General features: G+C 38.0%; 4 protein-coding genes and 1 non-coding gene across 6 annotated transcripts; 2 read left to right on the top strand and 3 right to left on the bottom strand.

Annotated features, from left to right (window-relative positions):
• The first annotated feature begins 12,451 nt into the window (after positions 1-12,451).
• On the top strand, positions 12,452-19,284 carry LOC124168154 (phosphatidylinositol N-acetylglucosaminyltransferase subunit Q). The gene is made up of 6 exons (XM_046546281.1): positions 12,452-13,326; positions 13,405-13,540; positions 13,634-13,778; positions 13,858-14,050; positions 16,643-16,757; positions 18,970-19,284. Exons 1-6 carry the CDS (start codon positions 12,574-12,576, stop codon positions 19,212-19,214), a joined length of 1,587 nt encoding a protein of 528 aa, XP_046402237.1. The 5' UTR covers positions 12,452-12,573; the 3' UTR covers positions 19,215-19,284.
• Positions 19,285-29,565: 10,281 nt separating this feature from the next.
• Positions 29,566-55,460, bottom strand: LOC124168138 (nuclear distribution protein nudE-like 1-B). 2 transcript variants are annotated; one of them, XM_046546262.1, is made up of 7 exons: positions 55,020-55,459; positions 54,290-54,592; positions 54,080-54,216; positions 51,296-51,436; positions 46,388-46,482; positions 32,405-32,490; positions 29,566-31,024 (listed from the first exon to the last, which is right to left on the bottom strand). In XM_046546262.1, exons 1-7 carry the CDS (start codon positions 55,097-55,099, stop codon positions 30,964-30,966), a joined length of 903 nt encoding a protein of 300 aa, XP_046402218.1. In that variant the 5' UTR covers positions 55,100-55,459; the 3' UTR covers positions 29,566-30,963. The 2 variants fall into 2 exon arrangements, with proteins under 2 accessions (XP_046402218.1, XP_046402226.1); XM_046546270.1 differs by lacking the exons at positions 29,566-31,024; positions 32,405-32,490 and adding an exon at positions 42,632-42,734 and having other exon boundaries at positions 55,020-55,460.
• A 5,915-nt stretch (positions 55,461-61,375) lies between these two features.
• On the bottom strand, positions 61,376-68,313 carry LOC124168119 (60S ribosomal protein L3). Its single transcript, XM_046546245.1, has 8 exons — positions 68,222-68,313; positions 67,708-67,900; positions 64,448-64,616; positions 64,109-64,244; positions 62,795-62,981; positions 62,430-62,632; positions 61,779-61,934; positions 61,376-61,599 (listed from the first exon to the last, which is right to left on the bottom strand). The coding sequence occupies exons 1-8, from the start codon at positions 68,222-68,224 to the stop codon at positions 61,414-61,416; spliced, it is 1,233 nt and encodes a 410-aa protein (XP_046402201.1). The 5' UTR covers positions 68,225-68,313; the 3' UTR covers positions 61,376-61,413.
• Positions 67,436-67,635, bottom strand: LOC124173803. Its single transcript, XR_006868765.1, has one exon. It is a non-coding gene; the product is annotated as a small nucleolar RNA SNORA73 family (small nucleolar RNA).
• Positions 68,314-68,331: 18 nt separating the features above from the next.
• LOC124168130 (NADH dehydrogenase [ubiquinone] 1 beta subcomplex subunit 10) lies at positions 68,332-69,563 on the top strand. Its single transcript, XM_046546253.1, has 4 exons — positions 68,332-68,550; positions 68,629-68,764; positions 68,887-69,026; positions 69,312-69,563. The coding sequence occupies exons 1-4, from the start codon at positions 68,460-68,462 to the stop codon at positions 69,434-69,436; spliced, it is 492 nt and encodes a 163-aa protein (XP_046402209.1). The 5' UTR covers positions 68,332-68,459; the 3' UTR covers positions 69,437-69,563.
• Positions 69,564-72,089: the final 2,526 nt, after the last annotated feature.

Raw genomic sequence — 72,089 nt, 5'->3', positions numbered from 1 at the left:
CTCATTAGCACTCGTAGAACTCGCGCGAAAAAATATATACGACGCCTATGAATTCAGTGACAGACACGTGAATAAACAGAGTCATATTAAATTAAACTATGTCACAGTTGTTAATTAGGTACTGAAAGAGAGCATACTTAACTTTCAGGAATAGGATGCTCGCCAAGACGCTCGAAAGAAAACGAATGTCTCAAAAGGATGAATTTACGGAGAGCAATTATACATCAAAAGGAAATGCATTATTAGAAAGACTAGTAATTAGAGTAAATAGATGAACAGTAAGTGTATAATTGGCATAAAAATTATTTAGGTAATGAAAGAGAGTATAAATATAATAGAGAGTGTATTGGCATTGACACACAATAAAATAAGTTTCATTGAAGGATGCAGTTCTAGCTAGAAATTAGACCCGAAGGCTTAGTTTACCATCCTCACTTAGGCTTAAAAGCACAGACGCGCGCATATATCTCAGTCAGATTTTCCGCTTTTCACCGCTCGGAAATGCATTCTCCTCTGTAATCCTGTTTCACGACCGATACGAAATGGATTGAAAAACTGAATAACTGAAACGCGATCTCGCGATGCGCTTTTTTTCATCTTCGATCCTCTGGGACTCGCGCGCATTTCCTCTTTTGCCCGTTAGAGGTCAAATTGATCCGAGCCACGGCCAAATGCCGTGGGGTCACGGATCCTCCGATTCACGCCGACCTCGTCACCCATTGATAGTCCCTTATGAATTAACGCCTCGCATCCAATTACCGCTCGAGTGGTTTCCGTATATATCTACGCGGCCAAAAGGAAAAAAGAGCCAACCGGGCATTGCGCGGATTGAATGGAGCTCCGTCCATTGTCCCTTGTAAATGCCGGCTCCAATTTGACCGTCCGATCGGCAAATCCTCCACCCCCTCACTGATCTCAGCGCCAACCGCTTCCCCATAAGGAAACAAAAAAACTGACGGAGGAGAACCGAAATCTTTCTCAACAATGGCTACCACATGATTGGCTACAGCTTCTTCCCGAAATGCGGATGGATTATTTTTACTTATTGGATGGATGGATGGATATTATTATTCGCATATCGACTCCTCCCCATATGCTCCCCACCATAAATATTATCTCCTTCCCCATCGCCAATTTACGGTTGGTTAAAGGTGTCTTGGAGTGAAGACCGTTGTCGCTATGAGTTACTTTGGTGACTTAAACATTATTTTGCTTACGCATTTTATTTCCGCCAAAATGAAACCTTATCGATGCTATTTGCCATAATTATATTCCCCAAATCCCAAGGAGCAATCAGGGTTAAAATTCCACAGTTCAATAAAGATTTTCATAACCTCATAGATCACAGGTTTTAATGTCAGTGGACTATGAACACTCGAACCATTGTGGAAAACACAAAATCATGGAATTATAACTTCGTTTGTTGGTTAATTGACAGTTGACTGAATTATGTTTCCATTAAAGTATAAAGTATTCTATTTGATTATATTACAAATTTCTTCTATAGTCACCCAAATATCGAACTGCAATCAAAAACTACTAGCAAAGATATATTTCTCAGAGTTGGGAACTAATAATTTCGTGAAAGGAAATATAAAGGAAATAGTTTTGGAGAATAGGCAGAAGCAAGTAAACAAACAATATGTCTGCCTTTGTTAATTATAAAAAATATTCATAAAAGAAATGCACTTCTATTTTATATAAAATGCAGGTTAATCCCCCAAAAGCCTTCGGTGGGTTCAGGAGCATCCGTGCAGTCTAGGAATCATATTTCATGGACATCGCATACAATCAATGAACAAAGTATATCTATGGCAAAATTATCTTTGTATGGACGATAATTATTTGATTTATTAGGATAGGGCGAAATTACGCTTACTAATTTAAGCCACAATATAACTTATAACTTCAGGTTATATGTGAAATCTTTCATTTCCTGAAAATAATAAATAGGTACCACTTTTTAAAAGGAATCTTACAAAGTCTTATTTTTATTTCCCATGAATTAGGGCCGTAATTGGGGACTGGTTATTTCTGTTTGCTTTCTATAATAACAAATCACATTTTGTTACATCCGACATTTCTCGATACGAGTAATGAATTTCCACTTTGGATGTCCTAATAAAGAAGCCCATGCCTTAAAACGTCGGCAGAAATACATTGTATCAAAGAATGAACAGCACGAAAAGAGCTCCCCGGCCTCATTAGCCGAGAATGCTACAAATCATTTGTATGTAATTATATTTTTATGCGTGTTGGGTAATGATATAATGGAAAACTCGCCAGATACATCGCGACTTTTATTGATTTCTTAGAAAGAGAGACCATTTGCGTCGTTTCTGTTTCCACGAAAATCCTTTCACTTAAAAAAAACGCTCTGATAAGAGATAGAAGCTACAGCTCATTGGGGGTCATAATATCTTTAAATTACCGCATTCTCGTGAAAGGTTAATCATAAAAATGTCAGCATAGGTAAATGACAAATTCCTGAGCACGTATTGGACGTATAAAGAGCAATAAAGGTAAAAGGCTGTTAAGAGTGAATCGTATCTATTGTTAATCCCTCAACAATTATAATGGTATCGCAATTTAAGTTAAGACGTGAGAGCCATATTTAATTACGTATGTTTCACATATAGTATTGATGCGACCGGTTTCGATACAAATTTTTATCATCAGGCAATTACCATAGATTCTGTATTGTAGATATCATTAGAAATTATTGCTATGATAAGTTCCTGATGATGATACTTTGTATCGAAATCGATCGCATCTTTAAATAATTTCTACACCAGCCATTGCTTTTCTTTTCTGAATAATCATGAAGGTTTTTCATAATTTTTCGCCTGAAACTATTGAATTTGTAATTTTAATTTGCAGAGAGACACCAAATAATATCATGAAAGTAAAATAAATGGTAAAATATATTGCTAAATCGGGGAATATTCGTAGGTGGACACAATATTTTAAAATATAAAATTCGAGGAATCAAGCGAGATGGATTGGAATTGATTCATAATGAAAGATGATTTGCAATTTTCCACAAAAATATTATATATCTTTCATTATATTTTAAAATATTTAGTCTTCCTAAGGATATTGAGGATATAATTATGGAAAACATAGAAATAGCTCGTAACTAAAGTCCATGTTTTTTTTTCTTTTTGTCACTTGAATTTGCCAACTTTTTCCCACGAACTCGGAAACTTACCAGACTTAAAATATATCTTATTGATAGAGAAAAATCGTAAAGCTATTTTTCCTTTTTCATGTATTAGTTATCGTTTTACTTTTCTCTTCATGAAGATATGGCATAATATGCCACTGAAAATGGACCACGGAGCTCCCAATACTCCTTAACCCAAGACTCACTTTGTGACCTATAATTGCATTGAGCACCGCACCAAAACTCAGTCTTTACAAGCCTAGCAAAAGTCTTGAAATAAGTATGCAAATATCATTTTAGTTACATATCTATTCTGCGGAAGTCAATTGAAAAAGTACACAACATAACTTTTACGTATTAGAAGGAGGAATAATACTCCAAAGACGAGAAATTCTACAATGTTTTCAATAATTATCTTTCTTTGATCTATTTAGAATGGCTGAATTTTATTTTGGAACTGCCTTCGGTCATGATGCGCCCCGATTACAGGTGTTTTTGGTTGATAATAATATCTCGAACTCATATACGTGGAAGGGGCAAAGAATCGAAACAACCAGTACTCCACTGACCTGGATCTCAATCATCACTGTGAAGCAAACTCTCTGGCCAAGTGCTGAATCAGTTTAGATCATTTTCTCAATGGCTTTAGACATGTTGACAGGAAGTGACACATCACTTCCACTCAACATGTCTGTATTTCCGCACGTAATACTTGATTGCACTTACTCAACCATGATGAACTTTTCTGGGATTATGAACTGTGTTCTTGCCATCATTGGCCTGTAATTCTAACATGATAATTTTACCTCAGTGTTTTCTCCGAGACACACTGTTTTTATTTGAGAGGGTGACGTATGTAAATCCTCATTCCGGGAGGGGTGCCAAGGGAATCGTTCCTCCTCCGATATATTCATCCTTGAGGGGACTACCATTAGCAGCTCTTAACACTGAGTTTTCCCCGATACAGAACGCCACTCTATCTCAGTGAAGTCCCCTGGCTAATGTTTCTTAAGGCCTGTTTACACGATACATTAACACGTACGAGTAAATGTCTGTTTTCGTGAATGATTTTTGTGGACCGGAACGGAACATGCACGAATGCATGAACCAAATTAGAACAGGTTCTGTTTTCTGTGCATGCCTTCGCACAAGTTGGGTGGTTACACGGTGAATTTTGGCGCTCATTTTCGCGTTCATACATTTAGACATTAACCCGTGCGTGTTAATGTACCGTGTAAACAGGCATTTAGGAATATTTAAAGATGATGGATCAATAACAGAGGGGTAGCCAAGATTGACGTAAATTTAGGTTAACTCAATCTCAAGTAAAGGCACTCCATATTAAAATACATAGTAAAAATAATACATACGTGACGAAGTATTACTCTAATCCTCGACCATACGCCCGAGCATGATTCATTCAATAAAATTTAAATTCAGATTCCTACCTCATTAATATTTTTCTTATTTTCTACATTTTGGGGGGGTCGAAATACATCTTGTCCCCCTCGGACGGTCCTTTCTCATACGCGCTCCTGATTTGAGATACAAGTCAGATTTGACAAGGGCCTGGACTGAAATTTAAATACGACTATGTAAGTTTTAAACTATGAACTAATATGTAAAGAAAAAGATAAAATACAACTGGTCCTCTCTGTTTACAATTTCCAGATGCACAGCTTGATTATGACTTACGCAATAATCTTCAAACTTTCAGTTCATTAGCATGGGAGGCATTATCAAGAATAACCCGTATTATGGAGTAATTTAACTCGTAAATTTTGCTATAAGTGAATATTTTAATCGTATATTCTCGGAATTAAAGGCACGAGAGCTTTGAGTGAATATCGACAATAGCATTGCGCAATCTCACCCATTTTGAGATTGTTTCAGACAATTATAATCACTCATTTTCGTTCAACCTTAATTATTTGATGTCATTAAAAATCCATAGTATTAAATAACATGCCGAAAAGGAAAAAAAAAGGAAACGGTGTTTCTCAGGAAATACCTGAGAAATACCGTTTTCATGGTAACTGCAAAGTTCATCCCAAGTAGCTAAGTAGTTGCGAACCCATGGTTACAGGACGAAAACAACTTTACATTGTCTCCCCTGCCGACTCCTGAAGTATTTCTCCTGAAACGCCCTGTATTGCGGTGCTGCTGTTTGGCACCTTCATTGTGAATGCTTACTATCAAAACATGAGTCAGAGTTTTTAATTAAGAGTGTGGAAAATTTAATTAACGAGTATTTTGTCTTTTACAGAAATGATGGAAAAGTTCTCAAAATAGTACCTGTATCGGTTCTTTACATGAGACATTACATATTACTTTGTACTGGCTCATGTGTCGTTATGAGGACGTTCTAATTCATCTCGGCCAGTGGTATCTATTATTTCTTGGTTTTCCGGCACATTGCTTGTTCAAAACGAAACTATCATCTTGAAATATTCACGACATATGCAATATAGACCATGGTGAAAGGTGGATATTTTTGCGATTGTGGAGATCCCTGATAAGACTCTACAGTGTGTAGATCAAAAAGAAGTCATAAACAAGCAGTGCGTCAGGAAATTCGAAAAAAAGACGACCGATTTTACATCGTATTTTTCAGGAAATGGCGACAGTTTAAAGCTTAAATTTCCGCCTTCAAACTTCATAATAGACCCTTTTCAACATTAAACTGCATCCCAAATATGAACACATTAACTTGGAGGACTCACTGAGGTAATATTCCCGTAACGTCTTACAGCCGCGTACCAATTGCTTTATACGAAACTCTCCAAGACCTTACTCTAAACAGGGCAAGTTAAAGGAATCACTTCCTGACTGAGTTGCTGGCACAGTAGTCTCGATTAAAAAAAAACGGATACAAGAGGTCTGCCTGTGTCACCCTATCACTTAGGCGAGGAGAACATGCATAGTAAGTGGGGATTGAGGGCCAAGGGCCCATGTACACTCCTCCCAACCCCTGCCGCCCCTGAGAGGGTTGACACAAAAACCAAGCAAGTTCAACGCGCTCACAGGGTCAATAGACCGCCATGAGAGACACGTCGCAGGAATTCGGGAGGAGTCAGCGGATTTCTAAAAGTATTGGGCACAAGTTAGCATTTGCTATGGATGTCCACTCTCTTTTTCCCAGCATAACAAAATTTAAGCCTTAGGCAGGTTTGCTACATTTATCAGGCCAGTTATGATAATAAACGCTACTATATTGAGGCGGAATACATCTGAATCAATGAGCTTAAATAGAAATATATTAAATAGGTTAGTTCAAGCTTATTGTCATTTTTCATAGTGTGTCTTTATCATTTCCATTTATAATTTACCACCATTACTGCATTTATAACTACAGTATGCCTTCACACTACCCCCAACCCGCCTCATTCAGCGTTCGATGGGAGTTGTTACATTACCAACGGCTTCCCTGTCAGACAAATATAATATAACGCAAAATATAATGGAAAAATATTAGCAGGGTATGATGAGAAATTTGATTTTCTGAGATAAGATCGGCAAAGTATTTACTGGCGTCATTTATTTTTCGGAAGGAAAAGTATTCCTATTCCCATCCTTTTGACAAAAAATCTCTCTTACTTTATCGTTTCTGACGGTTTTGGAACCATAGTGTGATTACAAGATTTTGCCAAACGCGCTGCTCTGATAAATGCCTGATCTAAATTGGTCAAACAGTCAGCCCAGAACGCGGCCTTCACGTCTTCCGTCCCTCCCAGCTTAACTCATGTTGAAGCTATGCAAAACTTTCTATTCACTCGTTGTGGTTTTTAATGAATCACGCAGCTTTCTATTTTATTTATTTCGCGGGTTGCGGGGGCCAAGTAGCACCTCTAATTCAATTTCTCATCCGAATACCTTCCCACAATTCACTCCATGATTCCAAGCTTCTTCAGAGATCTGCCACCAAATTCTTGCTAATATATGTGCTCCACACGATATGTTTGAAGTTATCGTAACCACCAGACATTGACTTCATCTCACCTTCGCTTCAACTCTTATCCTCGGCGTATACATGGGGACAGTTATACTTCCTACGCAAAAAGACATAATCCTTGAACACAATGTTTAAAAACAAAGGAAGGCGATTCGTCAAAAACTGCTACGAGCGAGCAGAAAAGGTCACACAGTCACACAGCTTTTACACGAATTCCACAGGGAGCCGCTGGAAACTCGAAGTACTTATATGTGCTAAGCATAGATTGATTGAGCAATTATGAGTCGAGGTCAAAGTGGGGGGGCAAAGATCAGAGATTTTTACCGCCCCCTGAAATCTGCCACCCGTGGCACCTACCTCCTCAGCCCCACCCAAGTAGTTTCGGGCCTGCGAATAAGTATAGGAATTCTTTCTCCCCTGAGCAGGACTGAAGGACTTAGATGAATGCTATAAAAAATTATCATAATTATAACTAGGAAGTAGTCAAGTTAGTCCAACGATCACGAGGGGCGAATTATGGTCGTCATTTTGGGGATGGTGGTGGTTCTTTTCTCTCCTTGGTGGTATGCAATATCTCTTAGCGATAACACTATCGATGGCTAAGTTCTAACAACACGTATCTCAAATTCGGCCGGTTTGAGACACGTGTAATAACATGAAAAACATAAAATACAAGCAAAAACAACGATTTGTTTGCAAATGAATGCTTCTTTTTCAGTTTTATGAACTTTTGGTTTTTAATTTCAGCGTACAAGTAAAAAAATCAATCGTTATTTTGCTCTCCTGAAAAGTTGCTATTTTTTAGATACGAACTGTTAGAACTTAGCCATCGATATGTTGTCTGGTATGCGTAGACGAGTGTTTTTACGATATTCATCAATAATTTTTTAAACCCTTTTTGCTCAGCTGGCGAAATAAAAACTTTAATTTGAGAGTCACTTAAGAAGACGTATTCCTACCGCTCGACCGGTCATTCTTGGCGAAAGATCACTAGCAACTAAGTAATGCTAAATTTATCTTGAAATTTTCAGATTACGTAAAAAAGACCGTTTTCAAAATTTGCCAGTGGCTCAAATTTGGTAATGTTACCTTCAAATTACTTTCTCAGATCCATTTTTTAGTATTTTAGATACAGGTAATTGTGTTAAACAGGGCCTACTATCAGCTTGCCCTGGCACTTTCAAGACAGTAGAAATAATTTTACAGTTTTACACCAACGTTATTTAATTTTACCAAAAGCCAATTTTAATTATTATACTAAAAACATTTACAGTTATTCGGTCTCCAAAAAATACCTATCCTATCAGAGGGAAGCATGCGTCCTGTTAAAGATTATCATCGTACCAATTTTACCACAAATTTCGGGGGTGGCCGATCTCTTAATTCGACACTAACATGCTCCTTCTTTATTTGTTTTGTAAACGTCTGGTGTCTTGACACACCCACTTTGAAGCGGCGCGCGGATTCAAGGGCGTACCCAGGATCAAAACTGGGGGGGGGGCAAGCCATGGTTGTTCAAGTGGTGGGTAAAATTTAAGTATGGAAGAGGTGAATGAAGTCAACATTTTAAGGAAACTGTAACAGCCCTTTATTAGTTTTAAAAATTATTTGCTCGAAAAATATTATTTTCCGTTAAGACATTTGCGATTTTTTATTCTAGGGTGGGGCAGCTGCCCCTCGCTGAGTACGCCCATGCGCTGATAAGCAGTAGATAGTACTAAGTATACGTTGGTATATACACCTTTAGTGGCGAAGTGTTTTGGGCCAAATTATCGTGTGCAAATCCCACCAAGCCGACGTGCCTTCCATTGATTCGGGACCTAATGAATACTTGAGGAGGGGATTCGCGGTGGATGCGAGCGGGCAGGGGGGGAAGAGGATCTTAAGAAGGCTTTTGGGGAAGAGCGAGGGGGGGAGAGGGGATTACACTGCCCAATCTGGAGTTGGAATGGGAAGGTAAGATGGCGCCGCCCTGAGTGCTTTGATGCATATGGAGGGTGGGTGGTGAAAGGTCCCTGTCGGAGGAAGACGCGCCCCTTCGCTTTCGGGTCGAAGGCAATCCATCGATTTGGCGCTTACGACATGCATGTCATAGAGGTGGCATAGGTTCATGCCTCCAGTGGGATGGTCGCCAAAGCAAACCTCCTCCAACCCATGAAGGAGCAGGCTATATGAGGTGTATAAAATAGTGAACGATGAAAAAGCTTGAGATGGATTTGGGAAGGACATAATGAAACCAAATTCTGTGGGGAAAGCATTATCACCAGTTCAATATAAAGTGCTGATCACAAAGGCCAAATGTAAAGCATTTATCCTACTTGAGCAGGATCATACGGGACTTGAACGACCTAACAGTAAAAATATTTTAGCCCTACCCGAAAAAGTTATGTATTTTTAAAAAATCGGTTCAAGAAGTAGATTTCAGGGTATTGTCATAGTGTTTACAGCCCCAGCCGCTTTATCAGTCTTTGACATCAACTCACGTTCCTTCCTTCCTACTTACATGACCTTCATCTAACTCCAATCCCCCCCTTTTCCACCTTCAACTTTTTTTCGACAACAACCTTCTACTTCACATAACTGGCAAAGTGTAACACAGGTGATTATTATGTGTCTTGTTGAAACATGGGTCGGTTGATAATTAAAAGTGAGGATTTAAATCAACATTTTTCGTAATGGTTATTGATCATTTATCGAAAAGTCACAAAAATTTTACTGGTGATAATGGAATTTCCGTGGGAAAATGAATCAATATAGAGAATTTGTAACGAAGAAATTGTTCAACATTTTTGGTGGGAATCCAAGCTTCTTAGTGGTCGTTCTCGCATACGTAAAGGTCAATGGGCAAACGTCGCAGAATAATGAAACGGATATAATATTGCCATAAATAACTACACGATTGACATAATGACATAAATAATTACAATTACTCTCAAGGATTAGGTCCTACCTCTGTTGACTTTGATGATGCTATCCTTGGACTCGCGTTGGTAGCTTGGTTGGTACTTGGTACTTGGACTCCTTGTCTCTTAACGGAAATTGAACCTATCATGATGAGTACCAATTCATACAACACACCGATCAGCGTTTGAACCACAGTAATGTCACTAGTAAACAAAATGCACCTTACACCTTTCATAACTCACTCCCCATGACTGCTGGTAAACGCGAATTGCTTAAGAAACGGCAGAATTTAATATTAATTCGTAAATCACATAAGTAGATGCTGCTTGTGAGATGCGTAACATTCAGAACGGAAGAAACCCTTGCATGAATATTCTGAACTAATTTTACGGTTCAGGCGATAATTTCAAGAAATGCGTGTCTATCACTGTCCCACTTTTTTACTTTCCATTGTAAATTTATCAAATCAACCCAGAGGAGGAGTGCTTGACACTGACCGGAATAATTTCTATCGGTTTAGATTCCGAACGATTGATCCCCATTGGTTAGCAAAGCAATCGGATTTTTATTTTTTTGCTGGATAGATTTTCACTCCGACGACTTTACATGGTACTAATGCAATGGACTACTCACTACGAGGGTTCGCATCGTCGGAATGAAAATTTTCAAGCACAACAAATTCTGATCGCTTTGCAAACCATTCGGGATCAACGTTTCGGAATGAAAACCGATCACCATGATTCCGATTAATGTCAAGCAAACCCCCAAGGTTTGACCGAAGATGTATTGCATGAGAATTCACTAAGCTTGATGACAAGTAAAATTTGCTGAAATCAGAGTCCATTGAATAACATTTACCGTGGAAATTTAAATGTTGTTTTTTGCGAATGTGGCGAATATTCTGTTTAATCGATGAAGCATAATTCACTCCCAAAAACACACGCACACGAGCACCCGATTCACAAAGCACAGACTAAAGGAGACTCAAATACCCGAGGTGTTTCGCACTCTTTTCCGTCGCGACGTTTTCGCTCTCGGTGACTGAACGGCTTATCACATTGCTTCGCTCTTATGAAACTGAGTTAGCGATGAGCTTGATGCTTAGGCCCAGTTGGAATTTCCAAGGCCGTGAAAATGAGTATCGAGGCTTCCGAATCCATATTTGGCCTACAACAAGAGACTAGCCTACCACGGGAAAAGCGACACGAGCGTTGAATAGACGTAACCTTTGGCTAAGAGTTAATTGGGCATATGGGTATATGCAGCGTGATGGTACAATCGTTTTCAGTAATATGTAGACACCAACGAAACCCACTTTACTAATGGGGCCGGTTCGGTGAAAACTTGGAAGGTTGGCACATGAGATACCTTGCATTCCTCACCTGTACGCCAAGAGCCGATTCGAGGACGGACGCTGGGGCAATCGGACTAGCGAGACAGGAGTCAAACTCAGTGGCGGATACAGATGGGGGGCGCCCCCCCCCCCCCCTCCCTTGCGGGTCCGCCTGTATTGCCGAACATTGCAAAACCACAATTGTAGCTTTTTTATATCATAAGATGACATTGTTAATTACATGTTTAAAATCACTTTAAATAAAATTTTCATATACTTTGCCTGTGACTTGATCATATTTTATTACGATAAAAGTAAAGACAACTCAAGATATGTTGCGCCCCCCCCCCCCCCTTGAGTTTTTTCTGTATCCGCCACTGGTCAAACTCCGGGCGCAAATGCCCTGAAACTCACGTCCACGCTCACGTTGGGCTGTCGGTGTGTTTTCTTTCGGTGATGTTGTTTTTCCTTTCTTTTAAGATTCATATTTGGTCTCACCGTTTACGTATTTCGTAGATGTGGCTCCGTAGCTGAGACACAAACCTACCTTCCAAGGAATTCAGGAGCTTGTCATGGGAAGATGGATTTTTACCTTCCAAGTTTTCACCGACCCGGCCCCATTAGTAAAGTGGGTTTCTTTGGTGCCTACATATTACTGAAAACGATAGTACCATCACGCTGCATATACCCGTATGCCCGATTAACTCTTAGCTAAAGGTTACGTCTATTCAACGCTCGTTGAGCTGAAGTTTAGGGAGGGTTCGAATACGAAGTAATCATAATGTTTTCATTTAGTAAAATAATCGTTCTTAAAATCCACATTATATATACAGTTGATTCAATAAATTTAATACCAAATTTTTTTGAATGACAAAATGTTTTAAAATTATGACTCAACGCATTTATTTCTTAGCAGATTCGGTCACTGAGAGAAAATAAGCAGAGGAAGTGGCAGAGGTTGTATCTTCATGTTCTTGCGACCGTATTATTGTCCAATCTCATGGTCCAATATTATGTTGATAAGAATGCTAGAATTTTGAACATTTGGAAAGCGCGCTCCATGCGCTAACAAAAGAACAATGCTAAGCGCTTGAAGCATTACCGGCAAATGAAGGGTAATGTTGTTTTTCTGTGGAATTTAGGAGCTTGTCATGGGAAGATGGATTTTTACTAGCGGTTTCGCCTATTTTCCTCTTGAAGAAACTTTAAATTCGAATCATGTCTATCACAATTTTAATTCCATCGTTTCTCACGGATGTGCGATTTGGTTATTTGTACGGTGTGCACTACAACGATGTAAACAAAGGCACCCAAGTATTTTACGCCTTAGATGTTGGACTTCAAATGACCAAAGAGTGTATAGGATACTTCAGTTCTAAGTCGTATGATGATTCTCTGGTTGGCTCTCAAGACTGTGCTAACTGGTTTTCCCTTAAATTAGTTAAGAATGAATTCGTTGTGACATCTTTGAAGTGTTCTAGTGTCGACATGGACTTAAATAACTGTGGAGGCATTATATGTATTGTGTACAACCATTCAAAGTTTTTTCGCTCCGAACTTCTTGTGAAAAGTGAAGCTAATAAGTCGGATACCGAAGATCATTTCCAAAAGTTAGCCAAACTCATCCATAGACGCAGTGTCAATTCCAGTAAACGAAAGAGTAGGATCAATGCAGCTTTCTTGTCGATAGTTATCTTTTTTGCATTTGTAATGCAACATTTTTCCTCCGCATTTTCGAGATTGGGTCCTATTCTGAAATATTCGTCATTGGGCACCCACTGTAAAGACTTTTTCGAGAATATTCACTGGGCTCTGAGTTCCATGAAGAAGGATAAGAAAATCACTATTAAAGTTGGGAATTACATTTTAGCTATGGTTTTTGATGTTTTAGTTGGTGTATTCTTTTTGAACTGGCTCATTTCCTCCGTAAACGCTGCGTCCTGGCCTCAACTCCTCCTCGACACTGCCGAGGTAAACTGAGAAAGATCATTACAGGATCTTTTCTGTTTGCCTCCTAATGCACCAATTTATTTCATTTTCCATCCTTAGGGCGTCGTGGAAACACTTTTGCAACTTTTAAAATGGATAATGGGAGTACCTGCTGGGTTGAAACTCAATTTTGCTTGGAATAATATATTGGGAGGATTCTTCATGTACCACATTAATTTATGGTGGACCTTTTTGGGTACGCATAGTTTTGCCTTTTTAACTCTCACTAAGTTAATTGAAATTTTAGGATTTGCTGTCATCTTACTCAAGGTTTCTTGATCTGTTTCAGTTATATGTAAACCATTTATGGATCTAATATTTGGTTTGTTTTTGGTGATTGGCAAATTGGGCTTGTCCTTTCAAGTTTCAATCTTGACTGATCTCCTAGCCCTAGTCAGCTTCCATGTGTACTGCATATATGTGTATGCTGCGAGGTCAGTGATTTCAGATTGTTCAAAGAAACTTTATGGTTATTACATCACAGCACCTTCAACTCTGGAATTTGTCTTGCAGGCTATATAATTTACAAATCAGAGGTCTGATTGCCCTTTGGAGGCTCTTCTTGGGCAAGAAATGGAACCCATTGAGGCAAAGAGTTGACTCCTGTACCTACTCATCCGAGCAACTATTCCTGGGAACCCTGGCATTTACTATCCTCTTCTTTCTTCTACCAACCACTGTCATGTATTACATTGTGTTTGCAGGTGTAAGTAGTTTCTCAATTTTTCTTTTCGTGTATCCCATTATTAATGTATGTTTTCACAGCATTCTGTGAATGACTTATTGGATTTAGGACCTGGGGGTTGATTAATTTCAGTTTTTAACCTAGGACTCTGGGAACATTGTACATAGCCTAGTGGGTAGAGTACTTGGCTGCCAATCGAGGGGTCCTGGATTCAAATCCTGGCTCAAGCCTTTACACACCCCGAGGCAAAATCCTCGAAGTATGAGGTGGCCCAGGCGATGGAGCTGGCCCATGTATCCTGAATGTGGGAATTTCAAAGACTAGCTGGCATAAGCTTTACCTTCCCCTGTCCAAACTAACCTTTGGGCTAAATCACTTATTGAGCAAAGTTAGGACTCACCCTATAATGAAGCTATAAAAATTTGGCATTATTCCATATCAGATTCAAAGAATTCAAGCGGAACCCTCTAATCGTAGGAGGGTATACTTAGGTATGCATGTTATATGGGGGGAAAAGTATGCTGCAGCATTATACTGTGTTCATTTTATCTTTGCGGGTGAGCTGGGGTGGCTATATCAGGGGGAGGGGAGGGAAAGTTTCTCAGCACGTGACTTTCCCTTGGCCAATCAGCACACAGTAGGCGTGGCCTCTGTCAGTCGCTCTCAGACCTCCGTCGAGTTAACATCGTGAATCTGATTGTGGTGCAGGGTGCCAAACCTCATACGTTCTCCTTGTATGTCTTTAAGTATGCCTTTCACCAATGGAGCCTCATTCAGCTGACAATGTCATGAGCTTCTGTGAAAGGATTATCCTCAACACCTTCCAAATGAGTCGGTATTTTGCCTCGATGCCAGCGTTTTCAGTGACAATCTAGGACAATCTCTGCAGATTTGGCAACAATAAGTTTGCTCCTCCTCTCTCGCTAGGTACTACCCCTCCCCCATAAGTGAAACCTTCCGAGAGTGTCCGGGCTCTCACGAAAGCTCACCCGCAAGCATAAATTGAATAAATAATAAGTGCTGCCACTATAAAGTCAGGGAGAAAATTGGTTTCCTTTACGATGGCATGTTATTCTTAGGCCCAATCGAGACAAGGGTAATACAAGTATGTCTCTTTGTCTTTCCCTTTTCATTGTACTTGTCAGTGACTCTTGAATAAATCGTTTGACCTCAGCCAAATGTAAAAGAAGATGCTAAGTCATCACCACTGGTTAGCAATCCTAAGATTGGTTTGACACTGCTCTCTACTCAATTCTCGTATAGACTAACCTTTTCACACCTACGTAGTTCTTCTCTTTCACATCCTTCTTTACCTACATATATTTCATTCGAGGTCTTCCTTTTCCGTTTTTGCCATCTACTTATCCCTTAATGACAGTATTTATCAAGCCATCATGTCTCGAGATATGGTTGGTTGGTATGTCTTATAAGGTTGTTCTGTATGCTATGTATGAAGGAAAAAGAGGAGATAGGAAAAGGGAAGTTTTGGCAAAATAGTTATATTAAATGAATTCTTCTCAGATATTACCCAGGCATAGGCAGTCCATGTTGGTCGATGTTTTGCTAGAATTTTTGTCTAGCATTCTCTGGTTTGTTAAGTTGCCGCAGTTATATCTTTCCCAGATACATATTTTTATGATTTTGCATCAATTGGGTTGTCATTGATTGGTGGTGTCTTTGCCAATCAGTGCTGCCCTTTCATTATCAGGTTCCAGATCTTGCTGAGAGTGAGGCCGTGGACCTTGTTCATATTATTATTTTGGATGCACATCTCAACTGGCCGGTCCCATAAATTCTGGGACCGTCCCAATCTATGATGTCCTCCATGTGGATGCATTATTCTCTTAAATGGCATGTTCTGCCACTGCTGACTTTTCCAGTTGGCAAAAATGAAAGATGCTCCTTTAGGCACATCTCTATTGTGTAATACCCAATAAGAATTCATCCGAGTCATCTGGTGGGAAAGCTTAAAATCTTTCATCAAATTACATTGAATCTTTCAGTTAATCTCTATTGCGCCACTATTCATGGGACTACTGCAAGTTACAATCAGGGCAAGCAAGCTACGAACATTATTCCGTCCTTGACTTGTACGGTGAAAAAAGGAATACAATGGGATACGTTAGTATTTTTCTCGTTTAAATTTGACTTAAGAACAACACACCATTATAAAGGAAACCGATTTTCTCGCAGATATGATTTGATTTTTTTACCAGCGAATGATGTGGGTAAACTCTTCTCGGGATTCCCATTAGGTTAATTTTTCCTTAATGGCCAACGTTTCAAGCTCCAACTCAGGGTTCATCCTCAGGGCTGAATGAGCCCCGAGTCGGAGCTTGAAACGTTGGCCATAATGGAAAAATTAACATGGTGGGAATCCCGAGAAGAGTTTATCCACCCCAATAGTGGGTAGTTAAGACACTTTCTTCCTTCTTAGTAGTTAGATACAGTATTATCATGTGCCTTGGGGTTTATTGCCATTCTGCTGTGTGTGTCATTTTTTTGTCTCAGTTCAATTTTGATTTGGTAAAATTTTCCTTCCACCTAAACCCACCATTGATGTAGTATGCACGTAATGCTGATCTAATAATCATTTTAATTTTCCTATTCCAGTTACGTCTTGCTACTGTTGCAGTTAGAGGCTGTTTGAACAAAATCAAAATTTTACTTCAATCAATCCCTCTCTACTCTTCTCTTCTGTGGATTGTGAATGGTGATAGTATTACAAGTAAGTTTTCTATGATTTAGAATTTTATTTTTGCTGTAATTTGTACGCATGGGAAATACTCGCCTTCAAAATATTATAACACTCCTTCCGCATGGTTGTTGGCATTATCAAATGACACATTCCCTGATTTCCAACTTCAAATCTGATTTGTTCTTTTGATATTTTGATCATTTTTGTTCAGGCATAACTATCAATAATAATTAATTTTTTAATTGGCTGATATTTCCCATTGCTATTTGAATTATTTGCTCATTATTTATTAGATAGCTCATGCATTATGTGATAGCATTTTCCCACAGGTTTCCATGCGTTGGTAATTAAAAGCCTCAAAGGTATGCTTTTGTTAGCAAGTGCATGAAAAACAATCCTTTATTATGGCAAGAAATAGGTTTTTTGAATGTGTATGCCTCAATGGCACAATCACATTAAGGTCAATTATTAAATGTACTTAATCAGTATTATGCAATCAATTAATGAGGTAGTTGTGATTTGTAGTGTCAAGGCTTTTTTGGATAGTGGCCTCCTATACTGTTATCAGGTTGACTAGAAGAAACGGCCTCTATACTCAGTTCCAAATATCTTTGAGGGGGTGGAGGTAAACTGATTTTGGTTGAGGGGAGGGAAAGTTTCTCGGCACTTGACTTTCTCGTTACCTATCATATGACTATGGCCCATGCAAATTCAGTCCCTATCAGACCTCTGTCATGTCTGCCTTGTGAGTCTACTAGCTGTGCTTTCAAACCTAATATTTCAGTGCCCTAACTTTGGCCTTTTCCATCTGAACTCCTAGTAAGCCTTACACCCACTTGGGAACTAGTTTTGGCAGGGTGGATGACTCTTTCTAGGGTCACTGAGAGGTGATCTTGCTCACTCCTCTCAAAATGAGGACCCTCTTGCCATTGTTCTAACACCAGACCTAGGAAGATTCCTATAATTGTTTTTCCTTTGCCCTCTTAGTTTGGTGAGCCATAATATTGGCTTTTACATGACATACAGCCAAAAAGTGTTGCCTGCCTCGAATATATTTTTCATATTTTATGAAACTGTGATAATTAAATTTATTTTTCTGACAGTGTAAACATTATCATCTTCATCACCTAGTTAAACTTTAACCCTTAGAGTGTGGGAACGTTTTCATACATTTTGTACGCTGACTGCGGTATCGGCCTAAGATTTTTATTGCTACCTGTATAAACACTTGGGCACTTTCCCTCACCATAAGGATCGCTAAGGGGCTTAACTCTACCAGACCAGCCCTCATGGGGGTCCTCCTTCACTAGGAGTCTCTTCTGCACTGGCTGGTAGCTAAAATTGTGAACTCCCGCAGCCCAAAGGTTAACCGTTAACAGTCCAATGTTCCCATTGGGAAAAGATTTATAAAAATTCATGAAAATTATATTTCATATCTATGATTACTTTTATAGCTTTGTTATGTAAATGAATTATAGAAATATTTTTTGAAGTGAATCGAATGACTTGTGTATACTTTGGATGTGAATTATACATTTTCAAAATTCGTTATTTTCATCACCTCTTTAGTGAGTATGCAGTTTATTCGATACTATCGCCTACACTCGCTCTCCAGTGACAAATGCTCATTTATTCAAAAGATAATTATATATAACGTTGTTAAACTTAGGTTTGTGGTCAAGTGTACATTTATTTTTTAAGTAATAACAAATTTTTGTGGCATGTTCCCATTTGGGAATATGCTTGAAAAGGCATTTAAAATTTTTTGTCGGGTTTTCTTTCATAATATCTCTCAATTAGGATAAATAGGATATGCAAAAAAATAATAAAAATCAGTTGGTAAGTTAATTCGGTCTTTAAAGGGTTTATAACAACCATATAGGTGCATAAAAATTAGCTTCATATGTAATATTTTTTCCTAAGGTGCTGCATTTTATTAAGTTACCCTCACTACCTAGGAAAGAGGGTTGGCAAATAAAGTGTATTAAGTAAGTAGATGCAAGGATGCACATTGGCAACACCAAGTTTTCTTCATGTCTTTCTTTCAGTGTTCCCACTTCTCATCCACTGAGCCCACCAACTGAGTGTGTGTTTGCTTGAAGCGGCACCCTTCCGCACTTGCTATAGCCCTGCCTTCTCATACTCAAAGATATTGCCTTCTGTGCTATTTTCTATTCAATGGAAGCTTGAACTTAATGATGAAAATGGCTACTCTTACATGTGTGAACTTCCACCTTTGCAGGCACAATCCAAGTGGTCGTCCTTGCTTCAAATCGTACCTCACTAAACCCTGCAGAACTGCATATGGCCTCTCTCTCCCAGCAAGTCACTCTAAAAGTTGCTCCCACAGCTTTACCGTGGTGGGCTACTGTTTGTACCTGCATGCCCAACAGTGTTTATAAGAGCATAGCATCACAGGGACCCACATTGGGGTGGAGCAATTTACTATCCAGCCTCTTTTCTGGGGGTCTGATATATCCTGTGTAAAATAATGTGAAGCTTGTGAACTTTGTGATAGTGTATTTGATGTTGTGTATAAAACTGTGAAAAAAGTTAAGTTGTTGTACAATTTCTTTCCAAAAAGAACGGCAAAGTTATTTTTCTCCTCCTAGGATGAAACTTGTCACAGAAACTTTCCTTTTGATCATAGTATGAAGTTGATATGAGTCAAACTCATTAATAATTTGGAATAACATATATGATTTTTTTTGTGTTGAAATGCAGATTTCAAAGATATTAATTTGTGTATTTTGCTGTAATATAGTTGAGAAAATAATGAACTTTCAATAGGTCTAAAATTATTCTACTACTCAAATCATTACTGTGCTCTGGAGATGCACCTTAAAGGATATTATCTACTCGCATATAAGGATATCTACCAGATATTCTACGTACACCCATTATATATGTACCAGTCAAAAGATTTCTTGACAGTAGTGGACTAACTTGTGCTGTACCTTTCAGCTCCCCTTCTATGCAAAATATTTTATCCCTGACCTCCGTGCAATTTGTACCACTCATCATCACAAATCTAAACAATGGCTTTCATGCCCATTAGCCGAGCATTCTCATAACACTGACTAAGCATTCCTTCCACTGTCAAAATCTCCTCTGTCTACTTCCTCCATTTCTTAAGTTTCCTCTCGTCACCACCTCTACTACATCTACTCCCTGTCATTTACACAATCATGTCACCTCGATTATCCTCTTCACCCATGCTTTAAAAATGTCAACTTAGTCTCATATTCCCTCCGTGAAGCCTAAATTGCTGCACATTATGGTATGTTGATTCTTGCATTTTTTAAATTTTAAAATGCAAATTACTTAACTCAAAAAATATCTAATTCTCACGTTCACTTAGTCTATAACCAAGCATCAACCTTGTGCTAAATTGTATCTTTTTGAAAACATCTCTCATCCTCATAAACTGAATTGAAAGAAAAACAAGGGTACTGACACTACACCCCCCTGTCCTGAATTCACCGGTCTGCGGTTATGTCTGGAGTCAGCTCCACCCTCACCCCTCAATCCATTGTGTTGAATCACTGAGTCAGTGCAAGGGGCAAGAGAGTCTAAGTGAATACACTAATGGAGAATTAAGGGAAGACAAAGAAATGATACAGAGAAAAATGAAAATGCTAGAAAACTTAACTTTTTAGATTAAATTTTTCCAAACTATCGTACAATAATATCTCTCTAAAATGGACCTCCGTGCAGCAAAATTTTATATATCTCTAACTACAAAAAAATCTATTGAACAGTCTGCGCTAATGCCCAACTAGGAAAATTTCCCGGATGTATTTTCTGTAATAAAAACATCAAATTACACTCATACCAAAGCTGAGGACACCACTGCAATTCAACTGCACTACAAAGGTGTTCACCGAGACATTTCAAGACTCCATTTCATCTGGACGAATCCTTTAGGATAGGGCGAAAACTATAGCCCTAACGCTTTGAGTGGATAACTGTAGGATCAAAACAGGTGGAGTCCATTAGGGGTTGTATAATTGCTTTGGTCAGTCACCAATACAACAGATGGCCAAATCCTTGCAATAGATTTTTTGGCGTTCACATTTACTTAATTGACCCCCCTGGACTCCACATTATCTGCCAAGGGATAACTATGCCATGGGGGTAAGCTAAAGAAGATATTTGCTAGTTCTTTTTCGTGCTAGAGCAATGGATCAGATAGGATAACTCCTTAGGTGATCGGTAAGTTTGTGAGTCCTATCCCTCCTAACCCTCCATGACACGCGTAGGTGGGGATTCCCTGCCCAATGTAAAAAGTAATTCCTACTAAGCACACTGCGGCCTCCTCTGTTCTCAACTTCATCTTATCAACTATCTCTGAGCTCCCTTCAAGTTACAGTCCATAAATACAAATAAGAATCTTTGTATAACATTTTATTTCATATTGGTCAAATCCCTGCCTGCTCGTGCCTTCACGTTACAATATCTGCTTGCTGAGTTTTTTTCGGACTTGACTCGATCCATCTTGCTATTTGCAATTCTGTTTCGCTACATTTGTTTTCCCTTTACATTATAGTTAAAAAAAGATGACTTAGGTATGGGAATACCTCCCTTGGTTTTGACCCAAGGGAACGTATTTCTCTCCAATCCAGTACGAAAAGAACTTATAAGAGAAGCATATGCTAGTTCTATTTGGTAAGTGCTCCCTTGTTTTCAACTTCCTATACCATTGTACCTTGAAATAGTAATTATAACTGTAAGTAAAAGTAAATAAAGTGTATAGTAACATTTCTATCAGCATAAGTTCATAAATATTGCTATAAGTATGTATGTAGAATTTGAGTTATTCCCATGATATAAGTAGCTCACTTTTTTCAATAAGGAATCAAAAAGATGGGGAATACACTTCCCAACTATGAGTGAGCCTGATAGTCATAACATACTCAAAATGCTAGACAGTGGGAGTAAAGGGGAATATACAGATATGAGTGAGAGCGACGATTGGGAATGTAACAACACCATTTACATTCCGAGCACGACTCATTTTCTGAGGAAAGTGAGGATGAGCAATCGCCTGCAAAAAGATCTCCTTCCTTCATGGGAAAAAAGGGTGTAACAGAGTGGTTTGCATTGAAGCCCACAAAAATATCCAGAATTGAGAGGTGCAATTTGCCAAAACAACTACCTGGCAATTTTTTTTCCCGATGATATATTGACAGATAATAGTAGCCATCACAAACAAAAATTCGAAGTGTGCAGGATAGTTTTTTGTATAGAAGGGATGCGATGGAAACGGACCTAATTTAACTTGAAGGGAAAGGCCCCTTTGGGATTACTGTACATATTTAGCTGGGGTGCAAAAGTTGAACCATAAAAATATTTTGATCTGTGGAGTGCAGATGGAACTGGAACTGAACATTTTAGACTTGTAATAGGTGTAAATAGGTTCAAATATTTGCTAAGAATGTTGAGATTTGATAACATTCACAAAAGAAACAATTTTGAGAAAAAAGACAAATTTCCCAAATTAGAAACATTCCCAAAACCTTAGATAGTGATTGCCAGCATATGTAATTACAATACGAAATTAGCAGTTATACTCGATCAGATGCTTCCACAATTCTGGGGTGGATGCAGTTTCCATTTTTATATGCCAAACAAGCCACCTAAGAGTGGGCTCAAAATATTTTCCTGTTGCGAAGCAAAAACATTTTATACCGGTAATATGGAAGTGGACTTCGGAAAACAAAATCAGGGCAAAGATAAAACTGATTACAAGCCAGACTCAAGAGGTAAAAAGATTGGTTCAGTTCATTTAGAACACGAAAATGTCTCCCTTGATAAATGTTTCATGTCCAACTCTTTAGCACATCAGCTTCTAAATAAATGTCTAACAACACTAGGAATGATAAGAAAAAAATAAGGGTGAGATTCCATCCATGCTTATTGCTAAGTCAAAAGAGAGAGTACAGTGCAACCTCGATATAACGACCCCCCACGGTGCACTAATAAACACTCGCTATAGCGAATTGTCGCTTAACCGGAGGTGGAGCAAATAATAGCCAATATACCTGTTGCAAACAGATATACAGGAACAGGAGTGGTGCGGCGACAGATAAACATCTATCCGATAAACGTAAGCATAAATCCAGATGAAAGGCGATGTTTTTTTGCATCACTAAATTTCCTTACACAAATAACGACTAACTATTCAAACAATTTATAAGCGCCGCACTGAATAAAAATCATGCAAAGCATTGTTTTGTCAATCATTATATTTATCGAACGACAGTTTACCACATAAATTTGAGACTGAGCACTCCATTAACTTCATTTTTAACAGATTGCTAGCAGTTACAGAGGTTAAGGAGTCTTGATGAAAGTTTTCCGGCGGTGAAACCCTCGCTATGGCGAGAGCCAACGCCGAAAGGGTCTCGTAAAAACGAATTTTTTAACACGCTTATTATAGGGTCAATTGACGGTGCATCGGCTATCTCTCGTTATAGCGGGGGTGTCGCTATAGCCCGTACTCGCTTTAACGAGGTTCCACTGTAGTTGGAAATAGTATCTTTGGTTTTCAAAGGAAGTGACTCTAGTATCATACAAACCTAAAATTGTATTGCTCTTATCAACAAGATGACAATGTGAATCCTCAAACGAATAAACCTAAGTTTTTTATGTATTACAACTCCATAGAAGACGTTTCAGACTGTTTACGGCCCACTTACAGTGTCTCGTGTATCATACCGATAGTCGCTAAAAAGACTTTTTTTTACCTAGATGAACATTGGTGCGGTCAATAGCACTGTTATTTGCAAAGAAAACTCAAGTAAATCTGTTAGTCCTTGAGAGTACATATTTGAATAATCTTGTTAAACTTTTCATCAGAGATTACGAGTGGAAATGGGAGGAATAGCCAAATATCCCATTATCACAGACTCCGGGCACAGGAGATATTGGGTACATATATGTACCTAAGAGAGGCGATAACATGAGCTGTCATGCTGACAGGCGATGTGCTTACAGTCTATCACTAAAAATCGAAAAATAAAAAACATGCAATGCCTGCTAAAGCCCATTTTCCGGGAGCACAGTATATTCAACTGTATATCATGTTTCCAAAATGCTGATGGAATTGATGACTGATTGTAAGTTGTAAAGAATAATGTTTTTCTAGTAATCAGAAAATGTTCTCTTATTATCTCTATGATCATGTCTTAAACATGAATGTTTCATTTGTTAATCATTTTTTCAACAAAAATTTTAAAATAAATGTTTTTTGTAGTATAAATTGGTGTTAATTTAGCCAAATGCAACCAGTCGGTCTTTTCCCTGCCTAGGGTGCTACCACGTTAAAAAGTTTTTTTAATGCCATAGCAATAACCAGACTAAAAAATAAATTAATGGTACTGATCTTATATAGAAATAGCTCACAATAGCAGACCAAGGATGTTAGGAAGAAAATAGAAAAATCCTTCTTTTCCCTGATGGCTGCACCGCAAGAGAAACTTAAGATTTAAAACTAGGGAACAACAAATCTTTTACTTTCCCTTAAATGTACCAGTAAAGTGTAGGCACTAGACCATTTCCCTAGTTGAGAGCGTGGGGGGAATTTTATGTCAGAAGGCCAGCAACCTTGCTGGGGGTTTAGGAATGGATATGGAATATCCCTACAGGGAATTCCAAAGATGAAATGGGTGCATCCTTCCCTGCCCCTTCACTGGAACATTTGTTAAAATTAAAAGCATTTTAAGGACTATGTAAGACTAAATTGTTTTGGCATTGCTGAAGGTTTCATACTTTTTTCTCCCCTGCCTCTATATCCAGAATATCTACTTGCAAGAACTGTAAGCAATGAAGACATTAAATCCGACAAAGAAGGAAAATGCTGCCACCAACCATACAACATCTAACTTTTGCTTCTCGGGAGTTATGAGATAGGCAGCCTCTAATTGCCTCAGGTAGAAAGGCTCTCACCGAAAGATGAAGAGAGAGAATTCCCAGATGATCTGCATGCGGAGGGAAGGAACAAGGTGAAGTCAATCACACGTTCCCTGAGCCGTGACCTACCACTAGGTCACACCAGACTCCTCCCTGCATGACGGCAATTTGGAAGATTTTCTACATTTTTTGGCTGTCACCATTTAGCGAAATGAGATGTTTGAGAGATTACACTTGATATGTTTACACTGCACGTGGTGCAAGCATAAGTTCAGTGTGACCCACTTGTGACACCACCCAAGACGAAACCCATTTAATACAACAGCAGAGCAGAATGCCCACCAGTGGGTCACACTTCCCCTAGACTTGGTGGCACTAAGCAAAATGGCCAATCATCTCCAACTTTGCACACCACTCATAAAACTGGTCAACATAGATTTTGTCCTAGAGACATTGTTGAGTGATCTGAGTTGTATTGTTTGCACTGATTCTGAATCTGTGCTTAGATTCTTTCTATCACGTCTATTTTTCTCAGGAAAGTTCCATGTATGATTTTGCTTTTACGAAAGTTATAATTTCATTCATTTAAATATCTTGAAAGCATGAAAACCATTAGATGTGGTCTGCAGGCGGCAGCTGTGGAAGTTCTTGGTAAAAGAGGAGTCGTTATGAAAAAACCATGGATCATGCTGGAAGTATTAGATCTCATTGAAGAAAGAAGAAAATACAAGGCTGCGAAAACAAAGGACAGAATAGTTACAAGAGAATAAGGAACGAAATATGTCTTAAAGCGCGGAAGGCTAGAGAAACGTGGATGAAAAGCATTTGCGAAGACGTGCAAAACAGTCTTAAACATGGAAAAGTAGAGGCCGCTTATATGATAGTGAGGAACCACTTTAAGGAAAGGGGCATAAGATGTAATACCCTTAGGGACAAAAACGGAGAACTATTGATTGAAAACGAAGAAAAAGGGAAGAGATGGAAGGAATATCTGGAAGATTTGTACAAAGGAAGTCGCCTCAGAACGAATGCTATCGAAAAAGAGAGGGAAGTGGATGCCGATGACATGGGAGCCCCAATTTTAAGATCGGAATTTGATGCGGCTGTAAGAGACCTCAGGATAAATAAAGCGTCTGGCATTGATGACATTCCTGCAGAACTAATTAAAAATTCAGGAGAGGAGACGTTGAACCAGCTATACAAAATCATTAGTGAAATATATACGACAGGTGAGATACCAAAGGATTTCGAGAGGAACATTATAATCCCTATTCCTAAGAAGAAAAGAGCGGAGAAGTGCGAAGATTTTAGGACCATAAGCCTTACTACACATGCGTCAAAGATACTGTCAAGGATCATCTATAGAAGAATAGAACGAAAAGCAGAAGAGTACTTTGATGAGGACCAATTTGGATTCAGAAAAAACAAAGGCACAAGGGAAGCAATATTGGCCCTAAGACTGCTCATAGAGAAGAGAATGGAAAAGAACAAGCCAACGTTCGTTGCGTTTGTGGACTTAGAGAAAGCATTTGACAACGTGGATTGGAGCACAATGCTTGGAATCCTAAAGGAAATTGGGGTTCTTTATAATGACAGAAGAATAATCCATTGGTTATACAAAAACTAAGTAGCGGTGTTAAAATCAGGGCCCAGCTGTGAAGAAGCAAGAATTAGGAAAGGAGTGCGACAAGGCTGTACACTGTCACCCGTAATTTTCAACGTTTACATTGAAAAAGCCATTAATGAAATCAAAGAAAAGGAATTGGGGGTGAATATCGATGGAGAAAAAATTAGCATGCTAAGATTTGCCGATGACATAGCCGTTATAGCAGAAACAGAGAAGGATTTGAAAAATATTCTGGTTAATATGGTTAGGGTAATGAGTAGATATCAACTGACCTGCTTACAGCGGGAAACTTAAATATGGATGTAAAGAAACAATTTATAAGAACATACATCTGGAGTATGCTCCTATACGGAAGTGAGGCATGGACAATGACCGCAGCGGAGAAAGCAAGGATAGAGGCCTTTGAAATGTGGTGCTACAGAAGAATGATGAAAATCAAATGGATCGACCGAGTTAGTAACGAGGAAGTCCTAAGAAGGGTAGGAGAGAAGAGAAGCCTCATGAAAACCTTAATAAGAAGACGGAACAACCTTATAGGCCACATCTTGAGACATGATGGCTTGAAGACAATTGTCAAAGGACAAGTGGAAGGCAAGAATGGAAAAGGAAGACCTCAAACAAAATATATGGAACAAGTAAAGAGAGATGTGAAAGAGAAGAAATACGTAGGTGTGAAAAGATTAGCTGATAGGAGAACTGAGTGGAGAGCTGCGTCAAACCAATCCTAGGATTGTTTACCAGTGATGATGATGAAAGCATGAGCTGGTGAAAATAAAACTTTCCCACCAAAACATGTTGTCCTACGATGTCATGCCTTCCTATCCTGTCAAAACATGTTTAAACTTGCACTATTGTATCATTCAATTCAAATCAATGCTGAATCAGCTGCCGCTTCACAACAGTATGTGACTAACTGTCGGTGGTTGAAGACTTTTTTTTTTCTCTGAAGATGGTATGAGAATTTTGTTGCTTGCAGAAAATAACAGCTTATTATTACATAGCAATCTCTGAGAAGTTGTTTAGCTTTCATCAGGCCAAGATAGTGCATGAACCATCCTTTTGGATTTTGATTGTGTATGGTGAAATTATCATTAAGGCTCAAAGGCGGAACATAATTTTGAGACTGTTATAAGATTTATTTTGACTGTCCGTTGGTTGAACAAAATGAAGGAAGGGCTCCCCATGTGATGTGTGGCACCTGTGCAAGGCTTCTTACAAGTTGAACTGAGATAAAACGTTATAAGAATTTTGCCGTCCCCATGATTTGGCAGAATCCTAAGGATCATCTTTCATGCTGTTATTATTGTTTGAAAAATGAAAGGAAATGCTCTTGACGTCAAAACGATAATATATAATAAATAATAAAGTAAAATACCCAAATAACTTAGCATCAGCGATATTACCGATCCCTCACTCTGAAAATTTAGAAGTTCTGAAATTAATGGATAATGTTAATCTTAGTGAAGATTCAGAAAGTGATCAAGAATGTGAGAGTGAAGGATTCTAACTAGAAGGACCCAAATTTTGGACCGAGTATATCTGATGGACCTCATTTAATAACAGAAGGTTTCCACCAGGATATTTTACACGTGGAAAAATGGCACCAAGGAAAATTTAGCAACATGTTAACAGATTACTGCTGGACACTAAATAGGGACTTGCCAGATGCTAAATATGCAAGAAAATCCTGAGAAAGTACCCATTTTTTCACATTTTTGAAAATCACGATTTATTTGCCGAGACATGCTTGAGCCCTTATTTTATCCGCTTGTCCTAAGAAAACTAGACGTGATGGAAAAAAATCCCAGAGCCCAGATTAGGAATCAGCACGAAAAACACCTCTAAGATCACCCAACATGTGTAGGACAGAGAAAAGTTTTTTTTTTTTTGTTGACCAGTGTTATCAGAGGAAGCTCATCTACAAGAGATTTTCAGATGAAACATATACATATTCTTTGAGTTACAAGACCCCACCTCCCTGATATCACTTAAACTGAAATTTGATGACTGAAGATAAAACAGGTCATTGGCATCACCTAACGATAGCTCCCAGGTGGCTCTGTGTGACAATGCACTCAATCTAACTTGCAGGTGGTGAAATCTCAGAAGTTAGCACCACTGAATCCAAGCAGTGGATCAGTGCTAAATTCTTGAGGCATCACATACACTCAAAGAGGGCCTCTCTAGTGTGGTCCCTCGCTTCAGTGGGCCCAAATGGTGGCTATCCGGTGTTCTTCCACATTCCTTCTTCCCACCCCCATTGGCAAAAGGCCCCCTGAGTATGGTGCCAGCTCTGGGCAGGGAACCTACGTGTCGTGGGTATACTTCATTCTGAGTGGGATGACCCACCAATGGGTCCAACTGCAGTCTGAACCAGGAAAGGAATATTCAGCTCCACAACAAAGATTAGGTACATATATACATTGAAGGGGAAACATTTGAAGAATAAGCGAGTATTTCAGAAGACATTGCTGTTGTAACGTTTCATATTTAAACAATGATATTGATGTTAAATGAATACTGTTATTTAATGTTGTTGATGGAAGAAGGGAGGGTATTGTTTAGGGGAAAGGAAAAGGGAAAGTTGCCTGAAGGAGTGAGACAAAAAATAAAACTGTAATTTGAAGAAAATAAAGAGGTTTTCGGGAAAAAACAATCGTCTGACGTTACAATGCATTTGCTGACAATGAGGATTCTGAAATTTTGTCAGAGACACAGGAACTAACTGATTAAGAGAGAGAAAATTCCAGTAACAGTGAGTTATGTACTATGAAGGAGTAAGTGGTGGATGCAATACATGTTTAGAGCGAGAGTTTTTCACTCCAGAAAATGGAATGGAGAATTTGATGATTCCGCAATAAGTTGAGCAAGCAACCAGCAAAGAAATGAGGAAAGGGATGACAAAAAAGGCTTACAACAACCATGTATTACAAAAAGAATTATTTTGAATGAAAATAATGCAGAAGTAGTCACTGATTTCTAGTTGTGTTAATATTTCAATATTTAACTTTCCCCGCATAATTATTTTCATGTGATGGAATGTTTTGGCTGAGATAGGTCACGATGTACACCAAGGATATTTTACAGATGGTGTTGTATTTGTTTTGTCAGGAGATAAGCGAATGAAATACATATATAACCACATTAGTTATTTAAGGAATTTTCCCACTATTTTGGGCATACGCAACCTGTTGAGCTATATGAAAAGCAACAGTTAACCAGGTCAAAGATTAAAACACATACCTATACAATTTTTTAATGGGTGAACCTTAAGTTCTCAATGGTCACTCAACCCAATTTTTGCCATAGGAATACTTTATTAAAAATAATCACATAATTTGAAAAGTTATTATTCTGTACACAGGGTGGTGACAGCAAACATATATACAGTTCTTACGAGATTTATGAAATTCCTACATCACAATGCTAATGAATAAAATTGGCTGAAAACTTATTCTAAGAAGCCTTCCAAACAGTTATTTCCATGAAAGGTCAAGTAGCTCATATCTCAGAATTGCAACAATTTTGTGAATGTTAAAATACCTAAAATTAGTTCTTTTTCCCATGCAAATTTACATTTAAATATTTAATTTGCAAAATATGATACTGACATAGCACCTACTATTAACAAATAAAAATATGTATGTATTTCTGTAGCCAAATTTCACCCCGGATAGACAATCCAATCTAACACTTTGACTTACATGACTTGAGTATTGTATGAGTGAAATACAACCAATTACTTCATATGATATTGCAACCTTACAGACAAATGGCCTGTGCACTAATTTCTTCACAAATTTTGAGTACAAAACATGAGCTGCCATTAAAATTTTTGTACTCGATAGAAAATACTTAAAACCAACTAAAAGTTTCTATAGTCGATAAAATATTTCATCTTCCAAGAAAAAATTTAGCACCATCACTTTTTCAATTTAAAGTGCCACTTCTTTCACCTCACCTGATAAATATTCCACATCCAGCATAAAAACAAAAGAAGCTTAAATCAATACTGGAGTAGGCACACATCTTCCCCTTCACGTAGACCACTGCAAATTAAAGAGTCAATAAATAACTTCCTAAAGAAGCCAAAATATCAATCAAGAATTTGGACAACGGCTAAAACTCAAGTATTAAATAAAAAGTTAAATCACTCAAAATTTTCCACCAACTTTTAACGCAAATAACATAAAATTTCTGACTAAAAAAGTAACAGCAGAAGAATTAACATATATCCACACCACTATTCGAAGTTTATGTCAAGGGGAGAAAAAATCCATACAATAATTGCTGTAGCAGCACTTTAGCTCCATCCAGGGTAGAATATCAATAGGTGTAATGTCAATCCAAAACACTGGTCACAAAAAAAGATAATTTTACCACATAATAGTGTTTCCAATTAAAAAACTTGCATTTACACCTAACTTCTTACTTAGCAAGCCCTCCCACATATATATGAATGACACCCACTTTAATTATAATTTGAAGGGCTAACACTCAAACACATTTTGAATCTTCATGATGAAAGGCGGCCAACTTTTCAAAAGCACTGCACAGCACTACAAGAAATTAAAGCAGTTCGAAAAGTACATAATCATAGAGAAGGCACTGCACCACGACATAAAGCCATTAAAACTTCTCCAGAATTGATTCATTTGTGCCATTTTCAGATCAATTTCATTGAAATTCTCTGCTCTATATTCGGATGAATCCTTGAGCAGATGATGAAATTGGGGTGCGGTTCAGTCGTCTGCCCCTGTAATAGAAGAGGGAATATAATATACTGCATTATTATTTTACAATCATTACTTTTTTCTGTCTTTAACATGAATAAGTCATTTTCGATGTTTCAGGCCGATCTAAAGTTATAGTCTGACTATTCTAAGTTGGCACTTGGCCGTAAACAAGAAGACAACCACAGAAATCCTCCAATCGCAGTGCACAGCAAAGATGGCAACTTTTGCTTACATCAGGTTACTTTGGAAGATTATTCGGGAATTCCACCGGGTCAGTTTCTCCAACTCTATCTTGGCCAACGTTTCGAAGAATGAGTTGTTCATTGTCATCATGATCTGATGACGATGGACAACTCGTTCCTTGAGACATCGGCTGAGATGGAGTTGGAGAACCTGCCCTGGTGGAATTCCCGAATAATCTTCCACAATTAAATACGCCGGGAAAGCCTGCGATCATTCTCCACAGTACGTAGTTTTCCCAGCTTTCTTGAGAAAACAAGAATGTAATTAAATTACTGCAGTTCATTTCTATACTTGAAAGCAACTTATTCTAGTAATACTTCAACAATTTCATGTAATGGCAAAAAAGACTATTAATATGTAATGATTGTTGATAGTTAATGTTAATAAAGATGATGGTCGTGAAGGGTAGAATATAATGAAAAGAAGATTTTGTAATTCATTAAAATGGGTAGTATTAAATTTATACGTGGAATATTGCCAGTTTTTTTATAATTTAATAAATAATGTAATTCAACCATATTTAGCCTGAAACAAGTAACACCAGAAAATGGACCAATTTCATTAAAATTAGCCATAGCTTGTTCATGGCCTCTCATCCTTAAGTATTACCTCTTGCGCTCATACGCAAAGGTATCAAACGTCCTTACACCAGTTGTTTGTGCACAAATTGTTCAAATAAAAACTTTGGATGCGCCAGCTGCTTACCTTTATAAGGTCACCAAAAAGAGTGCACATTAAAAGTAAGATGATTTTGAATCTTCTGGGAAATTATTGCATTTCAAGTACACAAAGTGTCCAACATTTTCCACATAATCCATATTATTTTTACAAAAATGGAATTTTGATGAAGAGTTTCCCTTCTTTTCAGCACTAATCACATTCTCAAGGATTGTAGCTAACGACTTCGTGGACCTCTTCATGGTTATTACTTGGTCATATATAAGCTATATATACCTATCTTCTGGCTTTGAAATCTCAATTACAATTCGTAGCTCTAGTCCCAAACAGAGAAGAAATTGAATGCTTATAAAAGAGTGACATAAATACATCAAATCAACTTACAGAGGAATGGTATGATAATCAATGGATAAGTAGATCTGCGGGTGGCCAAAATTTTCCCAAAATCAACACATTCAACAAAATCAAATGGTACAAACCTTAAGACCTCCTTGTTAGGGAATTCCCCAAGTTGAGGACTGTCTTTCGCTATGTTGCGAAATGATGCCAACTTTGATTCCAGGGCCTGAAAAATAAAGGAAAAGAGTATGAATTAGAGTAAAATAACCAAGGCATTTCATAGAAAAGAGATAGGACTTCTCAATATATTTTCTAAAAGAAGATGAACTGTGTTACAATTTGACTGGTACGTAAGTTGGACATGTTTGCCCTTGGTACAAATTATTTTTCATTTTTCCATAACTATCACATCATCACCAAAGAAAAACAATGGCCGAAACATTAATATTGCAACAAAAATTGCTCAACCACAAAACAGGCTATGCACAATTAATGTTTAGAAAGCTTAATGGTAAAAATATCCAAAAGTTTTTCTGTCTAAATTTCAACAGAAACATTAAAAAAGATGATGACTAGAGAACAATTATTACAAAGGAGACTAGGAGAAGCATGGGTCATTCTTAGTACATATAAACATACAATACACCATTACACATTAATGGTAGATGGTAATCTGTAGTGATTGTTACCACAATTCACCATTATTTATAATTGGTTCCCATTCCAAACAGTGTGAACCACAAAGCACAGTTATGTCCATATGTTAAGAAAACATATATTCATTAATTTCACTCACTGTAAGTTTGGAAGATTTTTTCTCTTAGATTGCCTAACTCAACTTGCACAACATTTGGGAATTAAGAGATTCAACCACACAATTTTAAATTAGGAATACACATTACGGAGTGGCTTATTTTTTATTTTTCTTGGATTCTGATCTCAACTTTTATTAAATGTGCTGAATAGAATCAGTATGCTGAAAAATCAGGTCAGTTGTTTGACATTAAGTCGCTAAAGAGCACTGGATCCAAAAACCATTAATTTTCTCTTTGACACTTAGTGACATCATTTCCAATGCTAAAAAAAAAGTTACAGCGCATTGGACCCAAAATGCATTCCATTTTTATGCATGAAGAACAGTTTTTGAGAAATAGAATGATTAAGTGTCCAACATGGGCACTAGCAAATGACTACAATTCCAAGTAACCATGATACATTCACTGCAAGCCTAATTTTCATGAAAGCCATCAGAATCGGCCGATAAAATTAAAAAAAAATTGAGAGAGGTTTTTGCGCCATAACTTCCGTTCAAATACTGCTATTTACAAACGGAGCACACAGGTCGAAAGAGGGAAGCTAGCTGAAGGCCATACACACAAGCGGAAGACTCGGAAGTAGATATTAGTCACGTACGGAGGCGGAGAAAGGGCTCCAGGCCCGACCAGCAGAGCACGTCAATTGACATGCTCCATATCTCGGCTTGGGCAGGGCCTCGTCAATTGACATGCTCTACGCTGAATGTGTTAAGGATATTGCAGCAGATATCAACATTGAAGCACACTATGTAGTTCATTTGAGCAAAATGACAATTTAACCCTGATCTCAAATTCTTACCACTCAAAAATGGAATATAAATATATGTAATATTGCAACGAGGAGTTAATCTTGTGTAAATCTATGCCAAGATGCAATCATTTTTTTCCTATTTGGTAAGTAAGATTGCATGAATCACACACCACAATCTGCAAGAGTTTACCTGCAAAAATTACTCTCTCAGCTGTTGCTTAAGGCCGTTTTACACGGTACATGGAATTGCGCAATCTGACATACGTGCGAAGGCGCAATCAAAATTGCGTCGTGTAAAGGGTGAATTGCTAGAACACATGTGAGAATGCGTGGATGCGAGACGGCAAAATAGCCCGTTCTAATTTCGATCATGCATTCGCGCAATTCCACGCCATTTTATACATTAATGCAGCTCTAACCTGTGCAATTGATTCTACTCCTCACAGCACATTGTACAAGGAAGAATACAAAGCATTGTACACGCATTGTACAGAATTCAAGAATCCAAGAAAAATAAAAGAGTAAGGCGCATCCTAAGACACATTATACACTGGATATATTTTTTATTTCCCAATTTAACTTTGAAAAATGAGTTGAGCAGTATTAAGCATCATAGAGGTCTGTTAAAAGTTAGTGGCACCTGCACAGTAGCCGGGCAAGTCTATTTTGATGAACTGCAGGGAGGAAGGGATATGGATAAAAAGCGACCATTCTCTCTCAGGACTCCATTGAGAATGTTTGCACTTGCTGCCAATCACCCGACATTAACTTTCATAAGATGGATAGCCTGTAACTACCCCTTTTTGGGCTGGCCACCCTTATGACCCCACCTTCCCCTTGGAGCCTCAAGCCAAGGGTTATTTTTGCCTCCCCTCCAAATACATTCCCCCACAGTCACTTTCTCAACTGCTCAGCACATTCAGGTGCCAGAAACTTTTAACATAACAATAATATTTTTGGAAAAAAAATTAAGTTATTCAAAAGAATCTGCTTTCAGTTAACCACAACACCGCTATAACTGGCCATAAAAAAATGAGGGAGTCATTTAATATTTTTAAAAATAATATCAAATGAGTCTTCACACAGGCAAAGGATCGATCACTTCTACAAAAATTATTGAGACTTCAATTATAGGACCCTATTTTAACAGCTTACATTGTGGCAGAGAGTCTGGTCAGAAAGGATTTTGAAAATGCTTTCACAATTACAATTAGAAATTAAGAGGTTGCATGCCTCCTGATCAAACGGCCTTTACTGGTGGCTGATAACTTGCTTAAAACTTATAGCATCATCTCGAAATTTTCACGGCTTATAGAGCAGACCCAGGTCAACATTTTCCATCAGCTCAAATTTGAAAATTGCACCTTGTTTACCCAGATACAATTGTTTTACATTTGAGAGATAGGCTATGTTTACGAAGACCAAGATATTCCAAAATGAGATGAGAGCAAAAGTTTTAATGGAGTAATAAATCATCAATAAATACAAATTATGACCAGTCCAGAGGAGGAATGTATCTTCTAAAGGATTACGTCCACAAATGAAATTCTACTTCTCCACCACCTCTTTAACACATTCAATCAAATGGGATGCATCAGTTTCTCCGCTACGTCAAAGTCATAAAAATTGTGCCACATTTTCTTTACCATTAATACCGGCAACAGCCGTACAGATTCGTGCTTGAAATAAACCCATAACGATGAATATATCAATTGATATATCGATATTGATATGACGATTAATAAGACATTTAAACATTACTATAAGCAGATTTTTATATTCTATAGTTGAAATTCTCTAAAAACAATTGTTCAATAAAGTCTGCTTTCTATTTCTTGTACTGCATTCAAGCATTTCTGCGTTAAGTTTCGCATGGCGATCCAAAGCATCGTCTGCTCCCGCAATACTTGTCAAGTAATGACGCACGTACTCTTTACATTGAGAAATGGATTTGGATGCATCACAGACACAGAAAGAGAGATGTGGGATGAATGTAAGAAGGTCAATTGCTGATAATAATTAAGTAACTAATGAATTCGGAGGTTTACACACTCAGAAAATACTAGGAAACGAATTGCAGGTTGCTTTAAGGCAAATAATTGAGCGTACTACCCAGGAAAGCGCCACTATTTCAAGCGTAAATAGTTTTCCCTGTATTTCGCTTGGATGGTACCGGGACCGGGAGACGGGAGGAAAACGTGCTAAAGAGGAACATGCTAACCAAGTTCCACTGTACCTGTTAATATGTTCCGAGAACAACATTTGAACAGAGGTCAAACAACATATTAATTCAAAACTAAATTAGCACATCACACTTCATATAACATGCCTATGTTCCATACGTCAAAGCCTTGAAGATAATGGTTACAGGTAAACATAGCCAGTGGGGCAACTACACCCAATGTCCATGCAAGTACGTAATTAGTAGATGCTACCAAAAGAGGCCTAACAGCACTATCTCCATAAAAATAGACTGGCCCTCCTCTATGAAGTCTGGATTTTAAAGGGTACGTAAAGAATAATGAGTTTGAAAGGAAGTTTGATATGCTACTGTAGTACAACAGCTACATAATTTAGAATTTAGCCATTACAGAATGGCAGGAATTGTCAGAAAAAATTATACACTGAGCGACAAGCCTATACATGTTCCTTGGAATTGGGTAATCAAGAAACAATAATTCAAGAATTCAAATTCAAGACTGTGTTAGGGTTCTAATGCTCAGGCAATTTATCAGTCTTAAAAAATTATGACACCCTGATTATTACTGTGAAAGCCTAATATAATGAGGACAGTGCATACCAACAAGGTGGAATTTGCCAAGAGTGACCAAGGAAATATTTAAAATCCTATGATTTGCAAATATAATAATTTGGTACTAGTGAGGACAGCCTGCCTAAATTAGGTTCATTCAGAATTACAAGTGGCAACACTCAGATAACACTCAGACAACAGCAACAAATGATAAACTATTATTTTCCACTTACGATGATGGTCAAATATTTATTTTGAAGATCCATGATAAACTCATAATCTTAACCCTAGAATAGTAACGCGGGGTGAAAACACACCACAGACCGGTTTAAAACTCGCGGCAAAAAGAAACGCCTTACGTTTACGACCCCGGTCCATAACCATAATTCAGTTACAAGGTGTGAGAGTGGAGGGAGCACACTCACAGCATCAGTAGCACGTGGAGGCTTGAGCAGTGAATGTTTGAAGTGCGTCAGGGGTGTTTTTTCACCCCACAATACCGTTTGCATACAGTTTTTGTCTTTTTAAAGTAAACAAACGAACAAACCAGAGATCGTCATGTTTTATAACATGACAAAAGGGGGTACTGACACATTTGATTAGATGTGTCACGAGTACACCACCAGCAAGAAAAACTAAAAGATGGCCAGTGCACGTTTTCATGGGGATGCTGGACCAATCAGGGATCAACGCCTCGATCATATACAATTTTAATGCTTACAATCCAGTACTGAACAGGAGAGATTTTTTGAAAAGTTTGGTTGATGACCTCACAAAGCCTCATATCCAGAGGAGGAAAGAATTGAAAAATCTACCACACAAAACAGTATTCTGTATACAGGAGGTACTGGACGAAGGGCCAATAAGGCGTAGTAGCAGAAAGTAGGTGGAACAGGGAGACAGGGAAGATGTGTTCTTTGTCCCCAAACCATAGACCGAAAATACGGTGTCAAATGCTCCAAGTGACTGGGCTTGGTTTGCCAAGACCATAGAGCTGTTGTCTGTCAGACATGTGATGAGCAAGAATGACTAATGAAACATGATTAATGATATTTTTTTAATGTTCCTTCTCAACAATCGTACTATCATCCTAAATATAGGTATTATTTAACAATCTGAACAAAATTATTCATCATTATAACGATATGTACGGCAAAAACAAATTTTCAAGTTTGCACACTTTGATTTCTCAAAATAAATGCCTTTTTTGGAGAATTGACCAAAACTACTATACCATTTTTCCGAACTGAAGGCGGCTGGGTGGAAAATAGAAACTAGCCAATGAGAAGCGCTGCCCCTTCCACCTCTCCCTTCCCCTCCATCCCCTTCCCTTTTCCGTTCCGCTCCCCTCCATCCGGCCGACCAGCGTTGCCATCCTTGGGAATAACGGTACTTTCGGGGGCGGCAGAACAAGTGCTGTGCGATCTCCAAAGGTTCGGCTTGGCAACACTGCTAGCTGGAGAGCAATGTGCACTGCTCGGAGTTCGGAGAGAGACTGCGCGCTCTTCCTCACTTTCTCCTGTCGCTCTTCTGTGATTGGCTAGAAGAGTGGGTGGGTTTCGAGCACGCTCAAGGTCAGCCGCCGTCAGTTCAGAAAAATGGTATACAATACCCTCAAAACATAGTATTTCCGCTTATGAACCTTGTTGGAGTTACTCAATTTAGTCAAAAACTTACTAAGATATGGTAATTTTAACGAAAAATGTTCTTTTTTTTTCTAGTTTTTCACGTTTTTTGCCGTTCTTGGTCGATTGTTCTGGACCCTTTAGCTTTTTAGGAAAACTAGTTAGCTTTCTTGATTCTTGATGAAAAGACAAAAAAAATAAGCCCTAATGAAATCTTTAAAGCCATACTGGGCCCGAGATACCGGCCCTTGAAAACTGGGGTGTTTATTCACCCCGCGATACCAGAATAGGTAAAGTAAATTAGCGTTACCGTTCTAGGGTTAATTACTGCAAGTATAAACTGCTATTACGACATAGCGTTTCATTGTTTTCACCACCCTCCTCTCCCTCCTCTACACATATAGTAAATCCATTTCAATACATATTTTCATATTCTTCTCTCTAATTATATATCCCAGACACATATCATCTGCATATACACACTATCCCAAGTCACTAACAGGCATGTGGCAGGGGATGCTGGGATACCAGCCATAAGCAAAAAATAAAGATGAGAAGGTCCGCATTGGAGATACTTGTCTACAAAGTCCCACCCTAGCATTTATTAAAGGCCTTTGTAATTCAGATGAAAAAGAAGTAAGTAGACCCATCTGGCAAACTATCTCTCTTAATTATCAGCTTTTGTTGCACCTAGAAACATACTGAGGTTCTTAGATGAAGTTCTCCATGTCACTCTGAAAGTTTGCTTCTCTTAACCTGTTCCCTACGCAGGACGTTATTTCACCGCCTGAATTTTCTGATGCTAAAGAAGGAAGGCCGGCTTTTCACGGCTTGAATTTTTCGAAGCAAAAGGCAAAATGCCGTGTTTTCACGGTTTCGCGGTCAAGCATGCCAAGTGGGTCCCAACCGCCATTAGGGTCCCTCGGCGCGAGAGGTCCGACCCTTTCCTATTGTCCACGTGGGGATTATCTCGGCCCATTCGGGCACTTAGTGACCCACTCAAGGAAGGTGCTCATGGTCACTTATTTGTTTATAAGGTGGAATAACTAAAAACGTAAATGTTGAATTTTATGAAAATCAATGCCAAGAATTGCATTCTGGATGTTTTGCTGATCGGTTCCAAATTTTAAACGGAACTCTAGCGTTCATATTAACGGAGTTTATCATCACCTAGAACAAATTTTGGAGACGCTAAGATTAGATGTTTAGTTACTATTTTTTTAAATTACTAGCAAATGTATAGGAGCGATATTGTAATGATTTACATCTAAAGATATGCGTTACTCTGTTTGCCACATATTAAGTGTACATTTGCGGTGAAATTCGATAAAATATCCGATTTAACTCCAATGAAAAATCCCCTCGTAATGTAATAAAATATGATTCTGTCAGTTCTTTGTCGTGAGCCGAAATTACAGCGACTATTTTTAATAACCTCTTACCAACCTTTGAATTCAAAGGTATTATAAACAAATTTCGCTGTAAATACTGATTAATGCATATCCTAAAAATTCGTAAATTTAATGTACCAATAGGGAATGTTTTACGTAGACACATGTTGTGAGAAGCATTCCATACCATTGCAGGAATAAGAATTGCTCTACCCAGGTAATTACTCTCATATCTTGCTTCTCTGATCAGGTTACATTTAGGTGGTCTGCCCTGTACACCTCACAGGCTTACTTCGGGACACATTAGCGCATTAATGTTTTCTTGGAAAAACTTATTACCCTCCAACTGGCACATCTAAGAGTAGATTGGTGCAAGTAGCCTCCTACTTAAATCTGTGGAAGAAAACAACCTCACTCTTCTCGGAATTACTCATTTTCTTTTCAAAAATTTCTTGACGTGTATTCAAACATAGCCGTTAACTCTCTGTTTGCATTCCGCTACCTATACAAGGGATGGTTTCTGTAAAACCCTGCTGTGCGATACAGCCCATACCATGAATGGAAAGAGAACTGCTCTACCGAGGTAATTACTTTCATATCTGTGTTCTATGGTCAGGATCCATTAAGGTGGTCTGCCCTGTGCACCTCACGGGACACATTAGCGCATTAACGTTTTCTTGGAAAAACTTATTACCCTCGAACTGGCACACCCAAGAGTATATTGGTGCAAGTATCCTCCTACTGAAATATGTATGTGGAAGATGATAACCTAACCCTTCTTGGAATAGCTCATTTTCTTTTCAAAATTTTCTTGGGGTGTATTCAAATTTAATCGTAAATGTTCTGTACCCATTCCTTTTCCTACTCCTGCAGGATTGTCTTTCAAATGATGTTTCGGTGGAATTACATTTTTTCTTGGAATTATACAGCCAGGATTTTTTTCTTGAAGTGCCTTTCGATGGTTCCTTAGAGCTTTCGTCAGTTTTGCATACGTTCTCGACGTGTTCAGAGTTACTTGGACGAGTGGAGCACTAGGCAAATTTGCTGGACGGGAATTTCCTTGCACTGGGAAAATGTCCAGGCTAATTACGGATCAATCGATCCTGGAAATACTCACCAGAAGTGATAATGAAGACGAGGATAGTGACTCTAGAAACAGTGTTTTGTAATTTTTCTTATTTCGTGCGCAATATGAATTTATATTTATCCAAGTGAAATTGCTTTATAAATATGTATAATTTTGCAATTTCAAACAACAAATTTGTTTGATTCAAGCAGTTTTATGAGAATTTTTGGGAAAATATTCTTCTAAAAAAATTCTAAATGTTTCACTCCCATGTTTTCAGAGAACTCGTGGAGAATAGACCCGAATGAGGAGTGTGGATTTGGGCATCATGGATATAAAATATGTTAATAACATAAATCGTAAATACCTAGAAGTATGCTAGGAACATTGAAAGATTTCACTCCCTTTAAAGTATTTTTTGGTCTATGATCTAATGCCCTTTTGCTGAAAACCCTAAAAATAACCGTAGAATTTCGTTTAAAAGTTCTAAAGGCATTGCAAAATTAAAGGTATACATTGATGAACTGACATTTAATGCAATAGTAACAATTTAAAAAACTTAAAATCGAACTAGTAAAAATAAACTGACCGCAAAAGTATGCCGTGATGGGCTGCCTTCGGGGAAAAGGGGCGAGGATTATATTTGCCCAGTTGACGAGGAAAGGGTCCGGCACCCCTCTAGAAAAGGTCATTAAGTGGAGGGAGCGACTACCTGGACGATTCCTAGCCGAGAAACAACTCCGTACGGGGCGAAAAAGAAATGCTCAAAGCCTTCGTACAGCCAAAAGCAACTTCCCGTGAAGGAGCCCGGCGCGAAAAGGTTAATAACTCAAGCTAGCACATAACCTCCAAGTCTTCAGTAGCTCCCAGCTTAAACAGCACAAAAGCTATGAAACACTCTTCTGTTTGCTGGTCCAGGCTGAATGGCTGTCAAGGATAATTGATAGCCAATTGGTCTTTGTTTGTCTTTTAATAATCCTCTATTTTCCCAGCACCTCTTAAAATTTCCAGATAACCCTATGACAAAATGCTATTTAATAACAAATTGTTATTTAAGTTCGTCAATTACAAAATCTTATCTCACATTCAATTCAAAACCAGAAAAATTAATCTCTCCGCACTCGATATTAATGAAAAATGTACCTCATTTCTACAGCCAAAATCATCTCTAATCAGCCAAAGACTTCCCTAATTTAGAATTGTTTTCTTTGCTCTTTACGGGAACAGCATATAAAGAGAAACTAATGAGTCAAAGTTGAGGCACCATTACACAGTAATTAAAAATTACAAACAGATAATGTCAAGAAAAACGGAGGTGCACGTGAGAGAAATTCCTAAGCAGAGAAACAGCAATAGCTGGAACACTAGAAACATGAAAATCAATAAGCAATCAAATTCCCTGACTGTATTCATTAACCCTGACTTTTTTGCTCTCTCGTTTAGATTATTACATGAAATTTTTGTAGATTAGGAGTCAATAAAATACAAATTCTCAAAGAAATACAGTTAAAATCTGTTAAAAATACTTTTCCTATGTTTCTTACATTGAATATAGAAAAACAGGAAGTTGTAAAAATAATTTCAGCCACATGAATGCCAGCCCTCAGTTAGCAGCAGTTTTTATGATTCACACTCCATAACATACATCTTCCCACACATCATTTCCCAAGTTTACCTGAACCATTTCAAATCCCGAATTTTCCCTGACTTCCACAGCATTTAAAAAGCCCTATAATACTGACCACCAAGCACCAAACTAAATAATAAATGATAGCCAAGCAGCATTCATGCAATGCAGAGAAAGGAAAGGAAAAGTTGATCCCGTCCACAACCAACACCTCTCATTATCTTCACCAGAAGCAAGTGTTAAGTAGATGACTACAAGCATTTGTTAATGAAAGAGGTCTATCAAAACTCATGCCAAACCTCAGACAGGAGCAGCTAACCAAAAAGGAGCACTACTCTATGAAAACAACATCCTTTTGCTCGCTGCCCTCAATTTTTTCTCGGCTGGACCAGAACACACACACATCTCAACTTTTTACAAGTCGGGCACAAGAATTTCAGCAACTGTAGATTTGAAAAACAAAATGTCAATTTAAATGCCTGCAGGACAGTAAGCCATTACTAAGATGCAAGGCTGGGGCACTCATAAGCATACAAAAGACTAAAAAGGAAGTTCCAATAACAGTCTATTATGCAGAGTTTGACGGGACTGTAGCAATTACACAATGTCTACAAACAATTCTGAATCCCTATAGAATCCATCATAAGCAACTATGACCCATGCTACCCTGAAGAATATAACTTTAAACTAGTATTTCATGCAATCCCAGGGTTCCTGCTTGTCAGGGTTCCCAGCAGTCGGGCATTTGAAAATTCTCCAGGATTACAAAATATAATTTTTACTTTTTCCAGAAGAAATTAACATATTTTTTCATTAAAAGGAAATAGCAGGTATGCTTCCAATAATTATTATACTCAGCAACTTTTAAACTTTCACACTTGGAGGCAAATAAGTTTTAAATACACAGCTAAATTAAAAACTAAGGTAACATGAAAGACAGACGAGACCGTATCCTGTGGTTTAAAATCCTCCCAACTAACCCCCATTATAACGTCAGACACATCTAATGTCACAACATAATCTAGGAATGATTTACACGTTGCGTACAGATGGCGAGAATTCTCGTCATTTTTTTCCCGAACGTTCCCGACGAATGACGAGGATTCTCATCATTTAGGTGCGTCAACCTAAACAATTTTAAAGCGTACAATTCGTTAGTACGTTTTCAGTTGTTGTTCGTTATTCATAATGAATTGATACATCATAACGTTTGATTGGGTAAAGTTATATTCTAAACATTAGCTTTTTAACCATGTTTAAACCAAAGGTATGTTTCCAATCTCAACACCACCCAGAATTGGCGTTCCTAGGAATTTAAATACCCCGGTACGCAACGTGTTAAACACAAGAAGAGAGGGTAAAAGCCTTTAAAAGAAATCAACTGTGGTGACAAAACCTAGAAATCTGAGAGATATTAATTTAGAACGGACTACAAATAAGTAAATATTGAAGAATCACATGCTATAAAAATAAGCGAGTACATAGATGTTTAGTGATCGATGCCAACTAAAGGACGACAAAAAGAATGGCTATGAATAGAACTACAACAAAGTATATTAAAAAATAATACAGCTAGCAATAATTCTAATGGGAATATTAACATGAAATTCATGGAAGTTCTACTTGTTGCCATGCAACTAATATACATTTCCGTCAAAAGCACTAATCATAGCTTAGTTTCCCAAGAAATCTGGATAGTTCAACTATCAATGATACGAGTGGCAACTTTTGTAAAACGATTGAAATGCAATGAGAACACATCAGTGGCAGCCTGAAGAATCCTCCACAAAGTAATACTCATGCATTTAGCAGCTGAGAAAAGGAAGTGTATTTTACTCTTGCCAAATAAAGGGCTCATAAGTCCCCAACAATAAGTGTTTATATTTATTATTTAAAATAAGATGTCCATCCTTGTGGCGTGCAAGGATTTGCCTACGGCAAGCATTAGACTTTGGGTGAAAACCAGTTGGTCTATCACTGTGCATACGTCAGAAGGACTCAAAAAAAGTGGCATATAATGTGCTTTTTAAGATTGCTCATTAGGAGTATTTTTGACTAATTTTACCTCACTTCATCACTTTCAAAAGTATTTTAATAGGTGATTAGGTCATATACACTACGAAGAAATTCACCATGAAAAAAATTCATACAGTTCAGCATGGATTCAAACCCAGATAACCCAATTGCTAAGCAGGTATGCTACCAGATACACCACCAAGTCATCAGCTTTCTTGGCATATCCCAGACTGGGTTAATAAAACAAGGTGTTGACATTAGAAGCCCACATGGCAGTACAGGACACGGGCCTGCTACTGAGTCAATGTGCCACTAAGGCATTGTTTTTTTCAAGGAAAATTTCATCCTTGGTGTATGTAACTTTGCACCCGTGCACATGACTGCGTGCAAAGTTACTTCTTTCATGCAGTGTTTTATGAAAAGGTCCTAAGACGTCACTATATTTATTATATTATTTCTATTAATAAATACATTAATTATATTTATTTTGCATTTATATTCCTATAAATACAAAACAATTTGCATTGAATAATTACTTATTTCCTCTTTCATTAGGGTTTTGCGTAATACATGGTCAATGCGAGCAAAACACAGTCATCTACACATAATTCAACAAAAGCCAGTCATTAGAAACCATGGAAAAGCAAAAGCTTGGCTACGTACCGGTATTGCAAGATACTATACAAATGCCATAAAAACACAAGACAACCTGCTAAGTTGTTAGCATTGGCATCATAAACATTCCGGGCAGATATTCTTCTGAGAACACTCAGTAACTATAAAAGCTAAGAATTTAATAGTTCTTGGTACAAAACACCTATAATTTTACACAATACCACCCGATTCTGATGCACCTTCCAATTTAGCATTACATATTCAATTTTAATCTCTTAGTTCACACTATTTTCCATAAGTTCTCATAATCACAACAGAAATATTTCCTACATACTCCCATAATACATATTTTAACTCATTTAATTGATATAAATCTAGATATTATGAGAGTTACATTATTTTTGCCGTACATATTTCCTTCGAAATTTTTACAACTTAGGGGGAGAAAATATCCATCTAAGGAGGAGAAAATATCCCATCAGATATCCATATCAGATGATTAGGAGCCGGATAATTGTGAGTTGCATTAAATTTTACTTGGATGTGACTACTGGGATTACAATTGCTAAAAAGGTAAACTGCAATTCTCAAACAAGCTGATTCACAAAGTTGTTTCTTTGCCAAAATATGACAAGGAACCTAACATCCTCGATTGAATACTGTGAAAACTCTTCGGTATCAATACTACTGAAACACTAAGGATGCAAAAAGCCTTCACGAATTTGGATTGAAAAATTAAGGATTTAGTCAACCTGTATTTTCAGCTACTAGCTACTCATTTTAACTGATGCTCATTCAATGCATGAACTAAGATCAAGGAGAATTGGGCATGTTCACTGAAATAATGATGACAATAACGCACCACCAGAAAATTACCAAGGCTCGTTCCCAATCTGTTAAAGCAGTTTCCACGAGGCTTTTACCGGTGCAAGGACCAAAATCCTTCCTGTGAAGCAATCATGCTTAACTATGACAAATTTACCAACTCATTTCACAAAAAATATATACACAATAACAGTGAGGGAGGTAAACATTTACAACAAATTATCAAAAGCAAATAAACAATGTATACTATGAGAGAAAGCCAAGAGAAAGAGAAATGATTTTATAAAAGGAAACATGGCACAAGAAGGAAGAATACTAGCACACAACATTGGTAGGGTTGATTTCACACTATTGTCTGCATAGATTTTCATAAGGTTCTCCTGGGGCACCATTAAATATATACAGCAAAATATTGTTCGTGTATTTTGAAAGCATTTTCCTGACCAATACAAACATAAATTTTAGTACCACATAATCGGATAATGTGTCCTATGACTGGAAAACATGATTTGATTATTATACCCAGTAAAACATACTATAATAACAATGAATTACATACCACTGCAGCACACAAGCATTAAATTACCATGTACATAATTCTTTGGATGGACTGAGGAAGCATGCATACTAAGCCACTTACCCCAGTTTTACGAATAAGATCACCAACGATGTTCATGGTTGATATTCTTGCAGATGGTGTAAGAGGTGATGAATTTGATGCATTATTGTGAGTAGCTGTAAGCAGAATAAGGCATAATTTACATCAATGAAACAATAGCAATCATTAACATAACTAATAATGAATGCAACCATTACTTTCAAGACAAGATGACATGAAGAAAGGCTGCAAAGTTTTACAGCCACAGATGTCACGTTAGGATAAAAGACCAAGGCTGCTATTCTGAATGGGATTATGACCATGCTACCAGCCAATATACCAGGAAAAGTCGTAACCTTCAGGACTATTAAGACCCAGTCATAATTCTCAAGATTTTTAGCAATCATTATTCGGTACAGCTAGAGGACAATAAATTACAACCAGCCAGGTTGCAAAGTATTGCTCAATCTCAGAACCTGGATATCTGTATGGCAACCCGTAATAGCATGCACATAGCGACGGTCAACTGTCTATCAAATATTAAGCCGTGATTGTGTAATGGGTGGCAGTGAAACCAGGCATAAGTGGTGATACTCCATAATATCTATGGGTAATTCCACGTCAATTCAACACAGAAAAGTGACATTTTCAACCCGACCATGTCAGATTTCTTTCAAATTTGGTGCATTCAATGGTACTGGTAAGTGATGGAAAAATACCAATTTGTAGAGGTATATGATGATTTTGACAAAAGTTACAGGTCCGCAAATGTTGTGAATTTGTCGAAATTTCAGCGTGTCTCTCTAAAGGAAAATGACTATAATTCCGGTTCTATCCAAGGTAGAAAAATGAAACTTATGTTTTTGGAAAGGTAATATGTAGGGCTTTACATTGATATACAGCATGGCCTCTTTATAATAATTTCAATACTCGAGGTCATTGACCTTGACCTTTGACCTTGAATATCTCAAAACACTCCCCTTCAATTTTTTTCATAAAAATATATGTTATTGCTCATACATTTTACTACATGCATACAAAATATCAAGATGGCACACTTAAGGCATCACGCCCAAAAAATTATTTGTCTACGGAACTACACAAGCAAAATGCAAGAAGTACCACTTAAATATGAAATGCCCATTGTTGAACGGTATAGGTCATGGCTATATCATTGCAGTGTTACAGAAAACAATATGATGGGTAGCTTCAATGAAAATACAGTTAAAATTGGTAAAAACCAGAAGTGGTTTCAAAGGGGCTATTTTGCTATTTTTATCCATGGCTGAAATTCTCCTACGTAACCTCTGCAAGAACTTTCAAACAAAATGGTTCATGAGTAGGACAAGAATCGCATGCAACGGCGCATTCGAAGATAGAATTGGAACTCTTTCCACCCTTATTGCACGTTGCATTCACCAAAGCCATTATTCAAAATTTCGGATCCAGATCCGATGTCTTCCGTGACTTTAGATCTGATGTACCTGATGAAGGGCAATATCCACGAATATTTGGATCCAAGGTATCCGATCCAACCATCCCTAATTATAACAAATTATTTTCTGAGGATCTTCAGCTCCTGTCATTAAAGATTTCTACTGCAGTTATTAATTTTTTGACTTGTTGTTCTTATTTGGTAAGTACATTTACTATGTACTTACCTAATACACCCATGTCTCGTATAGCGCAAGGGATGCGTTCCTTGGGGTCTTTGCGCTATACGAATTTGCGTTGTACGAGAGCGTTTTAACATTGGGAAGATAGGGATGCGTTCCTGGTAGCATAGGTCTTGGGTATTGAATTTCCTCTAAAACATATACATTCCCATAAATAGCCTTCGAAAACATTATTTATATAAATGTTTATAGTTTAAAACATCTTTAAAGATAGTATGCACGCATTTGAAGACTTTTATTCACGTTAAAAAAAATTCTTACGTGCTTTTGAAATTCCCTCCTGTCGTGCGGGTAGGCTAACATCTGCTATCTCAGGGGTTCGTAATGCATTGCCGGCAGTTGACGATTTTTCAAACCAGTCTAAAAACAACTATTGTGTAACCCAGGCCCTTTTGTCGCTCATCAAAGAGGCAGGCAAATGCTACTTTGAATGCCATTTCATAGCTAGCGGAGTTTATGAATGATAAATCATTTTAATTTGAAGTCCTCCGAGTCATTAGCAGCTACGTGAAACAGTCTTTAAATGCCTTGAAATCTGACCCAGGTTTTCCTTCCCTGAAAATGAATGAACGAGAATGCATTCTTTTCCAAAAGAATATCGTCTCGTCTACACTAAAAACTAGTTGAGGGGGAAAATAGCCACTTTCAATCACAGCTTGGAGTTCATCAGAAAATGTTGTGGTGACTGCGTTATCAACACTTGCAGATTCACCTGATATCGCCGCACTGAAAATACCTGCTTGCCGTTTAAATTCTGGAACCAACCGGAGCTTTCACTAAATGTCTCGGAGCGATTACCACTCTCGTCTTTTTGAACTGATTCACTATTAACTTTCCGTATGTGTAGACCGCTTGGTTGAAGTTGGTGCGGCTGAGGTCACTGATGTTTTAACTTCGTCTTTATTCAGAATAAGGCATCGTGAGTTTAAACTTCCGCGCAATATCGCTTTGACGTTCTCCATTTTCAAAGCAATTTACCTCTTTCAATTTATCTTCTAGGTTTATGGTTTTCCTTGATATCTTCTTGATTTTTCTACCCGCATTCCTATTTTTTGCCATTTTCTCTTGGTTTTTACTCTGCATGGCTCTATCGAAATCACCTTCTACTGCTGAACTGCATTCTTGAGACGCAGAGGGCCTACGACTGCGGGGAGGGAACGAAGCTATTGTGTTTGAGACTCTATAGGGGACCCTCTTATATGTTGATGCTATTCATGCGCAACTTGGCCACCGCTCCATTTCTCCCCCGTGAATACCGATGACCTTGAAGGCTTTAGCGTAGACCCTCTACCTGGAAGTCAATCGCCCGATAACCTATGACGGCAAAAATTACGTCTCAACCAGTATTGCTTAAAAAAACTCATTCCCACTAGCTCCACGCTTAATTAATGATCTAAATTAACTCATTCTGTTAATCATACGAGATAAATTACTTCAGTAGGCTGGCTATCTGGACCCAATGACGAGTAATACTTTTGGCTATTGCACAGCAATGGATTTCGATTAATATATAAACAAAAAAGAAGATTTGAGGCAAGCAATAATATTAATATGCGTAAAATGATAGAAATTTTATGTGTACTTAGCGCAAGTTCACGTTTTATCACAAGAGCGTTTAAGATTTTTGATTAGGCTACACTGCGTTGCAATGTTTCCCCGAGGAACGAATTTGCGCTATATCGAAATTGCGCTAATCAAAATTGCGCTATATGAGACATGGGTGTACATGGTTCCCACTCAACCTAAAATATAAAATTCACGACTTTTTCCAGGTTTTCAGTCTAGATGTCGTCAAATTCACGGTTTTTAGATAAACCATTTTAGGCAGAAATATTGATTGCGTAACGATCATCGGCCGCAGGTTAAATAAAAATTTAACAAGACAGACGCTGTGAATACAAATGCAGCAATGAAAGTGCTACCTCTCATGACATCACATATCATTGGCAAAATTCAGCTCCCGCTAAAGGTTGTGGAGGGATCAGGGTGCCAGGGAAATTAAGAATTGTCTGAATTTTTGCCGGGGTTAATGAACTCTTTGGTTACCAGTCTCCTGGCTTTGGTACAGGCTTAAGGCCAATGTGTCATTATGGCACACAGACCAATAATTGCGCTTCGTACACTCGTGTGCAGATAAATGCGTGGACAGTGTCTGCGCATGACTGACCTTGAAACATGATCAACATATCAATTTTTCTTTTGCTCTTTCAATTGTAGTTCCAAAATCAAGTTTGAGAGATTTTTAAGGTTATATGATGAAATTCACGGCCTTTTCCAGTTTTTTCAAAGAAGACGAAATTTACTGCTTATTCACGGTTTTAAGGTTTACACAGTTGAGTGGGAGCCCTGCAAATAAGACCTAACAAGTAAGGGCTGAATACATTTCAAGACTTCAATATAATCTATCTATTTACATATGCTAAGGTTATACATACTACAATGTAGCAGAAAAAGTGCACCACAACACAGTGAGTCTCTCATGCAAACCAAGTTTCATTTAAACATGAAACTTGCCAGATATAAAATATTCATCAACTGACACTGAGGTAATTTTTTGCAATCAAAGTGATGAGTGGTTGAACTTCAAATATTTGAAATTCTGCCCATTGGCAAGTTACTATCATCATATGCACCTAGATTTAAAGGTAACTTTGTTTGCATTCTTGACATATTTTTATTTCAAGCATGATTTATTCAAAGACGCTGATGCAAAAATCAAACAACAAACTCCGTCTGCCTTAAAACTGGCAGTTTACATGACTGCATACCTCAGTTCAACAATAAGTCCAAATCTGCAGAATTTAAGTTTTACCAAATTCTAAAAAAATAAAAATGTTAAAAAACAAAATCAAAACAATATGTTGCATTATAATAGATCATGTTCACACATCTAGTCATAATTATAATTAACATTATAAGCTGTGTGAACACATATTTCTTACCTCCTAACTAATCTAAGATTTGTATCATGTAAATATTCGATAACTGATGGGTGCAATTAATTTCCATTCACAAAGCAGGAAATACTCCCTGTCATTCATTTTTCCATTACTATAATTAAGAAAAAAAACTTGGGGAGAAACAATGTTTTTTCAGGTAATAGGTAAATTGAAAATTAAATGTTTTATTTTCCTTAAATTTTGAATTCATGATGATAGATGACTTTTGATATTTTCAGTCTGTTGAAGAACTTGATTTCAAATTCTAACATTAAAGCAATTCAGAGCCTTAAGAGTTAAAATTCACAGCAATTCCATGTAAACTTCCTACTTACTTTTGAGAGGAGAACCCATTGCTGTCTGAGTCTCCATCTCTACGGTGAATTTGTTAGAATCTATTCCATTACTCCTCCCTCGATCTATGCATTTTTCCTCAGGGACGTCTCTCTCCCGGACTTGAAGCTCCTGCTTCATATCTAAGAAATAAAAAAGATAATATTAAAACCACTGAACAATAACTATTATGAGCTACAAATCGGAGAAGACTGTCTGAAGTCAGGAAAACCTAATGCCTATTAAAGATGGAAGGTAACATTTTCTCCCACACAAACTTTTCTATTGTTTGGTCAAAACTCATCTAGCTCAGCCCCTCGCACGTTAACACCTATTACCCCCATATTGATGATTGCCCTACAAAATGGAAAAAAACATATCCAGAGATATTTTTACTTCATACCTTAATTGGCCATTGGATTTCCTGCCTAAAACACATAATTTTAGCATTATATTTAAATCTTAGCTTTCTATTTCAAATCACAAGGTAAATCCATAACCAAGAATAAAAAAAAGACTGGATGAAAACATGAACTAGCCGTAATTTCTACTGTTCACATAGAGAAAGCCATCAATTAAATTAAAGAGAAGGCTGCAGGAGTGATGATGATGAATACAGAAAAAAATTGCTATAAGGAATTCCAGATAATATGTCCAAGAGAGAGAGGAGTTTTCAAAAGCAATATATATTCTTTTATTTTGTCTAGTTTCATCGTCAGGATCAGTTGAGGCCAAGGGGGATAAGAGGTGTGAAGGGGAAGAGCAAATTAAAGGAACGGGTGTGAAATGGAATGAACTATGGTCAGTGGAAAGGGAGTAATGAGAGAAGTGGTAACAAACGAAGAAGCAAGTAGGGAAGGCTTGAATCAAAGCTAAGCACACACTAATGTAGGCGGTTTCATGCACTAGGCAAATGGATCAGTAAGAATAAAAAAATAAATATAACCACTTCTGATACTATCCACCGTTATACCAACATTCTCAAATAGTAATTAATCAAATCTATTCTCCGTTCATTTTATCTTTGTGGGTGAGCTGATGTGACCAAAGCAAGAGGGGGTGAGGGGCTGGAAAGTTTCTCGACAAGTGACTTTCCCTTTACCAATCAGCAAACGTCAGGCGTGGCCTCAGTCAGTCGCTCTCAGACCTCCATCGAGTTAACATAATGGATCTGCTCATGGAGCAGTGTAGCCAAACCTCATGCGTTCTCCTTTTATGCCTTTGAGTATGCCTTTCACCAAAAATGCCTAATTCAGTATGGTAGCTAACAATGTCATGGGGCTTCTGTGAAAGGATTATCATCTATATCTTCCAATTGAGTAGGTCTGTTGTCTTGGTGCCGGGGCCAAATAACTGTGGCCAACCATGACTCACACATTTTTCGGGACTAAGCAGGGTGGCTATGTACATTTGGTGACATTAAGTTCACTCCTCCTCTCCCCCTCAGTACTACCACAACCACATTAGCGAAGCCTTCCGATTGTGTCCAGGCTCTCACAAAAGCTCACTCGCAGACATGAAGTGAATATAGTACAATATAATGAATAATGAAATGTAAGGTATATATATGTACACTTTCAGGTACCACCAGATCAACTATTTTTTGATCACTTCTCATTGATTTCAAGTTTTTCAGATGCTTAAGTTGCTACCCAGTAGGTATATGCATATGTAATTTTATGGATATTACTGTTAAAAAATAAAACCTTTAAGTCATTTTCTTTCACTGAAGTGAACTCAAAACCCCACAGACTGAGAGTTTCCCAATTTGGCCACCAGATGGCAGGGTTAGAGGTGAGTTTCACTTTGCCATGAATCTTCAATGTTACACCTGTTACTATGGTTGTTGATCATGCTAACGGAATGGAAATTTTGTGCCTGAATTTTGGATATTGGGAAGAAGTGGAATTTCTAGGTGGGCTGGGTCTTGGGATGGGTTAGAGCATGTTGCCTAAGTGAAAGACATTATTACCATATACTTAATTACATTCTATGTACTAAAAAGATTGAGTTTTTGAGCATATAGCCGAGAAATAAGGAAAATATGCTAAAAGAAACCGCAAATTTTCTCTTCCTAAATATGTTGCCACCTTGGAGAAATATATTAATAATGTTATTGACATCCTTGTTTTAAAATGATTGTTGTTACACCCATTTCCTCAGAGGAGATGAACTCCAAAGAGGCAGACATGAGACAACCCCTATTCTCCTATGGGCCTCAGGCAATTAGACAGATGGATGTCTGAAGAAACAGTCAAGTGCCTCATTTCCTTCGGAATGAATGCTAACACCAACAGAAAGCATGACATATACCTATGAAGCTTCCTCGTTGCAGTCAATGCATACTCTGGTCATGAAAAGCTACATTTTCTAGAAATTTATTATTATCTCAAGGCCTGGTTTCAAGATACAATAACCCATGCATATTAATATGTGAATGCATGAACAATTTCTAATGACAGGAAGAGATAGTGCACAAATGCTTGAACCAAATTAGAGCACGCTGTATATTCCAGTCAAACATAAAGTTGGGCTGTTACATGCTGCATTTGTAAATTCACAAATTCAATCATAAATTATTATTTACCATATATCAAGGGCTTAACACTGCCTTAAGCACAAATGCATCAAACATATATATAACCTATTTTGCATCAATTACAATTACCACCAAAAAGAAAATCCATATTTTCCGATTGTCTGCCTCCTAAGGAGAGCAGTGCACTGGACTAAGAATTAAGTAGGAACTTTAATACCAATGAACATGATATTATAAAGGTAATTACCTCTGGCTTCATCCTTCAGCCTCTGCACCATTGTCCTTAAACTTTCTTTCTCGTCCAATTCTGATTCAAGGAATGCATTTCGCTCAATAGCTAGATTTAGTCTCGACTCAAAATCTTCAACTGACACAAGCATTGCCCTGAAAATAAAAAATCGACGTTAATCAAGAACTAAATACAAGGCAAATAGAATCCATAAGAAACCCCTCTTACCTTTTAGCTCGCTCTAAATCATCGTTAGCTTGCTCTAACTCCCTAATATACCTATGCCATTCGTCTTCTCTACTACGATATCCAGAGAGTTGTGCTTGGATGTCAGAAATTTGTGCCTCCGTATCCTTTTGCACTTGGTCGAGTTTATCTCTAGTTGCCTCCAGTTCTAGCTGAAGACGATTATTGATAGAACATAGATCTCTGTTACGCTGGTCAACCTGGTCTAATTGAGCTTCCAGCTCTTGTTCCAACTCACGAGAATTCTCCTGAAATTCATCTAACTCCTCTCTCGCCTCTTGCATCCTAGAAAAATAAAAGCAGATATAATTTTGATATTAATAATATTATTGATGCCACACCCAGCAACTCAAACAGGAAAAATGGTTAAGTAATGCCTTTTCTCAAATTCCATTTATTTGAAATGACGAATGTACCTTGCACACTTAAAAGATCAAAATATGGCTTACTATGTAACACTAAAGCAGATGAAGTACAATCTTTACACCATTAGCACAATGAGTGATACACGCTAATAACAAATAATGTGGTGTTTGCACAATACTTGTCATTTTCACGTCTAAATTGATTGCCAAACATGAGCGAAGGGCAACGAAGTAGGTCATCTCAAACTTACTTCTACTGAAACGCTAACATATACAATCTCATTACAGTCATCGATTGAAAAAAAAATTAAGTACGTGTGACAAAAAACAGAAGCGCAATTACATACCCTTTTTGGTACTGCATTGCCAAACATTTCCAATATTGAATTTCTTCGTCTTTGCTAGAGAACTGAGGAACTTGATCCATTTCTGTATACTGTTGAGGTCACTACACGTGCACCAAGTCAATGTCCAGCGAAACACTGAAACACCTAATTTAACCGTCTTTGGAGCACATACTTTCTTCAAATATTAAAATGTCACCAGAACTTGTCCTTAAATAGCAATATGATTACTTTCACTGTCTTGTTCCCTCAGTCCAGCGAGACCACTATCATCCAAAACCAATAGTTGAGGAGTTTTAAAATACTGCACACCAATTTTTACACAGAGCTAAGCACCTTACGCCATAGCAAATTAATTGAAATACAACGATTACAAACAAAGACGACGGAGAAGATGACGTTTTCCTAAATTTAAAATGGCGACGACGTAACGGCCCCTTCGTTCGTCACAAATTCAAGAAAAACAAATGATGAGCAAATACCGTCGTTGTCAGACGGCAAGAGGTAAATTTGAAATTACTTGAAAATTATATGTTCTGGAGCTCAATATATTTTTCAATTCACAATACTCGCTTATTTATAAATGGATTTTATATTCGCTATTCTAATTAATCACTCAAGCGATCCTCCTTTGAAAATTTCCCTCTCTCATTTATTTACGTGTTCCTAATACAGTTACACAACACGGTTCCGTTAATTTATTCAAAAGTATGTACTGTGATCAACTATGGCTATAATTAGGACAAAAATATATTTATAGCACCTCTTACATGTAAAATAATTGACTACGCATACTAGCTACACTTACAGGAAATGATAGCCACCCGATACCCTATTCTATTTCAAACAGCTTTAGTACTAATCTAATTGTAAGTAGGTATCCATTAAATTGTTTAACTAAAACATCAAATTGATAGGGCGAGGAGTTGATGAGTGTGGTGAGGATCTGCAGCTGATCCACGATACGAACAAGGCTCTCCTCACCTGTGTATGTTTGAGAACTGAACAAAATTACCATTTTATCTAGGGTAAATTGGATACTCAAGAAAGGGGCTATAGCCCCCCCAGCCCCTCTCTGGATCCGCCACTGGTGAGGATGGATTTAATATAATGACAGGGGTGGATTCATAATCATTGCCAAACTTTTCCATCCAGGGGACGTTCTCAAGTGTAAAATTTTTACAGGCTGTGCTACGCTCTATTATAAATTCAACTCAAATTTTTCTCACATTTGGGACTTGTAGCTATATTCACTTGCATATCACTCCCTTTATATTTTTACAAGCATGCAAAAACTATTAAAATTTAAGAATATATGATAAAATTTGGGGGGGGGGGGCCATGACCCCCCTGAATGAAGGTAAGTTAAGGCAGATGCCTTCAGTGGCGGATACAGAAAAAACTCAAGGGGGGGGCGCAACATATCTTGAATTGTCTTTAATTTTATCGTAATAAAAGATTATCAAGTCACTGGCCGAGTATATGAAAATTTTATTTAAAGTGATTATAAACATGTAAAAGACAATGCCATCTTATGATATAAAAAAGTTACAATTGTGGTTTTGCAATGTTCGGCAATACATGCGGACCCGCAAGGGGGGGGCGCGCGCCCCCCATCTGTATCCGCCACTGGATGCCTTCCAGGTAGAGGTGCATGAAATGGGAAAGGTTCTGGGAGTAAGGCAAGCTCCATGCTATTAGATAATTTCTCATGTTGTAATTTCCCATTGGATGAAATTACAGTGGAACTTGGTTATGACGTCATCAAAGGGACCAGAAGATTTTTAACATTATATCCGAGTCACGTTATAAAAAAAGCAGCCTTAAATCTGAGTGACACAACTTAACATTGCACAAACAAAACAACTAACAACGTGTAAAACAACTGTCAACATACACGATGCTCACAAGGAGGTAGGTAGTGATGTGACTGATGATCTACCATAACTAACGAAACAAACAATACAATACAGAGTGCCTGTGTCAGTGACCTTGTAGAATGCAGGGGTGGGAAGGGATAAGACCCAGGTATGCGGGACAGCCCCCGCTCCCTCCAGACACCAATTAAACAAGAGTTGCATCCCGTCACCTGCTCAGCGTCCATCTTGTGACCTGTTTTTGCTTATGATTCTTCTACACATGGTTTCTATGAACTTTTGAACATAATACAATCACACTACCACTTTTGTAACCTAAGAACGGCAGAATTTTTGGCGCTATACCCGAGCGTCGCAATATTTGTTGACGATATAAACAGGTTCTCGTACAACGTAAAATGTTCAATTTTGGCTGGTCTGAATAAAATGTGACGTTAAACCCAAGTTGACGTTACAGCCGATGCTGTTATAACCAAGTTCCACTGTATATACATTTAATTCCTTAGGGCAAATGTGTGGTTGACTCCTATACTTTTGGCTTTACTTCAAGGAATCACATAATAGGAAATGAAAATTCACTAAGTACATTTCTACCCTCCTACTTACTTTCCATCCAAGCTATAACAACACCATCATGTTATTATCAAGGAAATACCTATGCTTATAGCCAAGAATATGCCTTGATAATGACAGACCACTGCCAAAATCCCTGCCTAAAGCATAACGTTTTCAACAGTTGGAATAAAAGTATCAACAATTTCATGCTGATACTTTCATTCCAACTGTTAAAAAAGTTATGCTATAGGCACCTCTCCATTGAGCACCCCTCCTCACTTGAACCCCCCATCCTCTTTATAAGGTCCACTCACATGAGGTAGAGTTCAGAAAAAAGGAATGAACAGATAAATAGCTGACAGCATAAGTTTATGCTTGAATTTTTACCTTGGGAAAAATAGACAATTCAATTAGAGAAAAACAGCTAAGAGTAAAATAACATGAAACAGTTTAACTTTTATGCAACTAAAAATCTTTATGAATACCCTTTCCAAAAATGTCTAGCCTTAATTCATTCAACAAAAAAGAAGAGTAACTTCAAAAATAAAAACATTACGTACTGCTGTAACAGAATGAACTGCCACCCTTGAACTGCAACTATTTTGCCCTAAGGTAAATCTGGCTCTGCAAATTAGGTCATAACATGACACCATTTTGCGGTCATAGTGAGATCGTCTTCAATGAAAGTGAAACATAGAGAAAGGGAAAGTGGACAGAGTGAAGGGGAGAGGGAAGGGCAAAGCTGGATTAAGGTTTATGAGATGAGAGGGGGATTAGAACTTTCTGTGGTGCCTCACTGGTATGCAAACCCTCTCAGAGTTAATGTGACTGCTCATAGACATGCGACTTTTAGATATTCTCCAATTACCTTTAAAAATTATTTGTTGAGCTGGCAATTTAAGTACCTACTCACCAAACAATGACTTCCATATTTCCTTTTCTATCACATTTTTTTAAAAATTGTCTCCCTTCCTCCGTTAATCCCTCACTGCGGAAAGGGATCCATATATTTACCTACACAGTGGTGTCAAAGTTTTAATATGCATATTGTATTTTCTGAAAGGCAAAAAGTAATGAAACTAATTCTAAGAGGAAAAAATCGCAAATTGTTATCATCCATGTAGACCATTGGATTCTGCATTTGCCAAGGAGAAGATGGTGATTTTCTCCTCCTATCATTAGCAAGTGGCCAATCTCACTATGCTGGACTTGTCAGCATGAGATTTACCAAATGCCCCTAGCAGTGTTAATGTCTCTCCTTCAGTCACAGTTCGGTGGTGAAAGAATGAACCTCTACCCTCATTGTTAATGCCTTAAATGGACAGTGGGATAGCACAGAGGTTTGGAATATCAGAGATTTAGATTATGTATTGGAGATTGAATACAAAAGAAAGTTACAAAATGTATTTGGACACTATAAATCCTTATTGTGAAATACCAGTCCCTCTCTTGATTCCTAGGATTTAATTGACAGCCATTGCTCATTTCTATATGTACACAATTTACAGATACTCAAGGAAACATAAGCACCAATCAGTGTACCTTTGTAGGAGAATCTCGTTCTTCTGGTACAATTATTAACACTCCCATATTCCATTCCCTCAATTGCCGAAGGAGACCTTCCTTGCTCCTCACAGTCACAATACATTCTTCACTCCACTCAGGGATGCCAACTTACAAAAAATATTGGGGGGGCCAAAACCGGTGATCTTCCCCTGAGAAATTTTATAAGTACATAGTGAGTTTGAAGCTTTTTAGAAGAGCCATATGATCAACATTAGAACCCTGATAACTCTAATCTTGATATCTAGATATTTCGGGGAAAAACGGCAAGCCAGACACCTTTTTTCCTCACACCAGTAATGAATTTTGGGGGGCTCGGGCCCCCTCACGCCCCGTGGAGTGCAGTGGCGATACCCTGAGGCAGGGTGGCACCACTGCACTCCATCCTAAGTTTGGCATGAGGTCAGAGCTCATGCCAGACTTAGCTACTGGCATGTTACACATTGAGGGCCAGTACCTTTCCCCAGGCACCACCTCACATGTTGTGGCCTGGGAGAGGCTTTTATTTAAGGGTTTTTTAGGGCACCATAACCTCAGACTTCCCTTGAGCAGTGAAACTATTTCTAGGGTGTGACCAGCATGGAAGCTTTCACCTCCTGTCTATGGATACTTTCACACTATTTCTCTCCCTTGATCTTAATAATCTCATTGATGAAACCTCTGGAAATCAAAAATTAATTTAATGCAATTACTTCAAACACAAATGAAAAAAGTATTTAAAATTGAACTCCATAACCGAAACAGTAATTTAAATGTTGTATGCAGGAAAACATTACTGTACATACTGTAAATTTTGATGCAAGGGTTTTTGCAATTAAGGTGACAATATTTTTAACATGCATACGAAGAAAATAATTTTCTTCCACCAATATGTACTTAGATCTTACAGGGACATACAAATTAGAAACACTGTGCTCCCACCAATGTATTTACTTATATAAATATATCTTAGCAGTAGCAGGGCAAATATATCACCTATTGTAAATTTTAAACAAAAAAACCTGTCATCAGTTTTTTCAAGCAATTAGATAAGTTAGGTCACCCAATGATATTGATAAAACCTCCCTAAAAGCAAATCTGACACCTCAATCCACTCTCATAAAACCCACCAGCAGGCATCAACCAATTTTCATTACCACCAGTAGCTGAAAAATGCCATATCCTACCAAGCTGTCCCCTGAAGTGACCAATGAATTTAATGCCCTTTTGAGACCAACTGTGCAGCATGGGTTGGTTTTGGGGGATAAAGTTCCCCTCCCAGAGTTCAGAGAAGTCATTATAAAAATATATCAGCGTGGCAAACTTTGAAACTATTATTAAGAATGACTCAAATAAAACAACTATTCACACAACCTGAGCACTTTCAATTTTGTCTATTATTATAATATACTTGGTCACTTATTTTAGGTAATTTTACTAATATTTCTTATAGACCAATGAAATATCCCTCAAAGCCGTATGACTCACCATTTTTAATCATTTACCCTAGAAATCATCCTAGGATAGGGCCCCCACTTGCCCCAGCAGGTATTCCATGCCCCGCAAAACCCTCAGCACTAGTTACACCTAATACTCCAAATCCTTAACTCCTAGCTGCGCCCCTATTTAAGCCAACCCGAAACATTAGAAGCCAATACACTATACTGCTACCATGAAGTTCAGAGATTGCCAGACATCCCTGTGGAACATAGTATGCATTTGGATCATCAAACATTGTAAGTCATCCCATACCTTCTTTCACAGGATCCCAGATTGTGATACAAACTTAGTGCATAAGAGAAGGAAAGTGAAATGACCAATAAAGAAGATGAAACCGAAAATGGACCACGTGATCACCTCAATTGACACATATCTAAGGAAAAGATCAGCACCACATTGTACCATCATGACCCTGACCATAGTTGAGGAAACCAGCTGGTTGAACAATAAATTTCCGGCGATTCCTTGCAAAATTAGCCAGTGTCTAGAAAACTAAAAGATGTCTTACACAGTAGAAGTGTGAGATATTCACCCATAATACCTGGAAGCACTTCCCACAACCTTACCCTTGATTCTTATGGGACATGACACCCCATTAAAGGAAAAGGTTCACCAAGAAATAACCATGACCATTGCAAAAAGTGAACTAAGACAACCGTAGGAGACTACCTCCAACAATGACTTCGGATCACTATCTCAGTACACAAGAAATCTCAAAATAAGTTTCTCTGACGTAACCAGGATAACCCCCCCTCATCTAGCTTAGAAACTCTTTCTGGATGAGAACATATTGATGCACTTATCTTCTCAATCAAAGGGAGCAGCAATGAAGCAAAAATTTAGCCTTGTAATATGAAAAGATGAGGAAGTAAATTAAAACCACAATTAACAATGCCAATATCATTTATTCAAAAATGATACACTTATGATGCAGCTGTAGCAGTCGCAGCTGCTGCAGCTTCCTTGATTCTGTCCTTCTTAAGAGGACCCATGAAGGTAGCCTTGTCGGCAGCAGTTTGGAAGCGACCATGACCAAATTTGGATGATGTATCAATGAACTTCAGATTGATCTTCTCCAAAGCGGATCTCTTTGTATGAGTCAGCAGTGACTGAAAGAGGAAAAAAACAATCCATTACCACCCATTTCCCACTTAACAGAAAATGTTGAATTATAAAACAACATCAGTCCTATCATTAAATATCACATTGAGTCATATTTCAAATGTCTTGGCTCTATTAATATCATCACGTGAATAAGGCAAGAAATAAAGAAGGGAAAAGTCATTACCTTCCTCAAGGTGATCACCCTCTTCTTGGGACCCATGCAACAACCCTTAAGCATTACATAGTCATTATTAACCTCACCATAGTGAGGGAAACCTCCCATGGGAGTGATTGTTTTCTCAGTTAAATCATACTCAGTAGCTGCATTATTCTTCACCACCTGTGGATCAAAATGATTAACCATTAATATCATTGTGGACACCAATTAGGCTGAAATGATACAATCAATACACTTCCTTTTACGGAAAGGACAGTGTGTATAGTGGGATTATTACATAAGTTGAAGGAAAAAAATCTGTAGTAAAAAAATAAGTTTCACATGTGGCTCAGGGAAAAGGCACTGGTTTCCCTCTCTTTATTGCATGATTTTCAAAGGCAAATGGTAGACACTATTTAGCTTCCTCTTTTGTGTGTAAGACAACCTTTGGTTTTTAATACAGGGTAAATGAAGTTAACAATGAGTACTGTGTGAGGATGTCATATCAGGATAGGCACGAAAGGCATGAAATTAGCACAGCTGGCCAACTGTACCAGAGAAATAAAACAATTTAAAGGCTGTAAGGAATGACAAAGCCATTAAGAAGCCAACTGAAAAAAATGAAGGGATAAAGAGAATAGCACAGAGAATTAAAACAAAATGAAAAACTCGTCATACCTTGCCATCCTTCGTATGAATTCCCTGCCCAATGCGATAAATCTTCTTGTTCATCTCAGTCCTATGATGATAGCCCTTTTGACCAGCTCGTGCAACAGTGAACTGCACTCTTGACGGATGCCATGCACCAATGCAAGCCACCTTGCGCAAACCCTTGTGAGTCTTGCGAGGCAGCTTCTTTGTGTGCCACCTTGATGTAACACCTGGAAAGATTAGCACAATTAAACAAGGCTTACAACAGGCAGCAGGAGCAAACTGCAAATAAGTGTCAGTAGGAAGGCAGCATGTGAACATCCACATTTAATTCAGTGCGCGATGCATTCATCATTAAATTTATACAAACAAAGCAATATTCAGAAACTAACCTTTGTACCCTTTGCCTTTGGTGACACCAATGACATCAATCATCTCATCCTGAGCAAACACTTGAGACACTGGCAGAGGCTGCTCGAGATGCTCACGAGCCCAGTCAACCTTCTGTTCGATGGTGCCACCATTAACTTGAATCTCCATGATGTGGGCCTTCTTTTGGCGCTTCTTCAACAACTTCATCTGCAATATCAGGTATCAGTATAAAATACACTGGTCATCAAGTTAATTACCCCACCAACAAAACAGGACCATCATCAAAGCACTTTCTTCGAAAGCAGACATTGAATTTCCCCTAAATACCAACCACTTCACAAAAAAACAGCCAGTACACTCAAACAATATTTGACCAGTAGCCAAATTCAAGTGGCCAACTTTCAGGACTCAAATAGTACACAAATAAAGGCATGAATTCTGTGCAGAGTATTGCTGATACAGGTATGAATTAAATTATTGCCAAACAAACAATTCAATTTACGCACAACAAAAGCTATGCCTAACTTCCACCTACCTACAGTAAATAATGATGCAAGCAGTCGAGAAAGGCATGATGATTGTGTAAAACTGACTCAACATTATCAATACCATCTTCTCACATTATATAGCCACTTGAGCTTCTTCATTATATGTCAAACGCACATACTAATGAAGGTCAATAACCAGCTAATTACTCAAAGGAATCAGCAAGGAACTCTACAACAATTCTCAGTAGCTAAAAATTACTTCAATACAGTTTCATTAAATCTAGTTAGTTAAAGTAACAGGTTCAATAAATCTGAAGACCAACTATTTCTTTAATTTTCCTATCGGCTGCTTAGAAACATGGAATAAAATAGTTTTTGGCCTCATCATACAATTAGTCAAGCTTTTCAAGTACATGTACTCTACAATTTGAATGATTTTGCAAAGGCCACTCATGATTAGTGGCACTGCACGCATCAACACAAAAATAGCAACATGAAAAACCATGCTAAAGTAAATTACTGCTCCTCAACAGAAATTTAAGTATTTCCACCTTGCAATTCCAAAAAAATTTCCACCACATAACTAAATTCCTATGGCAATTCCAAAAAATGTACACAACATGGTTTGTCTCCAAGGTCATAACTCAATGAGCTACTGAAGATTATGGAATATGCTGTGCCAATGCTCACTCAGTCAAGGTAAGCATCAGTTACTATAAGATACTGAGGCAGGGTTGCTCCAATCCTATGGAGTCCATTAGCCAAACGAATGAGCTTGAGGAAGCACATTCTAGTATCTACAACATGAAATTAACACTAAAAAACCTATATTATAAAACTTCTTACCTGTGTATGAGCAATCACTCTAATGACTTTGCAGTATCTCTTCATTTTTGCCAGGTCTTTATCAATCTGCTTACGCCCTAGTTCATCTTGCCACTTCTTTGAGGCTTTGGTGAAAGCCTTCTTTTTGCACTTATACCTGTAGAATTCATAGAAACAAATAAATAGAGGGTAGCCTCATCACTTGAGCGGAGACTCAGCCCTCTTCCCTGTCACGGGGTGAACCCACATCCAGGGATGTGGCTCTCATCAGCCAAGAGCTGAGAGGAGAGCTGACAGAAATTAAAAAACAACTCATAACCAAGTGATTACACACAAGCATTCAATGAACCACAAACATACCAGTTCTTGTAAAATCTCCTTCGGCACTCTTCACTCAAGTGTTCAGCCCACACAGTCACTAAACCCCTCAAACCATGAGGAGTCTCAATGTAGCCCACAATTCCAACAATGACCATTGGTGGGGCTTCCAGTATAGTAACTGCCTCCACGATTTCCTTCTTGTTTACCTCTGCAAAATAAAAAGTTTACGTTAATAATAATAAATGATGGGATAACCATCAAAATAAGTATTTTATCTTAATTCTGACTACCATTTATTAAGTTTCTCACTGCAATGATGAAAAATGAAAGGAATTTGCAACAGCAAAGATTATACAACAGAATGGATAGAGTATGAAGATTTTCAATATAAGGCCAACGCAGCATTACTGAACATGCACTGGTGTGAATAGTGAAAAGTCAAAAAAAGACCTGGAATTGGACAGACCTTGACAGTAAAATGGATGCATAGGAGAAGAGAAGATGATAGTGAGAATAGAAAATCATTCTGGGGTGATTTGAAGGAAAAAAAAACTGAGTGGGCCACTAATGAATGGGAGAAATTTTAAGACTCCCTGAATATTGGAGAAAGGCACAGATTTGGTTAAATGCAAGCCAACAGCTTTGGATGAACTACAGAGATAAGAGATAGATAGCAGATAGAATAGAAAAATATAGGGAGGATGCCACGGACCAGCCAACTGCCAGAGCTTCCAATGAATACACTACACACCCAAATGATGTTTAGCCAAAGTTAACAGTATCCCCATTTCCAGCCTCTTGGATTGTCAACACACATGAAAGTCACAGCAATGACCTGGATTCAAATACAGGACCCAATGGCCAAAGATTTAACGATAGTGACACACGATATCATGTTTGCAATGCACATCTGTCAGTACGGCCATCCCAACAAATGAAAACTGTCCTAGCAATATTATGAAATACCAGATGTTCTACCTTCACATTACACCAAGTTTCCCAGAGGCCCCAAAAGGTCTCACTTTCCATGCCGCTATCCTCAGAATGCAATAACATTTCATTGATGTAGTCAGTATACCAGTATACATTCCAGTAGTCACCATTCAGATATATACTTTACTAAACATAGAGAATAAAACCATAGAATGTGGAGACCCAGCAATGATTAAATAATTTTTAATCTTGATACAATGACATTTATGACTGCTTCTTGACAGAAATTCAGGGCAATAATTAAGCTCAAATATTGGCATTAAAAGGAGTCTACTCCCACATAGAAACCATGCCTGTCAACCACCTGAACTCCAGGTAAAACTTTTGTAATTAGTATTGCTAAAATTTCCCAAACATAACACATTCTTTAACCAGTCATAAATAAATCTGTTTAAGAAGTTTCTACTGATAGCAAAACTTCTCAATAAATTAATTCCACGCCCTAGATTATTACAGATTACATTGAAACTGACTATACGCTCAATGCTGAAAATAGCCATCTCATGAATCAGCAGTAGCATTAGCAATTACGACTACACACATCAAACAATTACACTCACAAGAAATATTGCAGGTTAATATGGCAAAATTAAACAATCAAACCCCATGACATTTTTCCATACATATTATGAGTTATCTAGTACATTGATGCCCTACAATGAAGATGTGAAATGTAGCATTGAGACAATGGCAGGTCCTGCACCCCTTTAACTCTTGGATATAACTCATGACCACTCAGCCTTACATAAAATACTTCAAGCACATGCGAGGAGACATCCTAATCCAAGACGACGAAAAGATGGGATTAAAATACCAATAGATCCGAGACGAGCCTCACCAGAGGACAGAATGTGAAGAGTAGTAAAACTTACGTTAGTCCAGTACTTCCGGTAGAACTGTGCTTTCGAGTGCATTTCTCTGCTAACCATAAATATCAGTTTCACCGTTAACCCAAAGTACCAACAAAAACCATCAGGGATACTTGAAATGCTGCAGCGGATTGCATTCATATAGGTAATGCAAGAGATGGAAACGCGTGGCTTAACTCACAGAAGTAGTGAACAAAATACTTGCGTAAGTGATACCAAAATTTCGTACAATGATACCCGGACCGCCACCGGGTCACGAACTGCCTAAGTTTCGATGCCCGATTAGGCCATCGTCCACACGTCCCTGAGGACGACGGCCGTGTCGGACATCGAAACGGCTAGTTATGCAATTCCTGTCCTGGTGCGATCCCGAGAACATTTAAGTCTATTCGCCGGGAAAGCACTATTTCCTGATACTACAACCTTTCATTATTCCACTTAACATGAGATGCCTACCCTATCACCGATCATTGAGAAGGTGGTTACATCTGCTTACTAGAATTAAATGATCTTCATAATAACCAGTAATCACGAAAACGGTTCAGTCAGCTACGTGAGACCTCGCAAACCAAACACCAGGCCGTGTGGCACGGGACTAAACACTTAAAAGAGTACGTATCATAACCATATAAGCGCGCTCGCGTACAATAACATGTTAGAAGATGAAAACTCGCCTAACCCAATCTGGCTATCCCATATTATTGCAAGAGTCATTTCTAAGAGATTGGAATAAAATAATACACCACGGCATTACCGAATTCGATCCCCGGAGAACGATTGCGAAACAACTCTTACTTCAAGAAATTCACAGAACATGGCCAATTAGAAATTCAAGTAGGAAACTCCAACCTCTTTCCGATTCAACGGCACTAATTTACAGTAAACGGTACTGAACGGTAAAATACTGTAGGAAAGTGATTGTTTGAAGTCGAAATCCGGATTGTACCTCTTGTAAAGTAATACCCTAATTTCCGAAGCTCCACGTGCCAGAATTCATCCATCCCACGTTAATGCTATTCGGGAGTATTATCCTGCCCACAAATTCAAAAGTACACGAAAAGTTAATTTCACTTCGACCATCACCCGCGCAACAGCCTACCTTGAGACCACGTGGTGTCAAACCACACAACGCAAGAAAATAAGTTGAACCATACATTCTGCAAAAAATTGTATCCAGCATGGTTTGCCTCCCTGGTAACAGTCCAATGGACTCCAGAAAGGAAATGGAATATGCTGGACCCTCACTCAACTCGAGAAGAGCAGCTCGGTTGATCTATGATGCCGTGGCAGGATAATTGCACAAAATCAAACAACTCCAGAGCCACTTAAAGGTTCCACGAGGCAGTGGAAAACCTTCAGCATCAATATTGTAAACTACTACATTGCATCCGTCATTATGACGAATAGAAGTCGCGATTACGTTGTAAGTGAACTTACTTGACCCGGGTCGATCGGCTTCCCTGACCACATGGGTCATTCCAGCTTTATATCCAATAAAGGCAGTAAGATGAACTGGTTTCGAAGGATCATCTTTGGGGAAAGCCTTCACTTTACCACGGTGCCTTTGAGATCGCTTCTTAGGATAGAAACCCATTGACCCATGGCGGGGCGCGCTGAATTTCCTATGGGACTGAAATTCGGAAATAATTAGAGCAATTCTAACACATGAGAACTAAAACAGAATAGATTACATCATTCAGACCGCCCTAGAATATCATCCTCAGATAGGAACCCCTATCGGATAAAGTTTTCTAAATCATCATGGTAACGACACACGTGGCGTGACATCCAAAGTTGACGTTAAAAAAACAATATTATCCAAAATAGTTGAAAACAATTATAATTGGGAAAGTGAAACGTCATTAAACTTGTAATAAACTGATCTTAAAATAAAAAACGGATGCACGCACATAACATTAAATATCTAGAGATACACGTAACGTCTACTCACCATGGCGAACAGAGAACGACAGAGACTTCTTCCACGTAACAGCCGGATATAAAGATTTTATACCGAAACCAACATCTGCCGCTAGGTGTCAGGAATATCAACAGATGAAGATCGAAACAAAGAAACTGTGTAAGGCGGCGTTATGCACCCTCGTATTTGGCCGTAGTATCCTGATCATAAGACCAATTTTAGGGCAAGTATTGGAAATTTCAGCGATATTAACCAACGATAAATCAGGATGGGTGACGATGCAGGTTTAAGAAGTCCCCTCGCAAGATTTTTCCACTCAGTCGGCTCTGTTATAGATGCTCCTGTGGTGTGGTTTCGCGGTAAGGATATTATGATGAAGGGACCCCCACAGTTCTGAAATAGTAATGCTGTTCATCGCAAATAAACTTAATTTACAGAAAAAATTGTTGAGCCCAACCGTCCCACTTACTACTGGTATCATCAGAAGTTTCGCCGTGTACCAACAATTGACCAGTGCTACACGGACGATGTCGTTTGCCAAATGGAAGCCAACTTACAATTCAAAAGAGATAGGTTTGTTTGATTGATATTTACCGTCTGTATTGCGTACATATATACTATAGAAACATATTCCTGTGTTTTCTAGTAATTATTGTACTTCGCAATGACTTGTTCGTTATTTTTCTGTATTTTAGATTGGTTGATTCGTCTGTCCTCAACATATTGAGAATGCGATTCGAAGATTGTACCTTATATGAAGGTCCAAATGCTCCTGCGAAATGTAAAGAAATTCTTGAGCAGTATGAAAAAGCAGCGGAAAATTGGTTTATCAAATGTAAGTTGTCGCTCTTGGTTATTTCCTTGTACTATGGTTTCTGCCGTAATTGTGTACGGTATGTAAACATCTATAAAGAATTGGCTTACCGTACTTTTCCGCAAAAATGTTGTGTGTCAAAGTTTCGTATCGAGTTACGCGAGCGAGATTTGGGGATTAGGAAGATAGTTGTGCTGTATGTAATATAAAGCATTCATTATTTCAATATTCTGGCTTTATAGGTGTTGAAATTTGAATGTTTATTTTGTGGTTTCTAATGGTGTATCGCTTTCTCATTTACCACAGACGGTGATTTAGGAGGATACGGAGGTGCTCGAGAAGCTTATATGAAGCAGAAACATAGACTTATTTGGGAACGTCGACACGGACCAGTTGGATCTGGAAATAAAGAAACTGCCGAAGGAGCTTGAATTTTTTAAAGTTAATGTAGAAGGTCATGGGATCGAGATTTGTAGACGAAGAAAATTATCTCTTGTCAGTGGTTTACTGCCCGTATGTATATAGTGTTGTTAAAATTCAATAAAAGTTTTAAAAGAATTTCAAATTCTTATGTTAAAACATCGTTTTTGCTTAGAAAATCCAGTTTATCCGAGGAAGGATGTCACGATCATCTTTTCATGTTAATGGATTTTTGTTTGTATTTATCTATATTAACTTGAAGTATTTGTACGTACAAAAGCTTTGAAAATCATTGTATTTTGTCATTGGAGTAGATACCTCATTTATATTGAAAACAAATTTATACTTCTCTTAGTCTTATATTTCAATAGTCAGTTGAAGCAGTAAATTTACATCAAAAGACCTCCTTAAGGTCTTTGTACTAATTTCCCTTGGTACAACTTGGAGCTTGCTTTTTAGCTCTTGGACTAATTATTAACTTTAACATGAACTACCTACTGTATATTATGATGACCTTTTTCCTTAATGCATCTTCATTATCTGGTTACAACATCAACGTAAATCCTCGGTGGTTACTTCCTGGACTCAGCTATGAAAAATAAGTACTTTTCTTAAGGCCTGTTTATGCGGTACATTAACATGTACGGGTTAATGTCTAAGTAAATGTATAAATGCAAAAATGTACCATGTAGTACCACCCAACTTGTGCGAATGCATGCACAGAAAATAGAACCTGTTCTAATTTGGTTCAGGGATTTGGATATGTTCCGGTCCACAAAAATCATTCATGCAAACAGACATTAACTCGTACGTGTTAATGTGTCGTGTAAACAGGCCTTTAGATCTCATGATGGAGGACACCAACATGCACCCTAAAATATTGCATTTTCACAAATGGCGCTCCCTCGTATTTTTTTCTTCTCCTGTTTGACTACTTATTTCCTTTTGGCTATAAGTCCGTAGTTCAGATGTGACACTAATTTTCAGTTTATTACGACAAGGTTTTTCAATTTTGCTACTAATGGCACTTCCCTGATAGGTTTTAGTGTTTCTTCATACTTGAAAGTCTTCATATCTAAGTTAACTTCTTCCAGGAGGAGTTCATCTTAGTAAGAACTAAGTCCATCATTTTCACTTGGCTGAGTATCAGCTAAGTTGTGCTTCAAAGTCAGTAAAATATCTCCTATAATTCGGAAATGCAGGAACCTGGTTAGTGGCCTGCATTGTGGCCACAAAAAATGAAGGCCTGTGACTCAATTCCCAGTCCAGGAGAATTTTTTCCCCCAGGTATTATCTGACCTTATTTATGCTTACTACTAATTTTCCACCACTACCTTTTAATCATTCCCATACTTACCTCAGAGGTGAATGTAATACAATCATGATTTATCGATTTGACTCACCTTCCACCTCACATATCTTATCCAAAGATAATTAGTGTTTCCTGTGCATTTATAAGAAAACCTTTTTTCTACCAACTTACAGCCTGTTTAAACAGTATATTAACATGCACAAGTTAATATCTTAATGCATGAATACGAGAATGAATGCCACGATCCTCCTTGTAACCACCCAACCTGTGCGAGTGCATGGACAGAAAATGAAACCTGTTCTTATTTGATTACCTAATACATTTGTACTTGTTCCATTGTAGTCCACTGTCGTTCAATCACACAATTAGACATTTACCTATGTGCATTAATGTATTGTGTGAACAGGCCTTAAAACATGGAAAATGGATTTCCATGAGTTTGCAGAAATGTTTATGTTCAGGGAAAATTATTTCCTGGATTCTGTAATTATTCTATTTACTTGCTATGAAAGTGGCTTTAAAAGTCATCCCGCTTTCATCGTCTGGCCTAAGATGACGGAAACTAAATTTTTCCACCATTTACAGTGCAGCAAATATGACATATTTCTGATGTATCTTAATGGAAAATTTTGACATTTTTGTCATTAGAAACATATGTCGTACTTGACATTAGCAAAAACTTAGTTGCTGAAGGTCAAGATTATCAGGGTAAAGTCAGAGGATCTGAAATGGGTCAGTGGAACATGTCAAGCCAGGAAATCTTGTCCTTGGCATCAGGGAATAATATTGCCATAACATGAGAATAAAAAGGTCTGCTTTGCTTAGCTGGCTGAGGGCTTTGTTTTTTCGACTTCTATTTACCCAGGTTGTCTGCGAACCTTGAAAACCTGGATTACAAGGGAAATTTTGATCTTTAATAAAAACCTGTGGAATTCAATGAGTGTCCTAAAAAATTGTTTTTGCCGGACGCTGCAGGCAGCCCAATATGTTGATTTCTGGTGATGCACTCAAAGCAAAGGAAAAAAATCATTAGAGCATTTTCACATAAATGGAAATCTCTCAATGGATGGACCTCTTCCAATAATTTTCCATGAAAAGAATTTTCGGTTTGAATAGTTGCTTCCTTCGTATTAGTCTCATACTTACAGGTTAAATTTGGAAACTACTTCGTAGGACTCTTAGTTCATTGGATTTCAGTTCTAGGTCACTGCTGTTTCTATCTGGGGTACTTCTAGGAATGAAATTCACTGTCATGTTGACAATATTTAAGGTATGAATCTTTTGGAGGAGATAGTAAAGTGTCTACCATAGTAATATTTGTAAAGATCAGGATAATGTGATGATTCCAGTGT

Source organism: Ischnura elegans, chromosome 1, assembly GCF_921293095.1.
Source record: "Ischnura elegans chromosome 1, ioIscEleg1.1, whole genome shotgun sequence".
NCBI classification, from domain to species: domain Eukaryota; kingdom Metazoa; phylum Arthropoda; class Insecta; order Odonata; family Coenagrionidae; genus Ischnura; species Ischnura elegans.
The sequence above is the reverse complement of the archived record's forward strand: the minus strand, read 5'-3'. Positions and strand labels throughout refer to the sequence as shown.

Bases quoted from the DNA above. Each gene is read 5' to 3' on its own strand.
- LOC124168138 (XM_046546262.1), bottom strand. From the start codon at position 55,099: ATGGATCAAGTTCCTCAGTTCTCTAGCAAAGACGAAGAAATTCAATAT. The intron at 32,491-46,387 runs GTAAGTGGCTTA...TTTATTTTTCAG, and splicing joins ATCTTATTCGTAAAACTGGG to GCCCTGGAATCAAAGTTGGC. The intron at 31,025-32,404 runs GTTTGTACCATT...CTTCTATTACAG, and splicing joins CCTAACAAGGAGGTCTTAAG to GGGCAGACGACTGAACCGCA.
- LOC124168119 (XM_046546245.1), bottom strand. The intron at 62,982-64,108 runs GTAAGAAGTTTT...CTGATATTGCAG, and splicing joins GAGTGATTGCTCATACACAG to ATGAAGTTGTTGAAGAAGCG. The intron at 61,935-62,429 runs GTATGACGAGTT...TTTGATCCACAG, and splicing joins TTCATACGAAGGATGGCAAG to GTGGTGAAGAATAATGCAGC.
- LOC124168130 (XM_046546253.1), top strand. From the start codon at position 68,460: ATGGGTGACGATGCAGGTTTAAGAAGTCCCCTCGCAAGATTTTTCCAC. The intron at 68,765-68,886 runs GTTTGTTTGATT...TCTGTATTTTAG, and splicing joins TTACAATTCAAAAGAGATAG to ATTGGTTGATTCGTCTGTCC. The intron at 69,027-69,311 runs GTAAGTTGTCGC...CATTTACCACAG, and splicing joins GGAAAATTGGTTTATCAAAT to ACGGTGATTTAGGAGGATAC.
- LOC124168154 (XM_046546281.1), top strand. From the start codon at position 12,574: ATGTCTATCACAATTTTAATTCCATCGTTTCTCACGGATGTGCGATTT. The intron at 14,051-16,642 runs GTAAGTAGTTTC...TTCCTATTCCAG, and splicing joins ATTACATTGTGTTTGCAGGT to TTACGTCTTGCTACTGTTGC. The intron at 16,758-18,969 runs GTAAGTTTTCTA...CCACCTTTGCAG, and splicing joins GAATGGTGATAGTATTACAA to GCACAATCCAAGTGGTCGTC.